Below are 72089 nucleotides of genomic sequence, written 5' to 3' on the forward strand. Positions count from 1 at the left end.
AAGTAGAGGTAAGTCACTAGAGGAGAGTGACTAAGAGAAGATGCATTCCCGTTCGAAGGAACAGTAGCTGTTGATTCAATTTAGGTCCATTTTGAAAACCTAAATTAAGACCCTGACTAGATCCTGGTCTCGGGAAGACTGGGTTTAATTACTACTTATTATTACTCTGCTAACATTGTCTTATAGGTTATTGGGCTAATACATTTTTGCAGGGAAAAATGAGTAAAAAAAAAACCTAGGGTAAACAGTGACAAAGGTGTCTTTAAGCATTGAAAGGTGCCTTCGTACTGTTCACGAAAGGTGCCTTCGGTGCTATGGAAGGTGCCTTCCGTAGAATAAAATTCAGATTTTGTCACATATAAGAAGCAACGAGTTTAGGATCAAACTCTACAGGTCAGAGGCACCTTCAAGACTCTGGAAGGCGCCTTCCACACCCTTTATAAGGGCATCTCAACCGTGCTTCAAGATCAATCACTTCTACGATCCTTTACGCATCCATTTAGGGTTTTAACTACTTCGGCTTCTTGCTGCTACTTCATAGAAGTCTGTCTGCCATCAAGCTACCTTTCTGAGTCATCCAATCATCTCCGGCAGACCAACAACAACACACGAATGCTCTTAAAATTGTTGGTAACATTTTATTAAGTGTTGCAATTTTTACTATTGCTCTAAAAGGAAAGTGTAGGTTGTTACACTATCTCTATCTCTTGTATTTGATCACCTCTTTCGGTGGTTCCGAAAAAGGCATTTAGTGGATTACCCATCGATAGGTCCGCGAGACTTGGGTCTTAGAGTAGGAGTTGCTGAAGGCTCTGAACCAAGTAAAATTGAACGTGTGTTGTTTCACTTGTTTTTCTTCTTCACTTTCTTACTTAGTTTTCCGCTGTGCACTTTGTATTCAAAACCAAAAATAACAAGTTTTTTAAAACCACGTGATTCAATCCACCCCTCCCCCCTCATGTGCGTCTTAATCCAATAAGTGGTAATAAAGCCAGTTTTTCTCTGAATTGGTGTAACCACCAATCAAGTTGGGGGAAACCATTTTTTTTAGATTTTTTTGATTTTTAGTATCAAATTGGTAGAGCTTACCCTTTCAAATAACTATTTCTCATTCGATTCTTACTCAAAATTGGTGCAACACCACTCGATTCATTGATATATTTCTTCTTCTCAAATATTACTAATCCAATATCAAGTTTTGGTACCTCCTTCTAGTTTTCTTTTTTAATAATCAAATGACCCAACTTGATGGATTCAACACCGCTTGTCCTCCTCTCTTCAATGAAAATGACTTTGCGTACTGAAAGAAGAGGATGGAAGTTTACTTGAAGATGGATATCGAGCAATGGTTCATCATTCGACATGGGTACCAGGCGCCTATAGATGAAGCAACAAAAGTATCACTCGATTCTGAAAGATGGAGTCCAAGAGATAAAAAGAAAGCCCAGATTGACTCCAAAGCTTTAAACATGATCCAGTGTGGACTCACAAAAGAAGAACTCAACTAAGTTAGCCCGCACGAGAACACAAAGGAGCTATGGGACAAGCTCATTAAGCTACACGAAGGTGTTGGAGGCAATCTTAAGGTCCGGTGTGACCATGTGTTTTGATATTTAGGCACGAGTTTAAGTTATGTTTACCCTTATATTTGATATGTATATTTGAGTTGTGCAGGTTTGCAGGATACACATATGACTTAGCTTGATGGCTTCGGGTCCGATGAAGGATGGAGCATCCGAGGGACCGTGGACAAGGCAGCGAGGACAAGAGTCGCGAGAAGCGTACTTTGAGGTATACGCGAAGGATAGCATTGGGACAAGCCGCATGCTTGAATGCATCCGAGGGATGAGAGCCAAAGGAAATGGGCTTGAAAGCAAGAGGTCAAGGCTGCAAAGAAGAGTCAAGTGAGTCTTAAAGGTCTGAGTGTTGAGAGATTGTACTCGAGGAGGGAACCCCTAGGTTTTAGGGTTTACCAATCGACTGGGCAGTCAACTGGGAGCAAATAGAATGCCTCTGTTCATTCGACCAGTGTGGAGAAATCGATTAGTACTTTTACTAGTCAACTGGTATCGAGTCGTTGGGATGTAACGGTCAAATTTCTACAGAGGGTAGTCAACTAGCATATTTACCAGTCGACTGGTAGGCGGGGTTTTCCAACCCGTGGCCTATATAACCAAGAATTAGAACCTTGGTTAAAGTTGATGAAATAGAGATGGTTAACCCCTATTAGAATCTTACCATTACCCTAGCATCTCAAGTGTTCTTTTGAGAGTTGTGGTGAGGTTTCTCCACCCACAAGGAGCTACGTGAGCTAGCTGGAGGTTTCCGAGGAGTCATCCATTGATGGATCGAGATCGTCTATCTTACGGACAGCTGTGAAGTAGGAGTTTTATCTCTGAACTACATAAATGAGTGTGTCATTATGGTTTGCTCTTCTTATCTTTAGATTAGCTTTCTATTTATTATTGTTTGTATTCCATTGTGCCAACATCGTAGAAAAGCAATTGGGGTCAACGTCTATTCAACTCCCCTTCTGTTGGTACAACGAGGCCAGTAAGAGGGGGTGAATTGCCTTCGTGAAAATCAAACAAGCCTATCTCAATCTTTTAACTCTAATTAGTAGTGCAATTATAATAAAAATAAATGAAGAAAAGAGGCAAAAGGGTTATTTAGTTATAACCTAGGTGGTTGTTATTCCAGGATAAAAGAAAACATTAAAAAAGTCTCATTCAGTGAAAGTGGAGAAACATCTTACACTCGTTGAACGCTCAGAAAGTTGCTATAAGAAATAAATACAAGAGTTGATTGTTATTTCTTAGGTCTAGGGGTCTTTTTATAGGCCTTGGAAAAAGTTATTCGTAGCTTGAAAGCACCTCCAAAGAGGTTCAAGGTGCCTTCCATCGAATAGAGTTTATCTGCCGAGGATAAAACTTTATCCTCAGCTAACAACAATCGAAGACACCTTCAAAGGCTAGAAGGTGTCTTCATAATATTCATCTAAGGCACCTTCGTACTGTTTATCGAAGGTTCCTTCAAAGGCTAAAAGGCGCCTTCATACTGTTCATCAAAGGCAGCTTCCATCCATGGAAGGTGCCTTCCATAGGGCAACTTAGCTCAAAACTGATCTCTTTGCATAGGTCTTCGTGTAGGTGATTCTCCAGCTAACCAGAGTTGAGCTCACCCGAATCCAGCTCCGATCTTCTCCTCGAGTAGGCTTCCTCCCTGGCTTCTCATCCCTCAAACGTTGCACACATTCTTCTCATCCATCGATGTACTCTTCCGTAGCATTTCGTCCATTGGATGCACCAAGCCCATTGGCTCCTTTTCCCATGCTATCCTTCTCGTTAGCTGCGTCTTCCACTCAACTTCTTATGTTCCTAAGCTCCTGCACAATTAGACACAAGGATCAAACACAACATGACCTAACTGAACATGGTTGACCATATCAAAACAATCATGGGGTACTAACACCTTCTAGCCAGCCACTGATCTCCAATAAGTGGTATCAGAGCAAGGGCGCTCTCCGTCGAACTAACCACCGAGGAAGCTAAGAATGACCGGCTTGATGGATCCGTCAAAGTATGAAGGAGGAAGCTTATGGGACATCACCTTTTAGATGGTGAAAATGAAGAACTTCTTCAAGACTGATTGGGATGCCAAGATGGTCATCAAGGAACCATTTGAAGTCCCAAGAGACAAGAAAGGGAAGAAACTATAACCACGTTATTAGATGGAAGAGCAAGCCTCATGATCAAAGGCAAATTCAAAGGTAATATCAATATTAAGTGATATTTTACCTAATAATATGATCAGTTGTGTGGGAGAATACGAGAACGCCCACAATTTGTGGAGCAAAGTGAAGAAAGTTCTAGGCGAAGAACTTAAGCCTACACAAGAAGAAGAAAAAATCCGAAGAAAGGGATGAAGTGGCCCAAGTGGAGGTGGAGGAACCGGAAGTTGACTCACGTTCAACATCCGAGGAGGAGAAGGATGAAGAAGTGTCATCCACAAGTGTGGATGAGAAAGCATCATCAAGGGTTGAAGAAGAATCCAAGACAAGTGAAGAAGAGGTCTTGGAAGTAGTTAACCTAGCTAGCACCTCCACCGAAGTGAAGTCAAAGGATCATATCATTTGCTTTGGGTGCAATGAGATGGGACACTATAAGAACAAGTGTCCTATGGGTAAGAAGAAGGTAACACCTAAATTCAATTCAATTCCTTTAGAATCTAATTTTAGTTGTAGGAAGAAGAAAGAAAAGAAGCATATTAGATGTTTCACGTGTGGTGAAATGTGTCATTACCACACCAAATGTCCAAGGAAAGGAGAGCTCAAGAAGTTGGAGTATTTGAAGAAATGGGAGAAGAAGAGGAGCTCAAATCAAGAGGGAGCTTCAAGGGTAAGGGAGTTATATCATAACTTGAAGATTATTTCAAATTTAAACTCCTCCATGCATGTTTGAAATAATTTTCATTATTTACCTTTGCAAAATTTTAGTTTAAAATATTATGATAGAAATAAGGTCAATGTAGATCATAATCCTAAGGTATCTATGCATGATAAACATAGACATGTTAGATTCTCATTACCTAAGAAGAAGAAGGTAATGGAGAGCCAATGCATTAATCCCAAGAAGGGGAGACACATGCCTAGGAAGGGTAGGTCTAGGAATATCCAAGGTGGATATATTGACTCTAGGTTTAGGAACCTAGAAGGGAAAATCAAGCTTTGAAGGCAAAGCTTGATCAATTAGAGAAACTCCTAGAGAGATTCATAGTTGATCAAGAGGGTTAGATATAGTGTTGGGTAGTCAAAGACCCAATAATGATAGATCGAGTTTGGGATACCGATCTACTGTCTCCAAAGCTAAGGAAAAGTCTTATGCTAGGGTTGCATATAACTATAGCAAGGAGAAGTCAAGAAATGATAAGAGAAAGTCATTTAAAGGTAATGTGAAACTAACCAAGGACAATGTGTCTAAGGTTAAAAATGTTAAGTTTATAGGCCAAGTGTCACCCGAGGTGCACTGATGTAGCCTGGTAATTGTGGATGAGTCACCTAGGGAGATGGCTAAAGCTAAAAGCTCTAGGGGGAGCTTAAAGAGTCTTTGGGACCTATAGTAAATGGATCTCAGGCGGACCATGTTTGGGACCCAAGATGGGTCATCAAATGTGGCAAAGGATTTTGGAGACGGATTTGAGTCTCAGTTCTAGGGAATTGTCATATATGAAATGTGTTGTCATGCAAGAAATATGACATTGGGGTCATATGATATGAAAATTAATTTTGGATGTACAGATGCCATATAAACCAATGTTAGGGATGCATTATGGTTTAGTATGGGAAAATACATCAAGAGCAAGCCAAAACTATGACTTTAGGTCAAGGTTCAATTGAACCATTTATCTAGTTTTGAGTTTTATATCAATCTTTGGATACAAGATATATACATTTTTAAATGTATTTTTTCCAAGTAGACACGGATAAAACAGACCTCTCCATAAAATTTGGAGATTTTTGGATGTTTGTGGAATTTTTAATGTATTTCTGAAGTTCGGTGAAAAATGTAGTTTAAGCTGAAAAAGGGGTGTCAGTCGACTGGTGACAATGTTTATCAAACACAAAATGTGTCTGTGAGTTGAATTCTATAAGGGCAGTCAACTGATACAAGTCTGAAACTATTTTTCAGCACTAATTTTGATTGAATCAACTCGCATGTGTATGAGATCCTTGGGGGATAGATACACGAGTTTAGGGTCAATTTTGGATGATAAGTTTCTACAATTGGGATATTGTTGGAAGCTTTTTGATATTAAGCAAAGGGAGGAAGTAAGGTTTAAGTGTGGAAAACCTTAAATACCTTTGTAGAGATAGATTCCTAGCTCAATGGGAAGCTTAGATATACGGGGAGCCTTGTGATAGATTCTAATGCATGTTGCATATTTTCTTGGCGGTGTAAGTCTAAGTTTGTAGCCTTGACAACGTAAGTCCAAATGTGTTATTAGCATGTGTTATTGCTATTTATTTTCTCTAACTTAATGTATTGTCAAACATCAAAAAGGGAAGATTGTTGGAGGTAATCTTGAGGTCCGGTGTGACCATGTATTTTGATGTTTGGGCAAAGAGTTTAACTTTGGTTTACCGTCGTATTTGATATGAGTATTTGAGTTGTTCCTGTTTGCAGGATACACATATGACTCAGCTTGATGGATTCAGGTCTGGTGAAGGATGGAGCATCCGAGGGACCATGAACGAGGCAACAAGGACAAGAGCCGAGGGAAACACACTTTGAGGCATATGCAAAGAATGACATTGGGACAAGTCGCGAGCTTGAATGCATCTGAGGGACGAGAGCCAAAGGAAGTAGGTTTGAAGGTAAGAGGTCAAGGCTGCAAAGAAGATTCAAGTGAGTCGTAAAGGTCCGAGTGTTGAGAGATTGTACTCGGGGAGGGAAACCCTAGGTTTTAGGGTTTACCAGCCGACTGGTGATATTACAAGTCGACTAGTGCAGTCGACTAGGCAGTCAACTGTGAGCGAATAGAATGCCTCTGTTCGTTCAGCCAGTGTGGAGCAGTCAACTGGTACTTTTACTAGTCGACTGGTATCGAGTTGCTAGGATGTAACTGTCAAATTTCCACAGAGGGTAGTCGACTGACACATTTACCAGTCGACTGGTAGGCGGGGGTTTTCCAACACATAGCATATATAACCAAGGCTTGGAAGCTTGGTTAAGGTTGACGAAATAGAGGTGGTTAACCCTTATTAGTAGTCTACCAGTTCCCTAGAGTCTCAAGTATTCTTGTGAGAGTTGTGGTGAAGTTTCTCCATCCACAAGGAGCTACATGAGCTAGCCGGAGATTTCCGGGGAGTCATCCATCGATGGATCGAGATCATCCACCTTACGAGCAGTCGTGGAGTAGGAGCTTTATCTCTAAACCATGTAAATGAGCGTGTCATTGTGGTTTGCTCGTCTTGTCTTTAGATTAACTTTCTATTTGTTATTATTTGTATTCCACTATGTTAACATCATAGGAAAGCAATTCGAGTCAACGTCTATTCAACCCCATTCTAGCTGGCCACCGATCTCCAATAGAAGGAACTCCCGATTCGAAGGCAATGAAATGCGACCTACATCTTAATTCATTATTTAACATTAAAATGCAGGAAGGTGAGACCATGAATCAGCTCTATGCTCAAATCAAGGACATCCTCAACGGCTTTCACCTAATCGGACACTAGCTTGAAAACTAGGATGTAATAAGGTACGCCCTTACTTCATTCCCTCAAAAATGCACTGTGGGCATCGATCATAGATGACTATATGGTTTTGAGGAACCTCTCTAAGTTAAAATTAGATGAACTATTTTGCAAACTTGAACTACACGAACAAACTGACAGCCCAAAGGTCAAAAAAGGAATTACTTTTCTTGCAGGTACTTCGAAGGGAACTAAACTCGAAGCTGAAATTGAATCTGAATCCGAGTCAGATAAAGAAGAGCAACTGGTGAACATGATAAGGAAGATATTCACCAGACGGAAGAAAAGCTTCGCCAAATGCGGCATGAAGAAGATGCCCACGTATGCGTCCAACAACTCAAAGGCAAATGTCACATGCTACAGTTGCAATAAAAAGGGGCACTTCAAACATGAATGCCCGAATGAAGATAAAATCAAGAAGAAGCAGAAGAAAGCACTAAAGGCAATTTGGGACGAGTCTTCCTCGGATGGATCGGGAGTAGACGAACTGAAGCAAGCAAGCTACATTGCACTGATGGCAACCGGAGGTGAAACGAATCAAGATGATGAGTCTGAAAATGAGTCGATCCATGAATCATCATCGGGGGCAGACGACTCGAGGTAAATTCCTTTATCAGTGTAAATTCTTTTAAAATAATTGCTTGCCTAAATAAAAGATTAATTAAAACTGAGGAACACGCTAAACAACTCCTAAAGGAAAATAACATCCTTAAGGAACAACTAAACATAAACTCGGTGACTAGCCAAGTTTAAGACAAAGATTCAACTCAAGTTGTGAGGAAGAAAACTTTGTCTTAAAAAATCAAGTCAACGAGCTCAAAGGGTAGTTGGAAAAGTTTGTCTCAGGATCCAAGTATCTAAATATGATACTTAAATCCCAAAGAGCTGTGTCTAATAAATCTGGACTCGGATATAAGTTTAACTCAACATTTAAATCATTTTTAATTTTAACACAAAATCAAAATTAACTAAAGCTTGGGTTCCGAAAGCGTGTCCAACAACGCAAGTAGGACTCAGTCAATACTATGTACCAAAAGATAAAATCTACTATATAAATCCAAATAAACCAAATAAATCACTCTCGACCTAAAAAATTAAACCTCCAAAAATAAATTCAAACCTAAAATCAAATAAATCCAAATTAAACAAATTTAGTGTAAACTCAAACTATAACCAAATCTATTATAACTATAAATCAAATCAACACAAACTTAAAACCTAAACCCAAAATCCAATAATTCAGGAGGAGGCTCCAAACTAGTCGGCACCTCCAAAATAATAACTTACCCGACTGGGTAATCAGGACTAAGATAAATAGGGATATAAGTTTAACTTGATAAATGATACTGGAGAAGTTTTGGATGATAGTAAATTAGGGAAGCTCTGTCTATGTATGTCTAGGAAGATATGGCTTCGGCCTGTGTATTTGGTTTAGTGGAACTAATTGAAGTTACCCGTTACTAATCCTAACTAGTTAGAACAAAGTTTTATATTAAGTTCAGTGGATATGACTATTTGAAAATTTTCAAAGGCGTGGTTACTTTAATGATGTCCAAGTGACACACCACTGCTTAGAAGTTTATCCAAAGAATACCTATTTGTTGAACTCAAAGCTAAACTTGAATCTAAAATAAATTAAACCAAACCCTGAAATTCAACCTAACTCATCTCATAAAATTATAGGATTCCTTGATTGAAAATATAGATCAGATGAGATGACTAAGGATTACAATTAAAATTAGATATTAATCAAATTAAAATCAATTTCAATTCAAATTAAAATCAAATTAAATTTAAATTTAAATTTAAAATTAAATTAAATTAAATTAAATTAAATTGAATTGAATTGAATTAAAATAAAATAAAATTCAAATTCAAATTTCAATTTAATTCAAACTAAGTTCACACTTAAACTAAATTCTTCTTCTTTTTTCCTACTTTTTTTTTTGTAGGAATCTAAATGGATATTGGATAGTGGTTGCTCCCGACACATGACCGGGGATCAAACAATGTTCACAAACCTGATATTCAAAAGAGTAGGAATAGTTACCTTTGGAAACAACAACAAACTTAAGGTAATTGGAATAGGTAACATTGAACTAGAATCTAACTTTATTATTCATAAAGTACTACTTATTGAAAACTTTAGATTCAATCTACTCAGTGTTAGTCAATTATGTGATTTAGAATATAAGGTTAGGTTTACATCCAATAAATGTGTAATTAAGTACATAAAAGACCCTACAATAAAATTGAAAGGACTTAAGAATAATAACATTTATACAATTAACCTAGCCAGCTTCTCACTTAAGTGTCACTTGACACAAAAAGATGAAACATGGTTGTGGCATAGGAAAATGTCCCACACTAACTTTGGAAACCTCACCAAACTAAATGACTTAGTTAGAGGACTACCAAAACTACCCAACTTAAACTCAACAATCTGCAATGCTTGTCAACAAGGAAAACATACTAAATTAACCCATAAACTAACTAATCTAACTCAAACTAAGTTAACCCTTGAATTACTATATTTAGATTTATTTGACTCATATGGGAGTATGCCCATTAAAGGAAATTTATACTGTCTAGTAATAATTGATGATTACTCAAGATTCATTTAAGTAAAATTCTTAAAAAATAAAGATGAAATATTTAGTAACTTTTGTAAATAAATTGAAAATGAAAAAGATATAAAAATCAAGAGAATTAAGAGTGATAATGGTGGTGAGTTTACAAATCATAGCTTCACTAAATTATACATAGAAAATGGGTACCACCAAGAATTCTCGTGCCCCAATACACCTCAATAAAATGGAATAGTGAAAAGGAAAAATACTCCAAGAAATTACTAGAAAAATGCTTAATGAATACTAGTTACCAAAATATTTCTGGGCAGAGGCTGTTAGTACAATCTGCTATGTACAAAATAGAATAAAAATAAAAAAGAAACATAATAAAACTCCATTTGAAATTTATTATAATAAATTATCAAATATTAAATACTTTAAGGTATTTGGATATCCTGTTTACATATTAAACACAAAAGAATACTTAGAAAAATTTACCTCAAAAGTATAATATGGAATCTTCGTAGGGTACTCCCTAACCAGTAGAGGATATAGAGTTTACAATAAAACTACACTAAGAATTTAGGAAACAACTAATGTAAAATTCGATGAAATTACAAACTCTAAAGAATCTAACTCAACTCATCCTCAATACCAACCAATTGATTTCATTAGAGCTAGCACTAACCTAGGGGGAGTAAGTGAAAACCCAATAGATGAATATGAAGATGAACAAAGTCAATCTCAAGAAAATGAACAAACACAAGCTAAGCCTAGAATAATAAAAGTCAACTCAGACCACCCAGTTGAACAAATTATAGGTGACCCAGACCTAAGAGTTCAGACTAGATCATCCTTCAGAAATCTAAGTCAAATATCCTTAATCTCTAAAATTAAACCCAAAATAATAGAAGAATCTCTACTTGGCCCGGACTAGATTATAGCCATGTAGGAAGAACTGGCCTAATTTGAAATAAATGAAGTATGAGATTTAGTACCACTACTTGATACTAAAAAGGTAATAGAAACAAAGTTGGTATTTAGAAATAAACTAAACAAAAATAGAAAATTTGTTAGAAATAAAGCCAGACTAGTTACCAAATGGTTTAGTCAAGTAAAGGAATTTGACTACGATGAAATATATGCTCCATTGGCCCAAGTTGATTCTATTAGAATACTACTGAGCTATGCAGCTCATAAGGATTTAAACCTTATCAATGGATGTTAAATCCACCTTCTTAAATGGACTAATTAAAGAAGAGGTGTATGTAAGTCAACCACCTGGGTTTGAGAGTCTAGATCATCTTGACCATGTGTTCAAATTAAAGAAAGCCTTGTATAGACTTAAACAAGCACCTAGGTCCTGGTATGAAAGATTAACCTCCTATCTAATTTCTAAAGGATTCAACCAAGATCAAATTGATCTAACTTTATTTATAAAATCACTCAAACAAGACATTTTCATAGCCCAAGTATATATAGATGACATAATTTTTTGTTTAACCAACTCAAAATTTTTACAAGAATTTATTGTCGGATCGAGTCACATGTGAGAGGGGGTGAAGCACGTGGTTTTGAAAATCTCATTCTTTTCAGTTTTCAAATCAAAGTATAAACGCAGCGGAATAAGAGAATAGACAAATAAAAAATAATACGAACACAAGTGGTTTACTTGGTTCGAAACCTTCGACAACTCCTACTCCAAGACCCAGGTCCCGTGGACCTATTGATGAGTAATCTACTAAAAATCCTCTTTTGGTACCTCCAAAAGAGGAGATCGAGTACAAAGAGATTGGAAATGTGTAACAGACTACACTTTCCATTTGTAGAAATTAAGTACAAAAAATGACTTTGTTACTGACACATAGGGATCGAAGTGAGAGCGCATGAGTGTCAATGTTGATTTGCCGACCGTGATCAAAAGTCCTCGAAGCAGTTGTCAGGCGCAGTAGCTTCACAGTAAAGTTGCAGCAAGAAGTCGGAGCAATCAGAACATCAAATAGAAGCGTAATAGCTCATATAGTAGTTGTTGCTTGATGCTTGGTCGAGACTGCCTTATAAAGGGTATGGAAGGCGCCTTCCATAGCCATTGAAGGCACCTTCAATGTGGTAAATTTGATCCTGACTTCGCTATGCCTTATCTGTGACGGGGCTTAAAATTTATCCCTTGGAAGGTGCCTTCCATGAACAGTGCGAAGGCACCTTCCAACGCTTGAAGGTGCCTTCGGGTACTGTTCATCCGAAGACTTTTTTCTCCTTTTGCCCTGTAAGTTATGTTAGCCCAAAACTAAAATATCTAACCTGCAAAACAAAGTTAGCACAATGAAAAATAAGAAGTAGTAATTAGCTCCTATCCTCACAGGACTAGGAACTAGTCAAGGTCTCAAATTAGGAATCCAAAATGGACCTAACCTGGACCGATGTCTACTGTCCTTCAACTGGGAGGTGTCCTCACTTAGTCACTCTCCTCCAGTGACTTACCTTTACTTACTAATTTACTGTTGGTTGACTAGCCTCTTGACCCACCAAGTCTTCATGCCAGTTGTCCGGTCCGCAGATCCAACTGAACTTCTGCCAGTTGTCCGATCCCACGGACCCAACAGGTCTTCGTTCTAGATATTCGATCGGCCCGTTGACCTATCTGGACTTCACACTAGTTATCCGGTCCCACAGACCTAGCTAAATTTTAGTCTGGTGTTCGGTCCTTCAGACTTATCAATTCTTGCACACTCGGTAAAACAATTAGATCATAAAATACCTAACTTAACTCTTTTGTCATTTATCAAAACCTTAGTTAGACAGTTAGTGCAATCTGCACCAACATTTATAACCTTAATGGAACTAGAATTTGACATGAGCTTAATAGGTAAACTAATATATTTCTTAGGATTACAAATTAAAGAAACTAATGAAGGAAATTATGTTTACCAACAAATATACATAAAAGAATTACTTTCAAAATTTGGAATGAAAAATACTAAAGAAATAAAAACATCAATGGCGGCAAACACAAACTTAGATAGTGATTCAAATGAAAAACCTATGGATCTAAAATATTATAGGAGTGTCATATACAGCCTTTTATATTTAACTATAAGTCAACCTGATATTTTATTCGTAGTTAATATGTATGCTAAATACCAAATCTATGCTAAAGAATCCCACTTAACTAATGTAAAAAGAATTTTTAGATACCTAAAAGGCACACCAAATGTAGAAATTTGGTACCCTAGAATGTATGATCAAGATGCGCTAGAGGGGGGGGGGTGAATAGTGCTCGTTTAGAAAAAAAATCGGAGATTGGTAGCAGAATAAAAATACAACAAAACAATCACAAACACGAAGAGTTACTTGGTTCGGAGCCTATGGCGACTCCTACTCCAATGCCCGCACATGAGAGTACTTTTAATGGGCAATCACTAATCAATTTTAGAAGTACAAGTACAATGATTACAAGTAATTATAAAACTTAAAGTATACCAACGACTCGGAAATAAAGATCTTTAGCACAGTGGTCATCGGCCAATTTTTGAGCATCAATAAATCCTTTTCACAGCAGTGTTAAGAAGCAAAAGTTGCTTAGAATGTTGTTCTTGTGCATCTGGTCGAGATAGCCTTATATAGATTGTTGAAGGCGCCTTCAATGTCCATGGAAGGCACCTCCAAGATGAACTTTTATCCTCAAATCTACGGTGTCGATAAGCTCCTCTTTTTGCGAACTTCATCCGTTCAAAGGCACCTTCAGGCTCATGGAAGGCGCCTTCCATCCAGCATCCAAGGTGCCTTCAAGCTCCTTGAAGGCGCCTTCGCACCTTGCTACGTGAGGCCTTCGACCAAGGCACCCAAGGCGCCTCCAACAACCCCGGAGGCGTCTCAGACATTGTTCATCCGAGCTTTTCCTTTTGAAACTCCCTTCCTGCAAGGCATATTAGTCTACAAATAAAGTATACATTGTGAAACAAAGTTAGCACAATAAAATATGAATAATAAATTATTTTGATAGTGTCTGGACTGTCCGATTCTGACTTTGAGTTTCACTGAAACTCTAGGTTGAACCGATGCCTACTGTTCCCTCTTCGGGGAACGCAACCTCACCTACTCCTCTCAGGAGAAATTACCTTTTTTCAGACTGGTCCTCTAGACCGACTGGAGTTTTGCTCAACGCCCGAGACTTTAGGACTTTCCTACTGGACGTCGATCTCTAACCCGTCTAGTCTTTCACCTGGTTCGCGACCACCATGATTTTCACTTAGAGTCCTCGACTCTAGGATTTCGTCCAAAGTGCTCGACCCGCCAAGACTTTCCCACCTAGGGTTACCACCCCTTAGAACGTAGGGTTACCTCCCCCTAGGGTTTTTCACGTACCTATAATCCACTAGGACTTTTGCCTAAGAACACTTAGGACTTTCCTGCAAGCTCATTCACACTTGTTAGATAACAAGACATCTTTGTTAGGACCTTCGGATGCGGCTAGAGAGGGGGGGTGTGAATAGCCGACCCCAAATTCTCGTTTCTTCCTACAATTTGAGTTAGCGCAGCGGAAATAAAGAGTAGAAACGAAAATGAAGAAGATCAAACCTCAAACACGACGATATAACGAGGTTCGGAGATGATACTCCTACTCCTCAGCGTATCCGTAAGGTGGACGAATCCTATCAATCCGTCGGTGGATGAGATCCCGGAAAACCGGCTAATAAAAACTCCTTCTGGGTGGAGAAACCTCGCCACAATCTCTCTTGCAACAGCAAGATCAGCGTACAAGAAATACAGCAAGAAGCCAAGAACAATATAAATGTAAAAACACTAGTTTGCTTGCCTTCTCGTCGACTGTTGATGAAGCAGCAACTTCACGGATGCCAACCACAGCAGCAACTGTTCAGTTGGAAACCCAGCCGAGGGAAGCTCACACGAAGCTTCAGCAGTGGAGAGCTCAGCAAAGCTCAGATCGCAAGGAGGAAGAAGAATCATCCCCAGCACTGTTGATGTAGAGGCCTTTATATCCTGAACCTGCGAAGAAGACAAAGAAGAAGCAGAAATCTAGCCGTTGTGACTCAACGGCTAGACCTGGACCAATCAGGCTCCACCCTGATCGGTCCAGGGCATATCTGATCGGTCCCCAGATCGATCCCAACTCTCACAGAGAGTTGGTTGCGATCCCTGATCGGTCTGTGGATCGATCAGGCCATAGGTGGATCGGTCCACAGACCGATCCTCCCTATTATTCTCTGAATCCCATCGCTTCCTGATCGGTCTACCGACCGATCAGATAACTTACAGAAAGCTACTGTTTGGTTACTGATCAGTCACCAGACCGATCAGATGACCCATAGTGAGAATCAGTGTATCACTGGATCGGTCAGCAGACCGATCCAGATACCCATAGTATCACTGGATCGGTCAACAGACTGATCCAATTTCCCAGCCTTAAACCTAAAGCCTTCTTGATCTAGAGAACGAGCTACCGAGCCCTCTCTGACCTAGTCTGGAGAATGAGCTACCGAGCCCTCTCCGACTTCGTCCGGTCCAGAGAACGAGCTACCGAGCCCTCTCTGACCTAGTCCGGAGAACGAGCTACCGAGCCCTCTCCGACTCTATCCAGTCCAGAGAACGAGCTACCGAGCTCTCTCTGACCTAGTCCGGAGAACGAGCTACCGAGCCCTCTCCGACTCTATCCAGTCCAGAGAATGAGCTACCGAGCCCTCTCTGACCTAGTCCGGAGAACGAGCTACCGAGCCCTCTCCGACCTCCCATGCCAAGCTTCCATACTTGGACTTTTCCACGTGCCAAGCTCCCTGCTTGGACTTTTCCCGTGCCAAGCTCCCTGCTTGGACTTTTCCGTGCCAAGTCTCCATACTTGGACTTTTCCCGTGCCAAGCTCCCTGCTTGGACTTTTCCGTGCCAAGTCTCCATACTTGGACTTTTCCCGAATCAGGTCAACTCAAGTCGGGTCAACCAGGTCAACCTTGACCAAAGGTTGCACCCACAATCCCCCAAGTTCCTATTCTTGTCAAACATCAAAATACAACTTCTCTATTCTTGTCAAACATCAAAATATACCTCGAGTTAGGTCAACTCGAGTCGGGTTACCCAGGTCAACCTTGACCTAGGGTTGCACCAACAATCTCCCCCTTTTTGATGTTTGACAAAAATCATAATCAAGTTAGGTTAACCCGATAACCTAACTTAGGTTTTCCAATAGTTCTCCAATGTTCTTCCTCTAACATTCTCTGAACATTCTCCCCAAACTCCAATGTTCTTCCTTGAACATTCTCTGGACATTCTCCCCAAACTCCAATGTTCTTCCTTGAACATTCTCTGGACATTCTCCCCCTTTTTGACACTCATCAAAAAGAGTAAATCAAGGTCAAGAGTTTCTTCCTAATGAAAGTCTCATACCTTTCATTGAAACCCTTAATTTCCCCCTTGATACTAAAATCAACAATCAACTTAGTGATAATCTCATATCACTCATCCTCAGAAATCTTGACGAGTAAAAACTCCCCCTAAAAGTCAACTCCTCCTTGACCATTAGGTAAAACTCCCCCTAAAGGTCAACTCCTCCTTGACCATTGCACCAATAATGTCTTGGAGAGTTTCAACCCTTTAGAAATCTAAAGCACCAACTTCCATAGCTGAAATTTCAGACAACAGTAAAAAATCAGCATTTTGGCACGCTCTGATCGGTCACCAGACCGATCAGGACTCCACTGGATCGGTCACCAGACCGATCCACACTTCCCTGGATCGGTCCAGTGACCGATCCACACTTCCCTGGACCGATCAGAATCTTCTCTGATCAGTCCACAATTCTCTGATAAGAATTTCTGATTTTTCTCCCGAAATTCAGAAACCCCTAAAAAATTACAGAAAATTCCAAAAATTGTAAAATTTTGAGGATACATTCCTCATAACATATATTATCATGGAAAAATAGTTTTCTATGAAAATAACTCCCATTTTTAAATCTTGATACAAAGTTCGAAAGACTTTGAAATAGCTCAAGGTTAATCCATCTTTGTATCAACTTGCTCAATGATGAATGCTATCACTAGAAAAGCTTCATCAAGGTTTTTCAAATCAATTTTGAAATGATTTTAAACCATTCAATTTAGGACCACAATCTTAGGGCTAAATGTACATGACTTGTACACAAGTTTTCCCTATGATCCTCAAATTCGAATTAGGCTCATCTAGGTACAAGAACTATGCAAATTGATCCTAACTCATAATCCTAATATCTCACACACATCTAATGTGTATCAAACACATCCAAGTCAATTTTGATGTGAGATATGTGTTTAGGTCATCTTAAGCTAAGTTCTCATGCATTTTCTAAACAACAATTAGATCTCCATATCAAATTGTGTTTTTATCCTTAAATCAATTTAATTGATCATAAATGCAAGAGATGATGACATGACATAAAATAATATCATAAGTGGAAACATTTGCCAATGTCATGATGTCATGGCATAAAGTATGAAACTTAAATAAGGCATGACATATAACTAACCTAAGTATTATCATGACATTTCAAATGATAATAAGTTAAATATGATGTCATAACATGGCATATGACAAACAATGTATGGAAAATAACATATAAAGGTATAGAAAATACCTAATTCTAGCCTTAGTTGCCATTTTTGATAATTTTGATCATTTTACCATAAATTCTATATTCCTAAGTGTGATAGACCTAAAATCATATACTAAAGATTTTTAGATCACTATGTGCCAATTAGATTGACCCTAGAAAACTCCTCAAATGTGGTTGGCACATCCTAATCACCTTAGGAATAAATTTTAATTCCATTTTCAAGGCTTGATTACACCTTGAAAATTCCTAAAATGCCACCTTTTGCCATGAGTAGGTTAACTACCTATCCAATTAAGGTTGGCACACCCTAAACCATCTAGCGTGAAGGAATCATGCTCCTAGGAACCCAATACCTATTTGAGCTCATTGGGTTCACTAAATATTCACTAGGGATGACTTCCCTAGCAACCCTCCTAATGACCCTCCTAGGCTTTAAAGCCTTGGTCATTTGGGATTCATCAAGATCAACTCTAGGGGTGACTCCCCTTGTGACCTTGGTGATGGTCTTCTTAGCCCTAGGTCTTGTTCCATAATCGAATGGAACATTATGATAAGCGGGCTTGACCACTTGAGACTTAGGTTTGTGACCCAAACCTCTCATGTCCTTGGGCTTTGATTTTTGACCCTTAGACCCTAGAGTTGACTTCTCCAAATTCTTAAGAGCCTTTTCTAAAGTGTCAAGTCTTGACCTCAAGACTTGATTTTCCTTCTTTAATACCTCAAGCTTTAATTTTCCATTTTTCTTTGAGGTATTCCTAGGCATATGTCTAGTTGTTTTGGGATTCCTATCTAGGTTTTCCTTAACCTTAGATGAGTTAACTCTAGGGTTGGCATTTCTAGCATTGTCCTTATCTAGGCTAACATGTTTGGCACCTAAGCACATGTATCGATTTCTATGGTTATCATGCTTATCATTATTGACAATTGCAATAAAACTACTAGCATGTGTCTTATTAGAATTGCAAGAATGTGCCTTAAAGGATACCTTAGGGTTTGCCTTAGCTCCCCCCATAGATGTGCTTGGTCTCTTGTCCTTGTGAGGTTGCCTCCCCCTTGGACATTAATGTCCCCTTTGCTTGCATTGGAAACACACCACGTGCTCCTTGCCCTTGCGTATCGGGACTCCGGCTTCCTTGACTTTTGGTGTCGGTGGAGTCTTCCTAATCCTCTTTGGACATTTACTTTTGTAATGCTCATATTCCCTACACTCAAAACACATTATATGTAATTTACTTGAAATTAAGTTGCTTGAGTTACCTAGGGTTGAGGATGGATATAAGCTCTCTCCTTCATCCCTTCCGGAGGTAGAGGCTTCTTCTTCTTGCTCCATTCTTGAAGAAGAACTCTCCTCCTCTTCTTCCTTAGATGTTGAGTAGTCTTCAACTTCTAATTCCATACCTCCATGATGTGAGCTACTTGGCTCACTTGACTCCTCTTCATGACTTGAATTGGAGCTCTCCTCATGGAACTTAGCCAAGTTATTCCACAACTCCTTGGCATTGTTGTATCTACCTATCTTACACAAGATATCATTAGGTAATGAAAATTCAAAGATTTTCGTTACCTCGTCGTTGATTATGGATTGGTGAATTTGTTCCTTCGTCCACTTCTTCTTCTCGAGAGGTTCTCCTTTTTTATCCACCGGAGGAATAAAACCTACTTGTACACAATTTCAATTTACTAGGTTAGTCATAAGAAAATACTTCATTCTAACCTTCCAAAACGCAAAGTCGTCACGATCGTAGAAGGGTGGAATCATGACGTCTTCTCCAAGTTGATCCATTCTATAGCTCGTGCTCCCCTGGGTGTTAATCCGACGAAGAGCGACCTCGCTCTGATACCACTTGTTAGGACCTTCGGATGCGGCTAGAGAGGGGGGGTGTGAATAGCCGACCCCAAATTCTCGTTTCTTCCTATAATTTGAGTTAGCGCAGCGGAAATAAAGAGTAGAAACGAAAATGAAGAAGATCAAACCTCAAACACGACGATATAACGAGGTTCGGAGATGATACTCCTCAGCGTGTCCGTAAGGTGGACGAATCCTATCAATCCGTCGGTGGATGAGACTCCGGAAAACCGGCTAATAAAAACTCCTTCTGGGTGGAGAAACCTCGCCACAATCTCTCTTACAACAGCAAGATCAGCGTACAAGAAATACAGCAAGAAGCCAAGAACAATATGAATGTAAAAACACTAGTTTGCTTGCCTTCTCGTCGACTATTGATGAAGCAGCAACTTCACGGATGCCAACCACAGCAGCAACTGTTCAGTTAGAAACCCAGCCGAGGGAAGCTCACACGAAGCTTCAGCAGTGGAGAGCTCAACAAAGCTCAGATCGCAAGGAGGAAGAAGAATCGTCCCCAGCACTGTTGATGTAGAGGCCTTTATATCCTGAACCTGCGAAGAAGACAAAGAAGAAGCAGAAATCTAGCCGTTGTGACTCAACGGCTAGACCTGGACCGATCAGGCTCCACCCTGATCGGTCCCCAGACCGATCCCAACTCTCACAGAGAGTTGGTTGTGATCCCTGATCGGTCTGTGGACCGATCAGGCCATAGGTGGATCGGTCCACAGACCGATCCTCCCTATTATTCTCTGAATCCCATCGCTTCCTGATCGGTCTACCGACCGATCAAATAACTTACAGAAAGCTACTGTTTGGTTACTGATCGGTCACCAGACCGATCAGATGACCCACAGTGAGAATCAGTGTATCACTGGATCGGTCAGCAGACCGATCCAGATACCCATAGTATCACTGGATCGGTCAGCAGACCGATCCAATTTCCCAGCCTTAAACCTAAAGCCTTCCTGATCTAGAGAACGAGCTACCGAGCCCTCTCTGACCTAGTCTAGAGAACGAGCTACCGAGCCCTCTCCGACTTCCACGTCCGGTCCAGAGAACGAGCTACCGAGCCCTCTCTGACCTAGTCCGGAGAACGAGCTACCGAGCCCTCTCCGACTTCGTCCAGTCCAGAGAACGAGCTACCGAGCCCTCTCTGACCTAGTCCGGAGAACGAGCTACCGAGCCCTCTCCGACTTCGTCCGGTCCAGAGAACGAGCTACCGAGCCCTCTCTGACCTAGTCCGGAGAACGAGCTACCGAGCCCTCTCTGACCTAGTCCGGAGAACGAGCTACGGAGCCCTCTCCGACTCTATCCAGTCCAGAGAAAGAGCTACCGAGCCCTCTCTGACCTAGTCCGGAGAACGAGCTACCGAGCCCTCTCCGACTCCATCCAGTCCAGAGAACGAGCTACCGAGCCCTCTCTGACCTAGTCCGGAGAACGAGCTACCGAGCCCTCTCTGACCTAGTCCGGAGAACGAGCTACCGAGCCCTCTCCGACCTCCCATGCCAAGCTTCCATACTTGGACTTTTCCCCGTGCCAAGCTCCCTGCTTGGACTTTTCCGTGCCAAGTCTCCATACTTGGACTTTTCTCGTGCCAAGCTCCCTGCTTGGACTTTTCCGTGCCAAGTCTCCATACTTGGACTTTTCCCGAATCAGGTCAACTCAAGTCGGGTCAACTAGGTCAACCTTGACCAAAGGTTGCACCCACAATCCCCCAAGTTCCTATTCTTGGCAAACATCAAAATACAACTTCTCTATTCTTGTCAAACATCAAAATATACCTCGAGTCAGGTCAACTCGAGTCGGGTTACCCAGGTCAACCTTGACCTAAGGTTGCACCAACAATCTTAACTTTAGACCATTTTTCCATAATCAAAACTTAGGTTCTATCATCTGGTGCTCCCTGCATCAACATAAAACACCTAATTTTGAACTAATAGGTTACTCTGACTCAGATTATGCCGACTGTAAACTAGATTATAAAAGTACAAGTGGTGGATGCTAATTACTTGGAGTATCACTTGTCAGCTGGTTTAGTAGAAAAAAATACTGTATTGCTTTATTTACTACTAAAGCAGAGTACATAGGAATGGGTGAGTGTGTAGAACAATTGTTATGGATGATGCACACATTAAATGATTTTAACTTAGAATATAAAAATATAAAAATTCATATTGATAATATTAGTTCAATCAACTTAACCAAAAATCCAGTACGTCATTCAAGAACTAAACATATTGATATCAAATATCACTTTATTAGAGATTACATCGCCAAAGGAGACATTGAACTCAACTATGTTGAGTCCAATTCAAATTTGGCTAACATTTTCACTAAAGTACTATCAGAATCCAAATTCTGTAATCTACGAAGATGACTAGGAATGTGCACAAAAGACTAGGATAGCTATTTTCAAAATAATTTTTCAAATGGTTTGCTAATTCTAGGAAAAATTCTTTACTTATATTTTCTAAAAAAATTTCATTTCCTTCATATTTCAAAATTGATTTTTAGCCTTAGTCTAGATCAAATCCATAAAAAGCATGTTCCTATAGATCTAGAAATCAAGCATCTCACGAATACACTAGGTCTACCTTGATTGTGTATGCACGAATTTAGAACGACATGAGATGCATAGACATATTGCATGGACTTTAGATGTTTATATCAGTGCATCAACACAAGTCTGGATGAGAAATATCAAAATGATAGTGATTAGGTTAAGTAATCAATTTTAGTCAAACACAAACTAGATACATTTACTTAACTTGACTAACCAAGTGAACATTGATATGTTCTGATAGTCAGTTAGTAATTAATGATTAGACATTTATGGATAATTACTAAATAAATATTTTTCTTAAATAATATCATATTCATATGAGGATATTTGAAGAATAATTGTTAAAATATATTTTGAAACTTTCTAAAATTCTATTTTTGACTTTGAAATTTGTGTTTGAAAATTATTTGCAACCCACTCTTCAAATATATCTTGGAAGCTACTTTAAAACTTTAAACTTTAAAATTATTTTGTAAAAGTTAGCTTTGAAAACATGTTTTGAAAACCTTGTCAAAATTAAGTGAAAAATTTTTAACACTAAACTCCTCCCTACAATAAACTTGTAGGTTTTTACACTTATTTTTGAAAAGTTTATACTCACTTGTGTGTTTTAATACTTTGGTATACTTATTTGTATATTTTTTTGATGAATGTCAAAGGGGAATAGTAAGGGTTAAGTAAGAAAAACTAAAAATTTAAAAGCCTTAACCCTAAAATGTTCAAGATAATAGAACAGAACTTTCTTAATTTTTATTGTTATTCCTTCTACATTATTTTTCTAACTTTAACCAGATTATCATAATATAAAAAGGGGAAGATTGTTGGTTTAATTTGCGCCAATGGTCAAACCTGAGTTTTGATGAATAATAAATAGGTGCAAGTTAGTACCGAGTGTGCAGGGTTGACTAACCCTAGTCAAGATATTAGATTCTTGATTGGTTGAAGACCGGATGTGTGATTCCAGCAAGTCGGGATGTTCACTTCCCGACGAGTTGAAGTCAGGATGTGGGATTCTAGAAAGGATCGAGATGTGAGATTCCCGATTGGAGAAGACCGGATGTACGATTTTGGTAGGTCGGGATGTGCGATTTCCGATTGGAGAAGACCGGATGTACGATTCCGATAAGTCGGGATGTGCGATTCCTGATTGAAGAAAACTGGATATGCGATTTCGGTAAGTCGGGATGTTTGATTCCAGAAGTCTGGATGTGTACTTCCAGAGGTAACTCTACACCTGATAAGTAGAGGTAAGTCACTGGAGGAGAGTGACTAAGAAAGGACGCATCCCCATTCGAAGGGACAGTAAGCGTCGGTCCAATTTAGGTCCATTTCAAAAATCTAAATTGAGACTCTGACTAGATCTTAGATTAGGAGAGATAGTATCTAATTACTATTTCTTATTATTATTGTGCTAATACTATCTTACAGGTTATTGGATTAACACTTTTTACAAGGTAAATGGAGCAAAAAGGCCTAAGGTGAACAGTACCCGAAGCGTCTTTAAGCATTGGAAGGCCCCTTTGTACTGTTCATGGAAGGCACCTTCGGTGCTATAGAAGGCGTCTTCCACAGGATAAAATTTAGACCTCATCGCAAATATGGAGCAACAAGTTCGGGATCAAAATTTACAGGTCGGAGGCACCTTCAAGGCTATGGAAGACGCCTTCCACACCCTTTATAAGGGAATCTCGACCAAGCTTCAAGATCAATCACTTCTACGATCCTTTATGCATCCGTTTGAAGTTTTGACTACTCCGGCTTCTTGCTGCTACTTCATAGAAGTCTGTCTGCCATCAAACTACCTTTCTAAGTCATCCGATCATCTCCGGCAGACCAACAACAACACACGAGTGCTCTCAAAATTGTTGGTAACATTTTATTAAGTGTTGCAATTTTTTGCAATTTTTACTACTACTCTAAAAGGGAAGTTTAGGTTGTTACACTATCCCTATCTCTTGTATTCGATCACCTCTTTTTGGTGGTTCCAGAAAAGGTATTTAGTGGATCACCCATCAATAGGTCTACGGGACCTAGGTCTTGGAGTAGGAGTCGCTGAACGCTCCGAACCAAGTAAAACTGGACATGTGTTCTTTTGCATATTTTTCTACTTTGCTTTCTTACTTAGTTGTTCGCTGCACACTTTGTTTTCAAAACCAAAAAGAATAAGTTTTTCAAAACTGTGTGATTCACTCTCCTCTCACGTGAATCTTAATCTAATAGGTCCACAAGGTAACAAATTTGTGTGTGTGTATATATATATATATATAATTTTTTTTTAGCATCACTGTTAAGTCAATTATATTTTACCTTTAGAGTTCAATGGTTGAATTCTAGTGTTCAAGCTAAAAAAAAATTTAAGTACTAATGGAGTATAATATATGTATTTAAGATGTTTTCAATTTAAGATTTAAAGATTTTTTATTTAAATCATCTAAATTTAAATTAAAAATTACTAAGAGTGATTTTAATTAATATTGGAATATTTTTAGCTAGAAATATTATAATATTATTTGATGTCTAATAAAAAAAGAAACTTTTTGACTTTTTAAAAATGAGATATAATGATAATAAAAATGAGAGACATTATTTTAATATTTGCCAATTATATTTGTGAAAATTGATATATACCCTGATTTTATAGATGGACATGTCAAGCAATATTTTTTTTTAAGGATGATTAGGTACTTTTTAAAAAAAAAAAAATCAATGAATTTTAAAATACTGTAACAAAATATGGCCATTATTCGACCACATAATGACACTGAGAAGAGGTAATTGATCGAGTGATTCTGGTGAGGTTAAAACAAGATTGCAGGTAAAACTTATTTTTAATTTGATTAAATTTTAATAAAGCAATAAAATTATTTGATGTATCAAAATATTTTAAAATTAATATGATAACTTTTAAAAGAGGAATATTTTTTTATTATATTAATGATTATCGGCGCTTAATTTTTTAAATTTTTGTATTTAACAAAGTTAAAAGTAAAGAAACATAACAACTCGTGTGGATGATGAGGATAATGGAAGAGTGGACTAATAGGAGGCAAAAAAATATGGATAATTATTTAATTTATTAATTTTTTATATACCATATGTCTTATAAATCCTCTCTTCCATAAAAAATGAAAGTTATTATTCTTTATTCATGATGTCTTCTAAACTACTGTCTCTATAACAAAAAATTCCTAAACGTCCATATTTTTGTTTTCCTGACTAATGATATAGAAGACGAATAGAAAGAGAAAAAAAACAAAGGCAGCGATCGACGTGGCTCCAACGTGTAAATTTCCAACTCAGCCTAGCAAAAGAACCTTCTCTCTCTCATTTTTTATTTCATTAGCGTTTTTCCTTTCTTTCTTTCCTCATCAAACATCCAACTCTAAAACAAAGCCCATTTTACTAAAAAAATTCTCCTTTGCCTTCCTCCCAGCGTGCTAGCGAAGAGAAGAGAATCATCGGACCCAAATTACTCAATGAAGGAACTCAACTATTGGAGCGAAATTGCACGATCTGTCTCCCTTGCTCCCAGTGAAAAAACACAACGAAGGAGGCTTCAAACTCAGCAAAGGATTCAACCCATCTGCCTTCAGGTTACTCTTACTCGTTCACTCCAGCCCCTTCTTCCCGTCCCTTCATCCGTGACCCCTAAATGAGTACTCTCCCTTCAAGCCGTTCGAAAAATTCCGGGTAATGACAAGCTCCCTTCAAAATTCAGGGCTACAAGATCTAGGTATGTATTAAATTGTTCAATCTCTTAATTATTGGGTTGGGAAATGATTGAGAATTAGGTTTCTTTTGGTTTAATAGTATTATAACATTGGAGTGGTTGCTGCGTACATGAAAGTGTCTACACTGATTGAACATTTTTTTGAGGGTTTCTATACATTTTGTCTCTCTATTTCTTAGCAACCAATAAAAAGTTATGTTTACTCTATTTTTTTTAAGCTGAATATTATGGGAAATCAATCAACTGAAATTCTAAATTACAAATTCAAATTATTGCATTATTTCATTATTGCAATATTTCTAGGCTGCATTATTTTTCATTATTTTTTCAAATTATTTCTTAGCTGCATTATTTTTCATTATTTTTTTTTTTTGGCTTAGTCTACTTATTGCATTATTTCTAGGCTGTGTTCAACTAACAGATGTATTTCATCAATTTGGGATTGAATACTATGGTTTCTTTTTTTTCTTTTTTCTTTTCCTTAACTAATGAAATTTTGAATATTAGATTGCTATTTCATATCATTAATTATTAAGGAACAACAACATCAGTAATATCAAATTTAAAAATATAATAGGTAGGGAATGCGGACTAAGAGCATTAGTGTTAGTAGCTAGATCGACCAAGAATCTGAGAATACTCTATTATGGATGTAAGTATCATGGCTAATTAAAGTGGATGATGACTGATACTATATTTGATGAAGACAACAACCATATATATTTTAGGAGGTTGATAAGAGTATACTCAATACAGTCAAGGTTAGAGAGTGAATACACTTCTTATTATGGATATAATCTGAGAAATTGGAATGTACCGAGATTGATCTTGGTATTAGTGATTGTGAACTTAATGCTTTTGGCTGTATATCTGATTTGTTTGTTAGTTCATCTGGTTAAGTAGTGATAGTTGTTTGTTAGTTCATCTGGTTAAGTAGTGATTAATTAGTGTTGGTATTGTAATGTGAAAAAGAAATGTAATTTTGGAAGTACCATCTACTTAATGGTTGTAATATGTGTGCCAAATATGACTCTTATGCTTGCCAGATATGACTTGTCAACACTTTTTTGTATTGCAAAAAATTTTTGCTTGCAAAGTTTAATTGTACTATTATGCTTGCCAGATATGGTTGTTATGCCTTTGAAATTTCTCTTTTGCCAAAAAAAAAATAAGACTTGTAAATAATTATTTTTTCAAACAAAAGTACTACTATTTCCTATGTTTTTTGGAAAAAAAACATAACCACAAGGTGAAATATGGTAGTTGAAAACATGGCTTGGAAGTACTTTTTTTCTAAATGACAATGTTATTGTTTCCTATGGTTTTTTAAAGAAAAAACCACAACCAATCACTACAACATATGTTCTATTACACAGAAAAATGTGATTGTTTTGCCAAAAAAATTATGATTGTTCAAAAATAACATTTTTTCTATGAACCTTAACAATTATATTTCTCACTGATAGAGTACGACCTTGAGAAAGCAACCAAAAGAAAGACTTATAAATCCATAAGTGAACACAAAATGTAAAAAATATAACTGAATCATAAAGATACTTGGGTCAGATCAAAGCACAAAAAGTGCACTTAAAGAATGACCAATTCTCTCACTAACAAAATACATTAAAAGTCCAAGTATCAAATTAGCATTTTCCAAGAATACATTTCATACACCCCATTCAGAACTCTAATGCAAGACGGATTTCAACAAGAGAATTAAAAATTTAGGCCACAACCACTACCTCCACACTATTGAATCAACTAAACCTACAATATAGAAACTACATTAGTGGATACACTATAGACACTCATATTACTGCAAGTACAAAAAAAATCCAAAATAACTAATGTTGTCTTACATATAATAAAAGACAAATATTATTTGAAAGTTGATCACATACCTATGCACAACAAAGTAGTTGCAATGCAAAGATCTTTAGCTATAAATCACTTTTACATACCTGTAACAAAGAAACCTATAAATAGTAAACAAAGAACTTTAACTAAAAATGTAGTATATAAAATAGAAGTTATATCATGGGTATCGGAGAATAATTATCTATTGTCAAATCATAATAAATCAAATTTTCTTTCGGACCTTTGCAACTAATTTCTTTATAATTTATTCGGTTTCCTCTTTGTAGGTGGGCAACCTCAAGATTGAATTTTTAATGAAGAGTGTATCACTTTTGTACTAAATCTAGATACTTTATTCAGTTTTTCACCATATTGAGTTAATGACGACTAACTGCAATCTTTTTCATCCCTTGAATGATCAATATCAATAGCAATTAGTTTTTCACGTGTGTCTTCCAAGATTTTCACCAAAAGAAAACAACTATCTTCATTTCTTGCTCCAAGTTTCTATCAATGGAGTGAGAAGCTTATTTCGATATCTTTCTCCATCACAAACATATTCATTCTAAATGCTGATGATACTTTGATACTCGTGCTTAATATCTTTGCTCCATCGATCCATAATATAATTTATAGGAACCTTAATCATCTTATTTTTTTCATCAACACAGATATCACATGCCTTTATAGAATTCCTTAAAACTTAAATAGATTATATAGACAATTCACTTGGCAATCTAACCCAGCGTAATGTACACTAAAGAAAGCTTCTCATAGGGGTTCTCTATTTTTTCTCAACATAGTTTCTACAACTTCTAATATCAAGGTTGTCCCTTCTTGCTTCACCAATGATTGCAAAATATCAACCCTCTTCCTTCATGTTGGAACAACTTAAATAAGTTGCTAGTGTAGACACTTTTAAATCATCTTCAATAGGATAATCAATTATTACTAGTATGATAAAATTAAAAGAACTAAAATCTAAACTTTTTTCCTTCTCAATATTCTTTTTCAAAGCATTATCATACTGCTTAACAAATTACTTCAAGGATATTTTAGAATGGAGGTAGTCATAAAAAAAAACATTCATACTTTCACTTCTTTGAGATGTGGGCATACCTGCACAAAAGTTATCTTTGATGTATATAAGTATCCATTTATTCGATTCTTCATGCAAAGATTTTAACCAATCATCATTCTCTAAATTAAACTCATCAATCATTTTTATTCAATTCTCTTCACATTTATCAACTGAAAGCAAGTTATAAACAAAGTTCTTCAATTGCTTCTTTATCATTTTATATTGAGCATGACCACCTAATTTTGTTGGAAGTTTTTTCATAATGTGCCACAGATATAAACGATGATGAGAATTCAAAAATACCTCTGCAATTTCAATTACCATGGCGCGACATTGGTCTGTGATTATAACCTTTATAGCACGTCTGAGCATACTTGTCAACCACAATTTGAACAATCATATGAATATTTTTAAATCTTCGCTTGATAATAATCCACAACCAAGTAAAATAGATTGACCATGATGATTCACTCTAATAAATGAAGCAAATTTCATGTTATAACTATTAGTCAAATAGGTTATATCAAAGTCACGACATCATAAAGTAATTATATGCAACCCTACATCTTGCATCTGCCAAAAAAATATTTCTTATTCGAGATTCTCCATCTAAATCATGCACATAAAAAAGTTTAAGTTTTGACTTTGCATGCAGTAAAAATAAGTACTCAAGTCAGTAGGATCGAGAAAACAGTGCTAGAGAGGGGGGGGGGGGGGGGGGGGGGGAAAATTTGTGACTTTTTTACATTTTTCATAAGACTCGAGAGATACGCAATGAAATTAAAATAAAGAAGAAGAAAAACATGACTAATACTTTTCTTATACTTGGTTCAAAGCCTATGATGACACCTACTCCAAGGCCGACGATCGAGTATCTCTTTCGTTAGAAAATCCACTAGAAATTTAATAAGTACAAAGAAAGTACAAAGCAATGATTACAATTTTGCATAAAATAAATTATACTGACAATATGAAAATCCGGTGTAGAGCACAGTTGTGGAGTAGAGTCACAACATAGTAGCATTGGAAATTAAAGTAGTGTGGCAAGCTTTTGAGCATCAGTTGCTTGTAGAAGTTGTGTTGTGTGCTTTGTTCGAACCCTCCTTATAAAGGAGTATCCAGGCGCCTGTATTCTCGTTGAGGTGCCTCTATTCGGAGCGATATGATCCTGATCCATTCTCATCATAGCTTATCCTGATCAAGGAACCTCAATCTCAAGCACCTCTATTCTTCCAGGTCCTCAATAGCTGCCATGGCATTGATCGAATGAGACTTTGTTCCTCAAAGCATTATCCTATCCCAAATGCCTAGATCCTTTCTAGGCACCTCAGTTCTAGGCTCTTGGATCCCTTCTGTTAGAGTGTATACTAAAAGCCTAGCTTTTGTATAAACATTTATTTAGAAAAAAAAAAAGAATCACAATGGTCAAATATCTACATTTATTTGTTAAATATAATTTATTCAATTAATTTATATAGTAGACAACATGGTGTGTGGTGTCACACACAGAAGATCATGTTGTCGGTTCTTTATAAATTATAAACAGTTGCTCGCGACTAAAATGGAAAGGAACAAACCATTGAAGTGTCGTAGTGTAATTAAGTATTAGTTTATCTTAACTAATAAATTACACTGATACACTCCAAGTGTATTGAGTATGACCATTTTAGGTAAGTTCTTTTTGTACTGACTTTATAAAAGAACTAGATTTTAGTTATTATGGAAGTGTGTGCTCTTAATCCTAATATAATAACAAACACATATATTTAGTATTTATTTCTTTGACTTATCAATGGGTGAGATTTAGCTCGATAAATCAATAAGCCCGATAAGTTGGGAAATGATATTACTTATAGTGTGTGTTGTTGATTATAGAAGGAAACTATGTCCTAGTAATCTAGGTTGAAAATGACCCAAGAGGAGCTCATAAGGATTATCATGTTAAACCCTGCAGGTGGACTTAGTCTGACATGATGATGAGGTTAAGTGGTACTACTCTTGGACTAAAATATTAATTAAGTGAGTTGTCAGTAACTCATTTAATTAGTGGACATTCAACATCTTAAACACAGGGAGACTAACACACTCATAATAAGAAGGAGCTCAAAATGTAATTTGGGATTGGTGCGATAGTTCAATAATAATTCTTTAGTGGTATGAATTATTATTGATGAATTAAGTTGTGTGTTCAGGGCGAACACGAGAAGCTTAATTTCATCGGGAGACCAAAACCAATTTCTCCTCTCGGCCCCTATCGTAGCCTCTTGTATATAGAGATTTATACCCACCACATACCCACTTCTTACCTACCTTTATACCCATCCTATTGGGGTCGGCCAAGCAAGCTTGGGCCGACCAAATAAATAGGATGAGTTGAGTTGGTGTGGCCGGCCCTAGCTTGAATCCAAGCTTGGTGTGGCCGGCCACATCATATTAAAAAGAGGTTTTTATTAAAATTATTTCTTATGTGGATATCATGGTTTTAAAAGAGAGTTTGAAATTTAAATAATTCCTTTTATAGCTTTCTAACAAAAGATTAAGAAAAGATTTGAAATCTTTCCTTATTTGTATATTGAAAGGTAAATTTTAATTTTGAGAAAACTTTCCTTTTTTAACCATGTTCATGATTTAAAAGAAAGTTTAAAAATTAAATATTTCTTTTATAAAGCTTCTACAAAAGATTAAGAAAAGATTTGATATCTTTCCTTATTTGTAGATTGAAAGAGATTTTAATTTTTAGAGATAACTTTCTTTTTATCCACATGTTTAAAAGAAAGATTTAATTTATAATTTTTTTTTATAAAACACCATGAAGGGAAAAATTATTGGAGAAATTTTTTATAAATTTCCGGAAGCAAATTAGGAAGTTTTAATACTTATGTGAATTAAAATTTCCTTGATTGGGAGAAAAGGTGGCCGACCATTATTATTGAGAAAAGAAAATTATTTTTAATTAAAATAATTTTTCTTTTTCATGGCAAAGGAATTAAGGAAGTTTCCTTATTTGCTAAGACCAAGGATTATAAAAGAAAGGGTAGAGGTTCCTTCATGGCTAACGACTCTATTCTTTTTCTCTCCCTCTCTTCCTTGGTGTGGCAGGCCATAGAAGTTTTCTCTTCTTCCTTTTCTTTCTTCTTCATTGGCCGAACCTCATCATCTCATGGAGCTTGAAGGTGACCGGATTCTAGCTTGGAGAAGAAGGAGAGAAAGGAAACATCCCTTGGAGCTTTGTGGTGGCCGAACCTCATCCTTTCATGGAGCTATTGTGGTGGCCGAATATTGCTTGGAGAAGAAGGTGGTTTAGATGGATTCTCATCTCGGTAGATCGTTGCCCACACAACGTCCGGGATAAGAAGAGGAATACGGTAGAAGATCAAGAGGTTATTTGCTTACAAAGAAAGGTATAACTAGTAATTATTTTCCGCATCATACTAGTTTTCTTTGTATAAGTTATTTTTGGAAATACCAAACACAAGATGCATATGATTTTAGAGTTTTCGGATTTGTTTCGAATTTGTGTTTTCTTTGTTTTCAAATTTGTGATTCGATTGTTCTTTTTGGTTAACCTAGAGTTATTTAAGGAAATTAAATATTAGCTTTCCTTAAAAGGCTTTGTTTAGGCGGTGGTGGTTGCTCCCATATCCAAGAAGGTCATGTGTCTCGCCATGTAGTCCTGGAAGTTAATTTTGAAAATTAATATTTAATGGAATTAATAACATAGGTGGATTTGAATCAATAGTGTTAAGTTCCGCTTGCGATTCAAATCTAAACCATTAAGAACAGATAAGTTAAATTTGGAATCAATGATGTTAAGTTCCATCTGCGATTCCTAATTTAACTTCTAAAGAACACAATAGGTTATTTAAGGAAAGGTTCGACACTTGTACAAAATTTTTATACAATGGAGCCGGTACGGTTTTTCTAGGACTAACCAACACCTTCTAGGTACCTAGACCACCTTGGTCTAGAAATCTAATACATGCATAATAAAATTAGCACAATAAATATATGGAATGCAATAAGGTCAGTCCAGTTTAGACTATGTAGTCCTGACTTTTAGGTTTCCCTGGAACCTTAGGATCGATGCCTACTATTTTCTCAACTGGGAACACATCCTCATCTACTCCTCTTAGGAGAATTTAGCTTTGCCAAACACCTATTTAGACTTTTGCTCAGCCTCTGATCTTGACCTTCCAGACTTTCGCTAGACGTCTAATCCTTGATCTGCCTAGACTTCCGTCTAATGTTCATGACCCCTAGGACTTATGCTCAATGTCCTCAATCTGCCAAGTCTTGTGCCTAGTCCACTCGACTAGGACTTCATGCCCAATTCTCTCGACCAGGACTTCATGCCTAATCCTCTCAACTAGAACTATGTGTCCAATCCTCTCAACCAAGACTTTTTGCCCAATCCTCTCGACCAGGACTGCATGCCCAATCCTCTCGACCAGGACTTTTTTTTCCCAATCCTCTCAATTAGGACTTCTTTCCTAGCCTCAACTAGAAGTTTCCTACACACTTAGTTAACCTTGTTAGATCACAACACAGCTTAACTTTGAACCCTCTGTCATTATCAAAATTATGTTCAATTAGCTGGTAGTTCCAGTACTAACAAAGGTTTCAATATCTTCATTCCCTAACCTCAACCTTCTAGCTTTTAAAATATAATTTTTACATTTTCTCTCATTCAATGCTAAATTCTTATAGCCTCTAGACTCAACTACAAATGAATGAAAATTTTTACTCAAAATTATTCCAGCTTGATTATTTAATTCTAGTTTCCTCTTTGTAAAAGGATCCAATACTTTATTACATCTAAAATGTCATGACTTTCTCGGGCTTAAGATATGATTATGTTCAAGGTAGACACTAGTTATCACCAAGCTTTCATCATTTTGAATAACAATATTAATCTTAGCTTTACAATCCATCTTAGTAGAAGGTTGAGGGTATAAAATATTTTTTTGCTTGAGATACTGTCTTGCCACATTTGGCACATCCAATAACGAAATATTTTTGCTTTCCATCATCTCCATTTTTTCCACCTAATTTGGAAATACCGAAACCAACATTTTGAGCATAGGATTATAAAAATTACAGACCTCCTCTTCAGATGAAAAAGTTAATCAAATCTCAGGAATCTTAACTTTATTTAAACTAGATGGATCTTTATGCACATGTTCGTTGTTATTTGTTGCCTCATTTGAATCATTTTTGCTTTGTTCCATGACACTTTCTTCACCTGCATTTATATAAAAATTCAAGGCGGGTAAGTATTTTAAATGTAACTTGTTTACTAGTTGCTAAGAAACAAAGAGATGGAATATATAAAAGTCCTAAACAAATGTTCAATCTGTGTAGACACTTTTATGTATACAACAGTCACTCTAGATGTTATAACACTCTTAAACCAAAAGAAACCTAATTTCCAACCATTTCCCAGCCCAATAATTAAGAGATTGAACAATCTAATACATACCCAAATGTTGTATCCATGAATTTTGAGGGGAGCTTGTCGCTACTTGGAGTTTTTTGATCGACTTGAAGGGAGGGTACTCGTTTAGGGGTCACAATTGAAGGGACGAGAAGAAAGGGTTGGAGTGTACAAGTTAGAGAAACCTAAAGGGAGACGTGCTGAATCCTTCATTGGGTTTGAAGTCTCCTTCATAGTATTTTTTTTCATTAGGAGCAAGGGAGACAGGCTGCACAATTTCACTCCAATAGCTAAGTTCCTTCGTTGAGCAATTTGGGTCTAATGATTCCCTTCTCTTTGTCTGCTCGCTGGGATGAAGATAAAGGAGAATTTTTGGGCTCCATTTAAGGGTTGGATGTTTGAAGGGGAAAGGAAGAACGCGAATGAAGCAAAACATGGGAAGGTTCGTTCACTAGGTTGAACTAGTAATTTACACATCGGCACCATGCCATTTGTTGCCTTTTTTATGCTCTTTTCATTCGTGTTCTACATCATTACTCTTTTTTTTTTCTAGTTCAGTTGCTTTATCAATTCATGATTCCTTCTACTGTACCAAAACACAAACCTTTGCCCTCAGGCATGGTGCAGCAACAACACATTCAACAAATTACCTAAGCATCCACAGTTTGAATCCCTACTACGCACGATGCACTATAGAGCATTTTCCTTTGGCGGAATGAAAATTTTGGGGCATTAGCTACCAGGCAAGAGTCGCTCGCACTTCCAAATTTATTCGATGGGTGAACTTGGGGAAGGTCGCTTACCTCAAGGATTAGTTGAGTCCAAGATTGAGACAGCAAGATTATAAAATACACAGATTTTATGTACAATTGAATAGGTGAAGGAATAGATGAATAGATAAATATTTTTTCTCAATTATCTATCTAAGAAAAATAAGAATATTAGAGAAAAAAATTTAGAATTTTATCTATTGAGAAAAAACTTATGGTATGAAAACACTTAGGCCATTATAAATGTCCCAATTAAATAATATACAATTATAATAAATACTAAAGGAATATCAAAACAATTTAATTGATAATGATAATATAAAATAAAATTATTTAAATATAGATAAAGATATGATAGGAACACTACAAGAAAAAAGTCTAACAAGTTTTTCACCGTTGTTATAGCCCCTTTAGAACTGTTGTTAAATGCCGTGTTGTTAAAGGGGGTGCCCAAAGACAACAGGCTTTAACCGTTGTCTTTGAAGGCAAAGACAACAGTTTTACAACGGTAAAAAACTGTTATCTTTTCCTTCAAAGATAACAGTTTTTCACCGTTGTCTTTTAGTGTGTGTATTTAATAACATGGCCTTCAACAACAGTTTTAAACTACCTACGACAACAATGAAAAACCGTTGTCTTTTTTCAAATAAAAAATAAAAAAAATTAATACACAATTTTCCAATATTATAAATCATTCAAAATACTAAATTTTAAAATAAAATTTAATATACAATTTTCTAACATTTGAAAATAATATCGACAGCATTCTAAAGAAATTTCATAAGCAACCAACAAAATGATAACTAACAACACTATTAAAACAAAGGTAGAGCAATATAACATGAAATTTTCTGCTTAGATGTCGATGAAGAGGAGGCACTGCAGCTCCTAGTGCTCCTCAATTTATTAAAGTCTCTTCATTTTTTTAGTTTTTCGGCGCTCTTCCTAGTACTTTTGAGGGCACCTACTCAAACAAAGACATATATTACAAATTAAAAACCAAATTGTACACCAGATTCTAATTGCACTACTTAAATGTTACATAACCATAAAAACCTTTTAATCTAGTCATCTAACAGAAGTGCAAAAAGCGTTATCTATGGAACCTAAATAGTAACCTCTTGAAACAATATGGTGGCTCTTAAATTTCTTATGAAGCAAAATTTTCATTCTATGTCACTGCATACAAAGCTTCTATTATAAACCATGCAAACGTTATTTTTCAGTGATCAAGAAGCGTTAAATTCTAAAAGGGGCAATCTAATGCAAAGGTTCCCACACACTCCATGTGATGCTGAGGAATAAGTCATACATTAAATTCTAAAAGGGACCATTAAAAGAAAGAATGTCTTAAATAAAAATGAATCCAGAAAGTTACCATATGCTCTGGATTAATCCTTTCAGTTTACATTGATCATGAGCTAAATTACAAGAAGAGAAGTGGAGTGGCATGTTACATTAGTTGACTTTCTAATCTTTAGTTTAAGTTTCATCATTTAGAGAAACAAGTCAAATGTAGAAGACAAGCAAGAACTACTACACAATGAACGCAAATAATAGAATCATGCACTAAGGTCAAAGAAACTAAAGAAAACAAGCAGAAATTACCCACCTCAAATGTAGAAAATGTAGAGTGTCCAAACCGTCTAGTCAAAGGGTTTGCTTCGAACTCAAATCCTACAAACATAGGATACAGAACAAAGCTAAGTATTAACATAATTCTAATAATCATAGACAACCTAGGTAGGTTAATCATCTGTTCTCCTTGTCTAGTGATTATTTAATCTTCTTACATGTGTTGTAACGAATTCTAAATGGATTGAATAAGGACTTATGATTCATCTAATCAATCTCAGCAAAATTTGTAATGCTGAATTCAGAGCACGGAATGTTACATCAATGGCATTACGTTTTCAGGAATTAATATGACAAAACTAAATTTACATTAGATCCAATCCAAGGAAAGGAATGCAAAGGGCTATGATATCTGGATCTCAAATTTTACCTAATTGATATTTCTTGTTATCAAATCAATTGATTGTTTGCTTAAAATTTAAGAGTTCTATAAAATTTCTAACATAATTACGAAACTGTCCAAATTCCATGCATAAGCACTTATATTATTTTTCCTATACACCTGATGCATGGAAAGAAAGAATACCTTAACTAGAGCTGTAAATGAACCAAGCGTTCGTGAACAAGCTTGGTGTTCGGCTTGATAAGAGCTTGTTTATGTTCGTTCAATATACATTAGATTAATTAAACAAACAAGCTTGAACAGCTCGTTAAGCTAAACAAACAAGCTTGAACACATATGTGTTCAGCTCGTTAACGTTCGTGAACAACGTTCGTGAACAATGTTCGTGAACAACGTTCGTGAACAATGTTCACGAACAATATTTATTAATAAAATTCTTTTCAATATGATAAATAAATAATAAAATAAAATAAATAAATTTAAATTATCAATCTTAATAACCAATCAAACAATTAAAAGTTTCAAACAATCAAACAAGCTTGAATTGAGAGCTTGATAACATCTAAACGAACCAAGCTCAAACCAAGCTCAAGCCAAGCTCGAACCAAGCTCAAGCCAAGCTTGAATTGAGAGCTTGATAACATCTAAACGAACCAAGCTCAAACCAAGCTCAAGCCAAGCTCGAACCAAGCTCAAGCCAAGCTTGAATTGAGAGCTTGATAACATATAAACGAACCAAGCTCAAGCCAAGCTTCAAACAAGCTCAAGCTCATAAAAAATAAACCAAGCCAAGCTTGAACACTCATTTCAAAAGCTTGGTTCATTTTAAGCTCGGCTCGGCTCGGTTATCTTATCAAACAAGCTTGAACACCCCAAAGCTCGGCTCGGCTCGGCTTGTTTACAGCCCTAACCTTAACCAACTCTCGTAGAGGAATCGAAGGGACCAGGAAGATCCAATCCGTTATTAATAAGTGAGCTTTTCATCAAAAGAGAAGAACAACACCATTAGACAACGAAAGGATAAATCTTAACTATCATTTGGATTGATTAATCGATCCCCATTTAGTTATTTGATTAAATTTTACTGTTAGCATGCATGCATCTATGAACTTTAATTCAATTAACTTATTAACCTAACATCCGATTAATCAATCATAATTAACAAAATCAGAACTTTAATTAACATTGTTAATGAAACTGATTACCCAATTCGGCTACGTTGAGGGCAGGGCGTGCGGACATTGACTGCCTTGAGGGCAAGGGTCGGGTCTCTGTCAGAAGACTGCCAAGGATCTCAAGTCCTTGGCGGCGGTCGGGGCAGTGCCCTGCTTAGGTCACCAAGACGACGACGAATAGAGAAGGGGTTGGGCGAAGACCCCATGTCGGCCGAGGGAGGTGGCAGAGGGCTCATGCGGTCGGTGACGATGGGAATGTGGTCGGCGTCTTCTGCGTCGGTACACGGTGGGGAGGGGAAGACGGAAGAGTCCAAAGTAGGGCCGGCGGCTTCGAAGTCGCGTGAGGGCGGTTTCGAAATCGCGAAAGAGGAGAGGAAACGGCGGAGGTTAAGGGCAAAAAGCAAAAAACAAATTTTGTAAATCAACATTTCCTTTAAATAGATTACACAAGAGACTTTTTCCCATACCACGTTAGTTATCTGAATTATTTATAAATTCATTAAAAAAAACCCCAAATAAATCTAGAAATTTTTTCTAAAATTTAATAAGTGGTTAAATAAATTCATTTTCCAAATATTTATAGATTTATTATTTTATTTTATTTTTCCCTAAATTCATTGAATTGCTATAGATATAACATCTTAAGAGAGAAAATATCTAGTTATATAAATTTCATTTATCCATAAAAATGAGATTCTATAAAGAAATTATTATCCATGAAAATGGACAAATAACTATGTTGGACAATAATTTAATAAAACATGCACATAGACAACACAATAATTTTAAACTCCAAAACACGCACAAAGACAACAATTTAATAAAATTGTTGTTTATTAACATGTAATCAATGCTAATAGATAACGGTTGATTAAAACTATTGTCGTATGCTAAAAAAAAATCTCATAGACAACAGTTTTCAAAAATTGTTATCTTTGACATACAAAAGACAATGATTTTTTAAAAATCGTTGTCTATTTTCAGAAAAACATGACCAACAATAACAGTTTTCAATAAAATTATTGTTAAATGAAAAAATAACAACAGTTTTTTGAAAAATCGTTGTCTATTAGGTGTGGTTGAATATCAAATTTCTTGTAGTGGAAAATAGATATGGCTGAGTCTGATAAAGACTTAATTATTCCTATTATATCCATCTAAAAGAATAAATTAATTTCATCTGCTTAATATTTATTTATCTATTCATTCTTGTTCATCCTTACAAATACTAAATAAAATTACACAGCACTAATGCATAAAACTTTCCTTGGAGATAGGTAAGTACAACTTTCTTCTTTCTAAGCTCTAAAATATATATATATAAAATTGTCCTTTGATGCTTCATTTAAGCCACGTTAGTCTTGTTATTTCACCCATATCCATCTTTGTTAACATTTTTTATTACATAATTAGGACATCATATCTCATATTTTATAGATAAGCACAAAGCTTTGTTTGATGAAGATAAAAAATTAATAACAATAAAAAAGAGAAGACAAGGAGACAGTTTTTTTTTAAAAAAAAAAAATATTTCTTAAGTGAAACACACAAGATCAGATGGTAAATCTTCACTAAATTACAATAAGTTTTAGTATGTTGTTTGTGAAATCTTCACCAAATTTCATTAATTTTAAGTATATTGTTAGTGGTGATCTAAGCTACCGTTATACTAATTGGGATCATTAAATCTTCTCTTTTATTGTTAGTATTTTGTTAATATCTAAACTTTTAGATTGATGATTTATTTTGGACGAGTAATTAATGATTATTATCTTCAAGAATTAAATTGATAAGAACATATACTATATTTGTTCTTAGCTAAAAGGTTAATAAAGGTATAGAAAAGATTTGATGTACCTACTAATTTTAATAGTGAAAGTTCTTTAGTAGTCAAAACCTATAATTTTTTTTATACCATGGATGATTTTTCACACAACAATTTGGTGTCTTATTATTCATTCTTGTTATTTCTCTTGTCAACTCTACTCACTTAGAAGATGATGATAATGATAACCAAGTCAGATACTTATTACTGAAATACGAGGAAGCAGAATAGTAGAAATCTAAAAACTATGATGGTAATGATAAGTAACAAGGATGATCCAAATAAAAAATAGAGATTAAGTGTCACCATTGTGCTAGGTGAAAATGAGTTTCAATGCAAAGTAGGGAGCAAAATAAAGAAAAAGATTAAGACAATATAGGTAATATTATCAACTGATGATCATTATATAGGTAATATTATTCATGACATTGAAATTGTAACTTTTACAGTCAGAATTTAGATTGGGTTGCAGACTGTAGTGGTTCATAACACTTCCAATTGTGTTGTCTATTCAAGAAATATGAGTTATGTTCTTGGTGTTCCCCTTAATTTGATTTCGACCAGTATGCTTGATGATGAGGGTTGACACAATTACCTTGATGTAGAGAATAGAACATACAAATGGTCTTTGACGATAACTAGAGGTAAGAAATGTAATTCTCTATATGCGACAGAAATTCAATATATGTTGATGCAGGGGTAATTTCTAGGTGTCACATGGTTAAGAAGATCAATAATCAAATCAGAATGGTACGCAAGATCAATAAGAGCTGACTCCCGACTACTCTTGGTGGCTGACTCCCAGCTACTCTCGACTCCCGGCTACACTCAATACCTGACTCTTGACTCTCAACTACTCCCGACTCCAAACTCCTAGCTACACTCGATGCCCAACTCCCGACTCCTGGCCACACTTGAAATTCGACTTCTAGCTACACTCAATGGCCGACTCTTGACTACACTTGGCTCGTTCAAACTAAATTGAAATTGTCTCAGTTATCAAAAGTTAGATTAATGAAGTATTATGCTATTTTTGGGAGAATAATGAATAATGCAGTCATCATCATGAGAAAGATAGAAAATGCAGCTATAAATTCCAACATAAATGGGTCGTAATAGGTATTCATGGCAGGAAACCTGACCACGATAGTGAGAAAGGAGGGCGAATAGGGAGAACATGATGGAAAGGTACGATCCTATAAAAGATAATCGATTCTTATGAGCAAAGGTACATGCACACATACTTTCAAAACCCTAATTTCCAGCAACTATTTTCTTTTTCACTAAAAATCTGACTTGAGTGTTAGAGTGGTTTCGCCGGGACTCCCCTAACCATTATTCTAACTCATTTTCTATGAGTTTTTTTCTTCGTAGAATAGAAATCACATAACCTTTTTGATCAGCAATAATAACAATCCATACCCGGTGAGAAACATTTCCGTTCTCAAGTATGATCAAATTAACATTGTCTGTGGAAAATCTGAGTTAAAGACTAGATTGAGACATAAGATGGATGACACTAGACAATCCTATGCGAAAGCTCATGAAAGGTCAAATGTTATTACCATGACAATAAAAGAATTCATTAAACTTGTGGTGGCCACTATACAAGTAGTGCTAAGGGGCAACTGATAGTTAACATTTGGATATGTTATTCTATTGCTATTTTTCATAGCTTTTATCCTTGGGAGTTTCCATTTCTATTTTTTTGTAAATTTGATAGGGATTGTGACTATTAATTGATCATGTTAATTTGTCTTACAGGAATTGAGGGAGACCAACGAATCAGCTCGATCCAAATGGTTCAATAAAAGCTATCGAGAGTTAAGTTCGATTTCTAGATTAAGAAAGGAGAAAAGCCCAATTTCACAAGCCCAGGAAGAAATTGCAAATCCGATTCAATTTGGATTCAGTGGTTTAAGCTTCAATTCTAGTTCGGTTCAGGGCCGGTTCAGTGGAAGCTTTAAAGGGTGATTTTCTGCTCAAAGCATTCTCGGCTCGGGTTTTCTCTTTGCACTGTGCGCGACTCTGCTCGCGTTTTCTCCCCCCAACACCCCCGAGTATCCTTTCTTCTCCGATCTGCTTCAAGCGGCGACGGCACAACGTTCCTTCCAGCGACTGCGAGTGATGGCGATGCCACGCTGACCGTGCTCAACTCACCAGAGGCGTTCTTTGGTGAGTCTCCTTCTTCCATTTCTTCGTTAATTCCCTGCTTGAGCAATTCCGGAAGTAGGGTTCAAGGCAGTGGTGGTAGCAGCGAGCTCTGGTCATCTCCAGCTCATCGGAGGGGTTCTATGATGTTTCTTCACATTTCGGCACCTTTTCTGAGGATCTTTGCCTCCAGCGGGTTGCAATGGCAGAGGATTCCAAAGAGGGCGACGGCTGTGCAACTTCTTCTCTAGCGAGTTTCTTATTCCATCACTGAGCTCTGTGGAGGGTTTCTTCTATAGACGGCGTTGCGAAAGCAGGAGTGTATCCAGAGATTTCAGTGTGTTTAGTCCTTTTCTGGCAGAAGCTTCACCAGTCGTTCCTTCTTCACAATTCCGGCAGAAATCACACAAGAAAATCCAGCACTGTGTGCTGTGGAGCCCTTCTTCTGTGGATTGTGTTGCAGAAGAACAAGACTTCTCCATTTCAGTGAACAATTCCATTCCAATCAATTCTAGTCGGATACGTCATTGTTCGTGATCAGCAGTTGGTCGTTTATGATGTTATCCACCGGCTTTGGCATTCCAGATTTAGGTCCTTCGTATGATGGCGAAGGGTAGTCGACTCAGAGTGGATCGTGAAAGAGGAAGTTTGGTTAACTTAGTTTAAATCATGTCGATGTTTATTAATCATGGTTGAATGCTTGTATTGAACTTGATTTCTCATGTTTGAATTGTACGTATCATGCTTAAATACTTTCATGCACACAACTTGTTTGGTGAATTATTTCAACCAGTAGTTAAGTTTAATTTGATGCATTTTACTTTCCTTCATTCTTTCTTGTCTTGTTCTTCCAATTTCTTCAAGTTCTAGTTCTTCATTTGGATGTCATTAGTTCTTCATTTGACATAATTTGATGCATTTTACTTTCCTTCATTCTTTCTTATCTTGTTCTTCCATTTTCTTCAAGTTCTAGTTCTTCATTTGGATGTCATTAGTTCTTCATTTGACATAATTTGATGCATTTTACTTTCCTTCATTCTTTCTTGTCTTGTTCTTCCAATTTCTTCAAGTTCTAGTTCTTCATTTGGATGTCATTAGTTCTTCATTTGGATGTCATTAGATTAGATTAGATTAGCTTTCTTTAATGTTGTAGGTTTCATTCAATGCTTAGTTTTGTTGATGTTTTATTTAATGTTGTCTTTCATTTTCTACAATTGCAGTTAAGTTAGACTTAGCTCTCATTACTTGCATTATCTTAATTTACTATATTAGGGTTCATTTAATACTTTGCTATTTTATTTCTTAATTTAATTGCATTGATGGTGAAACTCATAGCGTAGAGTGATAATGCGTTGTGGATTAATTATTGACACTTAGTTAAATTTCATTCCAGCATTAGATTAGTTCCCTACTTACTTTGCTTTCATTTGTTAGATTTATAATCAAAAATTCAAAACCCCTTTTTTCATATTAAAACCTCAAAAATATGAATAACAGACAATCCTACATTATCATCCTATCATTGTATTCATTGGGAGATGACCTGAGTCATTTCTATACTACATTAGTGTAATTAGAGGGATTTAGTACTTAAATTCTTTAGATATCATATCACAACAAAAACGACCTTTTCAAAATTTGGCACCGCTATCGGGGAATGTTAGCGGTGTTCGGTGATCTTAGGATTATTTTTTCTATTTTCTCTCTTGTTTCTGAAAAAAATTTAAAAATATTATTTAGGTTTAATTATTTCTTCTTTTTTATGCACGCATTCTATCTTATATATTTTCCTGTATCTTTTGATGGTATTTACATGAATGTTTCAGGTAAGACTAGGAAATTTTTTATGTGAAATTAGCAGTTTCAGAGTTTTAGTGTAATCAGGACCTCAGATTTGTTAAGTAACATGGAGAACAACACTGAATAGACTCTTAGAGAGCTTTAGGTAACAGATTTGTTAGATGATTCATTCTGCATTCAATATTCTAATTTAGAGGTAGACTTCGAGTTATGAAAAATTACTCATCTAATATCGAAGTTTCATGGACTATCTGGTGAAGATCCCAATAGGCATTACAAGAATTGGATATGATTTGATCTACATGGAACCCACATGTTATATCAGGAGATGATGTTAGACTTAGAGCATTTCCATTTTCACTAGCAGATTTAGCAAAAGATTAGTTGTATTGTCTCCCACCCAACTCTATCACCAACTGAATCGAGATGAAGAAATTATTTCTGGCGAGGTTTTTTCCTACTACTAGGATCGCAGCTATTTGGAGGAGTATTTGTGGAGTCCTGCAATTCATAGGAGAACCATTTCAATACTATTGGGAGCCATTTAAATGACTTATTGCTAGTTGCCCTCAACACCATATCAGCGTTCATCTACGGATTATATACTTCTATGAGGAATTGCTTCCCATGGACAGGAGTATGGTTGATGCAGCTAGTGGAGGGGCTCTAGTTAACAAAACATCTACTCAGGTCAGAGAACTTATTGAGATTATGACTGCAAATTATTAGTAGTATGAGACTAGATCGGTGATTGCCAAAGATGTTTATCCCTTTGCTAGTGTATTCCCAATCAGGATCCAATATTACCAGCCTAATCCTCAATATTATTAGACTCATCAGCAGGACAGGTATAATTCAATTGCAGGATTCAGGTATGGGAATGCACAACAAGGGACTTTTGAGTGGCCCCAATATTATTATCGTTACTTTCAATACTAGCAGCCTGAGCAGGATTTTAGGGAGCAGTTACAACAATTTTGGTAACATCAAGAAACTCAATTCCAGGAAAGAACACATTCATTAACACAGTTACAGTTGCTATTAGATCAACCTACTGCATCAATTTCTAAGGAGATTAATTGTAGAGTTTGTAATATTTCTGACCTTAATTCTGCTACTTTACATGACTCTTCTAGTTTTTTGTATCGTGATGTTGTAGTTGATCCTGATAATATTTTTGTTGATAATATTGATATTCTAGATATTCTTGAGGTTGTATGTGTTGTTGATGGAGGTGTAGGAGAGACCCAAGAATCGCTTCCTTTGACTACTCTACCACCACTCGAGCCACTTGAGTCTATAGTTGTACTTATTGATAATGGAAGTGTAGGAAAGACCCAAGAATCACTTCTGTTGATTGTACTTCATCTAGAGCCAAAACATTTATAGGTCTAAGAGAATGCCACATTTAATGTTCTAAAGCTTCCAGGAACCTTTCAGAATGGTAAAGTTAATCTTTCTTTAGAATCTTTAGAAAATTCTATGGAGGTAACTCATTTTGATTGTATTAGATGCGACACTTCTTTTGATTCAGACTATGTTAATATCGATATTATTTCTAGTCTATCTCACACAGCATGCGTGCAGGATTTGCATCCTTATTTTATTGCACAAGATTTCTATAGATATTTCATTTGTAGTCAATCAGGTAAGGATGCATTTGTAACGATCCAAATTTCCTCATTTGGAGTTCTAATAGTGGTTAAAAATATTTAGAAATACTTTAGGAATATTCTAGAGATTTTTAGGAATTTTTAGAGTATTTTTATGTAATTTTTGGAATTCGTTTGGTATTTTTACCAAACGAAACAAATGAAAAAAAAAATAAAAAAATTAAGTCGAGGTTCGAACCGGAGACCTCCGGCTAAGCAAGACTTTACGTTGTCTCGGCTGACCAGAAGCCCAAGCAGGCATTGCTGATTAAAAGAAGAGAGAAATGTATTTAAGTAGTAGAAGTTAATAAGGGGAAATAATAGGAAGAAAATGGTTGCAGCCGAGATTCGAACCCACGAGCCAAGTCCTAAGCAACGCGCGGCCGACCAAGTGTTCACGCGGGCGGATCTGTTTAGAAAAGGTAGCAAATTTATTTAAAGAAGTTAATCAAATATTGAGTTATAAGAAGAGAACTTAGGGCTTGATTAATTTTCCCGTGACCTAGTTTTTCCTCTCTTCTCCTCTCACGCGTGCGCGGCGTCGGCGACTTCTCTCGGGTGGAAAGCGAAGCTGAGTTAGGGCTTCTCTCCGACGGCCAGCGAGGGTCCAATCCGAGAGCTTTTCGCCTCTTCACGATCCTCTCGGCGAGGTGGACGCATAGGCACAAGAAGAGGTCAGGAACTCAAGCATCTCAGAAACCCTAGAAGTTCTTCTCCTTCGGTTTGAATTCAGGAATCGTGATAAGTTGCTACTCTCCTACGGTAAGAGTAGTTTCGAGTTGATTTAGTGTTTTCTTTGAGTTTTCGGAATGAATTGTACAGAATTGTGATATGCAAAGGATTTGGTTTTCTTTTCCCTCTGCCGTGAGTTTTTAAAGAAGATGGAAGGGGCTTTTGATTGGATTAGGTTTTAGACCTTGCTTCTTCTTGTTTTCAAATTATACTGTGAACGTTATTGTGATGAGTTTGCTGCCGTGAGTTCCAAAGAAGGATCATGAATGATAAAGTTCAAGTATGTGGGTAGTTACCTCAAGCTTTGTAGCTGGATTTCGGTCATTTGTTGTTCTAGGCAGTAAGCACGAAGAATAGATTCGAATTTAGGTTTTCAGTGACAATTTCTCCTTATTAGCAGCACTTTGGTATCTCTTGGTTTCTTGTCGTGCCACTGAACAGGAAGAGTTAGTTTTTCTTATAAAACATGTAGATTTGTTTTTGTAGCTTACTGTAGAATGGTATGCTTGTTACAGAACATGAAGAACGACTATGTTTGGTTAGGTTTTCAGTAGTAAATCCTTGACTAGTTGCAAGGTGTGTACAATGCCACAATTTTGGTGAATATGCTGTGGTACTGAGCTTGAGGAATGATTATGTTTAAAGATTTTAATTACTATGTTAAGTTCTGTTCTTACCTCCCAACATGCTAGGTTGTAGCCCTATAGTGAAAATGTGTTTTGTTTATTATGATGAGGTTCTGCTTGTGAATTCCTTCATGATAAATCATGTACGAGGAGGTGAAGTTTTTATATCACATGACCGCATGTAATGCTACATACTCTTAACATTACTTAGACTTGCCCTAGTGAGCATTGAGGTTAAGTAGAAGCAGCTCCTTTTTGAAGTTCAGTGGATTTGAGGTTTAGATATGCTACTTTCATTCAAGTATACAGATTTGAGGTTTAGATATGCTACTTTCATTCAAGTAAACAGATATGAGGTTTAGATATGCTACTTTCATTCAAGTATACAGATTTGAGGTTCTTTATTCTAGCATGAGGTTTAGATATGTTTTCTTGTCACACTCATTCTAGAATACAAATTTGAGTTCTAACGTGAGGTTTAGATATGTTTCCTTGCTACCGTTTATTCCAGTAAGCTTCACATATGTTTAGAGTCAGCTAGTTGAGTTCTTTTAATTCAAAGCATGCAGTATAGGTTTTAAATCCAACAAGTTTTAGATTTAGTTTAAGCTTGTATGATATGCAAACTTTCATAAGTATTGCTTGCAGATGTTGATAAGTGGTGCATGCAGAACTCCAATCTTAGAACAGATTTTTGTTAAGCTTAATATGCAGAATTTTATTAGCATAGTAGGTAGATTTTTTGTTTAAGCATTTCAAAGTTAGAATTTGCTTAAACATTTCAGTTTCTTTTTAAAGAAGCATTCTTTTAGAAGTATTAACAAGTATAAGAAAGATAAAGAAAAGAAAGAAAAAGGTCAAGGCCTTAAGTAGATCCCAAAGTCAAGACTTTAGGGATTTTTGACACACAAGGTGCTTATTAAAATGTCAAGACATTTAAAGAAGAAGTAATTAAGATATTTTACTTTGAAGAGGCTAGTACCCGACTTCCGAGGTTGTCGTTAAACAAATCCAGGTGTCCAATTCCGATGTCTTGACCCTGGTAGACCGAGGTCTGCTCTTTTAGGATTGGTGGCTCGCTACCCCAACTTATTAGGGAACGCGCATAAGATGGTACTACGCCTGGGCCCAAGAAGAGAAGTTGATTATTATTTTAAAGTATTATAAGTATAAGCTTTTGAACAAGTAAAATAAGTTTCACATAAGTATAAAAGTATTTAAGTATAAGTTTTAAACAAGTGGAATAAAAGAATAAGTTTAGAACAAATGAAATAAGTTTCATTTTGTTTTAAATCAGCAAGTTTAGTTTTCTTTATGCTAGCATGATTATTTAGATTAGCTTACTGTTCTTTGCTATTAGAAGAGCATGAGTAGCTTTACATGTTTAGCATTTCAGCCTGTTTGATTCCTTTACTATTGGATGAACATGAGCAGTCTTCAGTAAGCATTCAGTTAGTTCATGTTATAGATATATGTACATGCATATCAAGATTTTTGTGAGTTAGATAGCGCTTACTAAGCATTTTGCTTATAGATTGCATTTCCTCTTACTGCAGATAAAAGAAGGCGACAAGGAGGTGCGGATGGTGTGTGATGCCAGGACTATGGGAGATGCTTGGGCATTTTTAAGTTTCCGCATTTTAGTGATTAATAAATATTTGAGATTATATCTTACATTTCTTGTCATTGGAGATTATTTTGTTTTAGATTGTATGCTGAGATGAGTTTGACACTTATTTAACTGTGTGGTTGTTTGATATATGTCCCAGCCGCCTGTGGCTGACGTATACTATGTATGTATCTCAGTTTATGGTCACCGGTACAGGGGAGATGTTGCCAAAATTTTTCGGTAGAGACTCCTCGTGGTTTCGATCATACCGGTTAAGTAGAGTTAGTAGTTAAGTAACGCTCACCCTTAGAGAGTAGTATAGTAAGAAGGGTGGTCGTTACAGCATTCTACCAATTGAAGAAGACCCTAACACTTTATGTAATAATGAAACTTTTGGAGTGGACACTCCAACTGAACCATCTTCAACCATCGGAGAAAATTTTTGAAGAGTCAATGGTGGAGGGAGTGGTCCTCACTTCACCTATAATCATTCCACTTCCATGTTAGTTTATGAAACTAAATCAACTTTGACCGTCAAAAATTCAGGGGAGTTTATTCTATCTCACCTTCTCTTTTTCTTTCTGCTTGTATATATTTCTTTACTTTGTTTGTTTCCGCTTGATAGTTCATTTTTAATTTATCTTGTCGATTTGTTGGTTTTCATAATAAATTCCCTATGTATTTTTTTTATCATCTTAAAAATTGCGAAAGCTAGTTAAATTTGATTGTCAAGTTTGATGATTTATTGTCATTATTGGAATCTTAGATTGCATGTGATTACAACTTGATGATGGATTCTATGTTGGTAGATTGAGATAATAATTTTGATATATCTAGTGAGGATATTTTTTAGCCTATTATTTCCATTTATGTGTGATGCACTTATGGTTAATGTTGCTCTAGAACTTGCTTAATTCTTTCAAGACCACATTATTATAGCTTTAAATGATTTTTATGAATGCTATCTCACTTGCTTTTATTCATTCCTTTTGTTATCTCATGTTGCTTGAATAATTCCCTTATCCTTGGATATTTTATTCTTTTTTCTCTTCCATTTATTTTCCTTTATTCGTCTTATGGATGTAGATATTTTTGGATATTGCATGATGAGTGTTTTACCTGGGATGGACACAATTTTAAGTGTGGGGAGAGGAATAGCTTAATAGAATTTAGGAGAGACATAGGTGAATCATGCTTGATCACTATAGGTAAACCATGATATTTATTTTTGTATTTAAGCTATTAATGATGATGTATAGGGAAGATGCACATGTTGAAAGAATTAAAAAAATGGAAAAAATAAAATTAGAAAAAAAAAGATAAATGAAAAAAAAAAGAAGCAAAACATAGAAACGAACAAAAAGTTAACAGAGGGGGAAAAAGAAAAAAAAAATACTTTTGATATATTATGTCATTTTATATTCATTTGTAGTATAATTTTTCATGAGTGACAATCTTTATTGTATCAAAATTTAGATTTTATTGTATATCATGAGTGGATATTTATTGAAAAGATATAGTAGAGGTTGTTTACATATTTACTGGATTTGTAAAAAATTAGCTTGGAAGTTTGGATGGAATATCTTTTTGGGCATTGTTTACTTGTACTCATCAATGTAGCATTCCATTATGTCTATGTCTTCCACCATTATCTAGCTTTATCTTCCATATTTTTTTTCTTACACTATCATTTGCTTTGATTCATGTTTCCCTTACATTTCAAATAATGTCTTCATTATTTTATTGTGCACTCTTATGTTTATGATAGTGGTGGAGATTAGAAGCAAAGTAAGCATATGGTAGTAGTGCATAAATCATAAGTAACTTGAGTGAATTCTACTATTGCATAATTATGAGAGGAGAGTCACTATCACTTATCTTATGAGATTTATTTTAAATCATTCTTAGTATGTCTATTATGGATTGAAATTATCATGTTTGTTAATCAATGTATGAATTGAATCCATGAATACTTGGGTCATTAGAATTTGACAATCATGGGTAACTTTTTTTCCTAATTTTCTAAGCATGATTGAGAAATGTAAGGGAATGCATTTTAATTATTTTCTTCTTTTATTTACTTGTCCGAGATGAGTAAGAATAAATGTAGGGATTTAATAGTTAACATTTGGATATGCTATTCTATTACTATTTTTCATGACTTTTATCCTTTCTTTTGTCCAAACCATGTTTCTTTAGTACTTTTTGTGAGTTTAATACTTGGGAGTCTCCATTTCTATTTTATGTAAATTTGATAAGTATTGTGACTATTAATTGATCATGTTAATTTGTCTTACAGATCTCGAGGGAGACCCAAAAAATTGTCTCCATCCAAATGATTCAATAAGAAGCTATCGTGAGTTAAGTTAAATTTCTAGATTAAGAAAGGAGAAAAGTCCAATTTCACAAGCTTAGGAAGAAATTGCAAATCCAGTTCAATATGGATTCAGCGGTTAAGCTTCAATTTCGATTCGGTTCACGGCCGGTTTAGTGGAAGCTTTAAAAGGTAATTTTCTGCTCAAAACATTCTCAGCTCGGGTTTTCTTCTTAGCACTGCGTGCAACTCTGATCGCGTTTTCTCCCCCGACGCCCCCAAATATCCTTTCTTCTCCGATGTACTTCAAGCAACGATGGCGCAACGTTCCTTCCGACGACTGCGAGCGATGGCAATGCCATTCAGACCATACTCAACTCACTAGAGGTGTTTGATCCCATCCAGAAGCTGAGTCAGACAGACCGCCGGACGAGGTGGATGGAATGTTGACGGAGTCGCGACGTCCTGGAGGGGGGTGTGCTGAGATGACTTCTATGTTGACCAAGTCTTCAAAAGTCCTCTGGTCAACGCTACCTACAGCCAGTGACCGAGTCCCCCCGGTCCCTGGTACCCCGAGGCTCGAGGCGGATCCAACGGACATATAAGTAACATGCTAATAATATAATAAGGAAATAACTGAGAGGCGAATACGAAGACGTACCTTGGCCCAGGGGGCACCCTCGGATGGGGCGCTGCTCGAGTGGTCGCGACCGGGAAGACTAGATGATGCCCGATCAGGATAAGGGGCTGGATCTGACAAAGCGGAGCCAAATGCGTCATGGAACTAGAAGTCAAGCTGCAGGTCGGGATAAAACACCGGCACGCAAGCCGGGAGGTACTAGCGGCACGCAGGCCAGGACATAAGATTGGCACACAGGCCAGAACCTGAAACCGGCACACAGACCGGAACATAAGATCGGCACACAGGCCGGGATAAGATATCGGTACGCAGGCCGAGATATAAAACATCACTCAAGTCTGGGCAACACATAATGACAACGAGGGCTCGAGGGCCCGATCGACATCGGAGACATACGACACTACGGATCGGACATCGGACCGACACTGGCAGTGTACAATAGGGTGTATCGGATGTCCGATCGACTTTAGATGTGTACGACGCTGCAGATCGAGAGCCGGAGGCCGAATCACCGGCTTTGAGATGCCAGTAGCAACGCCGACAGCAGGGGACTGCTCGCTGATCGGTGATGATAGTCGTGGCTACGGAGAAGAGATGGAGGAAGCGTGCGAAGAAGAGGAAGTGCGGCTATGGCAGTGGGCTAGAACGCCGAAACAAGGGCGGAGTCGACGCATGGTGGCTGTCGCCAAAGTGTGGCGACGAAGAAGGGAGCTGTGGCCGGCGTCGCAAGGAAGAAGAAGAAGAGGAGCCGTGGCCGGTCCGGCGGCGGCGTCGCGAAGAGGAGAAAGCTCTCCCCTCCCCTTGCTCCTGGTGGCTACGGCGAGAGGAGGAGTGGGAGAGGAGAAGAGGTGGCGGCCGACGGCCGGTGCCGGCGCCGGTGAGAAGCGTGGGAAGGAGGAAGAAAAGCCTCCTCCTCCCTCCTGTTGGCGGTCGAAGCAGGGAGAAAAACATCGCCGCCCCCCTTTTGCATGCTACAGTGCATCCTCATTTCATCTCAAGCCCTAACCAACCAAAAGACTCAAATGCGTTCCTCCTTCCACTTAATTACCCCCTGCCATATATCTATATCACAAGCCTCCCCTCAAGTCTAGTCGAAGGAGGCGCAAGTCCGACTGACTAGACCCATCCAAATGAAACACAGAATCACTACTGAATGCAGAGTCATATCGCGGGTCTGCTACATAACATCGAACAAGTAGTTGTGGACGACAGGTACCTGGTAGAGCGACGAAAAGAATAAGCATCGACCGAGTGACAAAAGACATATCGAGCGAGTGTCGAAAGAGTGATCTGGCGAATGTCGAGCGATATCAAGCAGACGGTCGAGAGATTCTAAGTAAAACGATTGAGCGACAATAAATCAATACCGAGCGACCGAAAAAGTGTCAACCGAGTGATAATAAATCACGAGCGGGCAATAGAGAAAATGATGGACGAGTAGAGCCGTGAGCGTGACCAAGAAAAATATTGACCGAGCAACAATAAATCGCGACCAGGACGAGTAAATTCATAAGCGAGACCGGGAGAGCGCTAACAGAGCGACAGTAAATCATGACCGACCAACAGAGAGAAGGATGGACGAGCGAAGCTATGAGTGTAACGCCCGGAAATTCTCAAATCAATTTTAGAAATATTTTATGATTTTTCTGGAATTTTAGGATATTTTTATGGAATTTTTAGAGTAGCGGAAGTAGCAAAAACAAATAGAAACGTAAAATAGCCTAAGCGGGAATCGAACCCGAGACCTATAGGACTCTAAGTCTTATAGATAATTCTAGTAACCAAGTGAACCTAGCAGGGCCGTGCTGAAAGGAAAGGGAACAATTATATTTATATTTGAGTTGGGACGAATTACCCACTTAATATAAATAGAGAATTTAAGTGAGGAATTGTTATTTTCTTAAACGAGAAAACTTTTCCCTCAAACCTCATCCGCCGACCCTCTCTCTTTCTCCCTCATCTCTCAGCGCCAACCTCAAGAAGACCTAGGGTTCCATCTTGAGTAGCGTAGGAGTACCTCCCAGCGACATCAAGGACACGAGAACGTTCTTCTCCGCGAGAGGAACACGTAGACGCGAGGAGATCAACGAAGGGATCTTCTCCACCGGAAACCTAGCATTTAGATTTGTAAGAAATTCTGAGCAGGAGGTAAGAAACCCCTCACTTGCAGTATAAGTAGCTCTTTCAAGGTTTTACGCATTAGTTTAGTCGTATGCAGAATTTTAGTATGTAGGGTATGAACTAGTGCACACCATATGTTTGATAAAATGTGTAACTCAGTTAAATGCCACTATAGGCATTATAATTGTTCAGTAAATGCAATAGAAGCATTTTTACAGCATGTTCAGTTTTATTATAGCTTATATGGGACTACGGTCCAATGGGTGGGCTCCCACAGTCGCCTCTAGGTTCAGACAACCTAGCTCTGGGTTCAGATAACCTAGAAATAACAAGATAAGAAAATTCAGCTATAATCAGTATTTTATTTTCAGCAGTGGCACTGTACTGGACTAGATGTCCAATGGGTTGGGCTCCCACAGTCGTCCCTAGGTTTAGATAACCTAGTAAACCCTACTAGATTCGGAATTTGCAACCCCGGGTTTAGTTAGGGATGCGCGCACAGCAAGTACAGTTTCCGGGCCCATCAGCAGCATGATTATGTATTTTTATCTATTTATGATAAATAGTTTTCAAACTTCACGAATTAGTTATGTGAATGCAGTGCAGCTTTAGCATTAGTTTGACATTAGATCAGCTCAGCTTTCATTTTAGTTTAGTTTTCGTATGGATTCACATGATAGTTCTATGCTTAGTTTTGAATGTCATGTATTGTATGTGATTATGCCATGTTTTAGAATCCATGTTTAGCAATGTCAGCATATATTTCAAATAGCATGTTTTAAAAGCATAAATTGCATCGTATGCATGTTTTGTGAGGTAGATGGTTTCTTACTAAGCTCTTGAGCTTACAGATACTTCTTTTCCTTATACTGTAGATAAAGGTAAAGGAAGGATGAATTAGCGGAGGCTGGAGTTCAATGCTACAAAGATGTGTGTGGGCAGGAACTTGGAATGAAGACCCTTGGGAACTAGCAAATTTAAAGAATTAGAACCTTTTGTTCTTTTAATGTTTATGCACTTTTAGTATGTTTAAGAATGTTGAATTGTGAATCCATGCTTATGCCATGCCTAGGACACTAGCTAGCTTATTGATGAGTAGTAAATCATGCATAATGTTAGTGAAGACTAATTACAATGTTCTCTAGGCATTTTAGGTTTATTATATTGAGTTGTGTATGATCGGGCTCTGAAATCAGAGTTCTGCAGCGAAATCAGAAACTCCAATCGATCGATCGATCGATTGGAGGGACCTCAATCGATCGGTTGATCGATTGAGAGCTGATTTCCGTGAACAGTAAGCTCTGGAATCGATCACTGGATCGACCGGGGAATTAGCCTCGCGAATAGAGAGCTTCTGAATCGATCACTGGATCGATTAGTCATAGCTGGATCTATCAGCCGATCGATCCATAACTTCTTCTGTGCACAGTAACACACTGAATCGATCACTGGATCGATTAGTCATAGCTGGATCGATCAGCCGATCGATCCATAAATTCTTCCGTGCACAGTAGCACGCTGAATCGATCCAGGGATCGATCAGGCCACTCCAATCGATCCATCGATCGATTGGAAGGCCTGATAATAGCTGGAAACCCCTCATCTCAACCCTTGACCACATGGGAAGCCTAGACTACCTCCCTTAGCATAGGAACAGTATTCAAGAGGTAGTTTAAACATGGATTTCAGATCTAATAGTAATTAGCAGAAGAAATTGTATTAGTTAGCAAAATTTTAAATCAGATCAGTATTCTGCACCTTATAGTTTAGCACAGCATAATGTGACGATCCGGCCTTACAGATTAGCCAGTAGAAGGTGGGTCGTTACAGAGTGGTATCAGAGCAAAGTTCCATACTTCCTCATACACACATCATCATTGAACCTGCAGCTTCCAAGTAAGAACATCTCTTACTTCATTTATGTTTTGTTTGTTTTCATGTTCCTAGATAACTAAAGCATGCTTATATATGTATGATAGTACCTAACATGATAACAATAGTTATGCAATATGATTCTGTTAGTTATGTATGTCCTCTGTGTCTTTAGAAAATGGTACGAGGACGTCCAGCTAGAAAGACACCAGCTACGGAGCCCCAGCATGAGGCAGGCAGCTCAGTGCCTCCTCTAGACCTTGTAGAGGTAGTGGCTCAGTTACAGAAGCAACTAGCTGAACAGCAGCAGGAGATAGCCACTTTAAGGGTTAATCAGCAGAACACTCCCACTGTCACTCCAGAACCTAATTTAGCAACCCCAGTAGTGATAGAGGTTCTACCAGTCCAACCTATAGCACCAGTAGCCCTAGCAGCAGGGGCAATGAGGGAAGCCTATCTGATCCAGTGGCAGAAGATCAAGCCAGAGAATTTCTCAGGCACCAGTGAACCATGAGATGCTCAAGCCTGGTTCAAAACACTGGAGAGTACGATGGAGCTTCTGGACTGGCCAGAATATGAGAAGGTGAAATGCGCCTCTTTCTGTCTAACAGGAGACGCACATATGTGGTGGGAGAAAATTAAAGCGAAGTGCCCAGTGAATCAGATGACATGGGCTGACTTCGAGAGGGAATTCTTCGAGGAGTTTTTCCACATGTGGGTCACAAACCGCCACTACGACGAGTTCACTGAATTTCGTCAGGGCAACCTTTCAGTTGAGGAGGCCGTGAGGAAATTCAATAGACTGGCTCGTCTATGCCCTGAACTAGTCAGCACTGAAAGAGAACGAGTCCGGCTGATGCTCAAGATGTTAAGGCCGGAAATAGCAATGAATGTGGCCAGCGGTGTCCGTAGGCCGCAAACTACAGAAGAACTAGTGAGCAGTGCTCTGACCACCGAGCATTATCAGAACAGCATCAAGCAGCAGAAGCAAGTCCTCTCCGAGTCCAAAGAGGCTCAGGTACTTAGAAACACCAGGGCCACAGCTCCCACGGCTCTAATTGGAAAGGGAACTCCAGCAACAAACGCAAACCAGGGAGTTACCCAAAAGGAGGACCAGCCAACAAACAGCCTAGTTATCCCAAGTGTTCTATTTGTGGGAGATTCCACCCAGGAGTTTGTCGTAAGGGCACTCGAGGATGTTTCGAATGTGGCCAGGAGGGACATATGGCTAAACAATGCCCAAACAAGACCAGCTTGCCTCCACCATAGCCGATTCAGTACGAGGTCAAGCCAGCACAGTTGCACCAGATGCAGGCTGCTTTAGACGGCCCATCCATCAGCCAGGGCAGACTAGAAGCCCCCTCAGCCACGACGAACGCAAGGATCTATTCACTCACCAGAGAGGATGTAGCGAATGCCTTGACAGTTGTTACAGGTCAGATTAGTATTTTACAGCAAAGTGCAACTGTCTTATTCGATACTGGGGCAACCCATTCTTATATATCCAGGGCATTCGCCGAAAAGTTAATAGTACCCCCAGAGGTATTCAATGGTCAGTTTCTGACAACACTACCTTCGGGAGAAATTATGGCATCTACGCACTGGCTTAGAGCGGTGCCAGTCATTATAGCAGACAGAGAGCTGTTTGGCGATCTGATAGTGCTAGATATGGCTGACTACGATGCCATCATGGGAATGGACTTCCTGATCAAGTACGGTGCTTCCATAGAGTGCCGTAAACAGAAGGTTATATTCCAACCCGAAGCAAGAGTGCAGTTTGAGTACAGCGGAGAGCCAAAGAGAAAGGCCAAGAAGTTTCTCTCAGCTCTGAAGACACAGAAACTACTAAATTCAGGATGTAAGGGATTCTTAGCACATGTAGTCAGTAGAAGCCAGGACAAGGACCGAAAGCTAGAGGAGGTCTGAGTCGTGTGTGACTACCCAGCAGTCTTTCCTGAGGAGTTACCAGGCCTAGCACCAGACAGGGAAATAGAATTTGAGATAGAACTTATTTCTGGTACAAATCCCATCTCCAAGGCACCCTACCGCATGGCTCCAGCAGAACTGAAGGAACTTTAGGAGCAACTACAGGAGCTGCTTGACAAGGGCTTCATACATCCTAGTCACTCACCATGGGGAGCGCCTGTATTGTTCGTGAAGAAGAAGGACGGGAGCATGCGCCTGTGTATAGATTACAGAGCACTGAACCAAGTCACAATCAAGAACAGGTATCCTCTTCCCAGAATAGATGACCTGTTTGATCAGCTAAAGGGAGCAGCAGTGTTCTCTAAGATAGATCTCAGATCGGGATATCACCAAGTGAAGGTTAAAGAAGGCGATATACCCAAGATGACTTTCAGGACCAGATACGGACATTATGAGTTCGTAGTCATGCCATTTGGCGTGACAAATGCTCCAGCTACCTTCATGGATCTCATGAACAGGGTGTTCAGAGAATACTTAGATAAGTTCGTTATCGTATTCATCGATGACATCCTTATCTATTCCAGAACTCAGGAAGAACACGCAGAGCACCTGAAGATAGTATTGCAGACCCTTCAGCAGAACCAGCTGTACGCCAAGTTCACGAAACATGAATTCTGGCTCGATCAGGTAGCCTTCCTGGGTCACATTATCTCCAAGGATGATATTATGGTAGACCCCAGTAAAATAGAAGCGGTGAGTAACTGGAAAAGACCCAAGAACGCCAGTGAGATCAGAAGCTTTTTGGGACTAGCAGGATATTACAGAAAGTTTGTAGAGGACTTCTCCAGGATAGCCTCCCCACTGACAGCTCTTACCAGAAAGAACAGAAAATTTCAGTGGACAGAGGACTGTGAGAACAACTTCAGCGAGTTAAAAAGGAGATTGACCAATGCACCTATTCTGACTCTACCAGAAAACACAGATAGCTTTGATATTTACAGTGCCGCCTCTAAATTGGGACTAGGAGCAGTACTGATGTAAGAAGGTAAGGTGATCGCCTATGCCTCTAGACAACTCAAGGATTATGAGAGGAACTACCCTACTCATGACCTCGAGCTTGCAGCATTCGTGTTCGCTCTCAAAATTTGGAGACATTACCTGTATGGAGCTCAGTGTAGAGTGTATACAGATCATCAGAGCCTGAAGTACTTCTTTACTCAGAAGGATCTGAATATGCGACAGCGTAGATGGCTCGAACTGGTCAAAGATTATGATGTAGACATCCTCTACCATCCAGGAAAAGCCAATAAGGTGGCAGATGCACTTAGCAGGAAGTCCAGCGCCACCTTACTATCACTAGCAGCCATGTCACCGCCCCTATAGAAGGAGATCATAGATTTCAGCCTCGAACTTATAGTGGGACAGCTCTCTACTATGACATTAGAATCCACCTTGCTTGGTGACATCCAGACAGCTCAGGGACAGGATCCTGAAATTCAGAAAATCAAGCAAGGGTTAGAAGAATCAGAAAGTGGAGAGTTCAGAGTATCAAATAGTGGGGCATTATATTTTGGTGATAGACTTTGTGTTCCAGATCAGGAGGAACTACGGAGAAAGATCTTAGACGAGGCTCACGGAACTCCCTATGCGATGCATCCGGGTTCCACCAAGATGTATCAAGATGTAAAGAAATATTTTTGGTGGTCTGGGATGAAAAGAGACATCGCTAGATATGTTAGCACCTGTCTGACTTGCCAGAGAGTCAAGGCAGAACGCCAGAGACCAGGAGGAGTTCTATAGCCTATCCAGATCCCAGAATGGAAGTGGGAAGACATTTCTATGGACTTCATAGTGGGACTACCCAGAACCACGAATGGTTTTGATACCATCTGGGTAATAGTTGACAGGTTAACTAAATCAGCCCACTTCTTAGCTATCAGGATATTCTACTCCATGGAACATCTAGCTCAGTTGTATCTCAAGGAGATCGTTAGACTGCATGGAGTCCCACGAACCATAATTTCAGACAGAGACAGTAGATTCACATCACACTTTTGGGAGTGTGTACAGTCAGCATTGGGCACCAAGTTAAAATTTAGCACAGCTTTCCATCCTCAGACAGATGGACAGATAGAGCGAGTAAATCAGGTACTCGAAGATATGCTCCGAGCATGTGCCCTAGACTTCAAGGGAAGTTGGTGTAAATATCTGAGTTTAGCAGAATTTGCATACAACAACAGCTATCAGGCCACTATCGGTATGGCACCCTACGAGGCTCTCTATGGACGGAGGTGTAGATCTCCAATCTGCTGGTATGAGAGTGGTGAACAGAAGGAACTAGAACTTCAGACAGATCTAGTAGCAGACACCACGGCAGCTATACAGCAGATCCGCCAGAGGATAGAGACAGCTCAGAGCCGCCAGAAAAGCTATGCTGATACACGGCGCAGACCCTTAAAATTTTCAGTTGGGGATACAGTATTCCTCAGAGTAGCTCCCATGAAGGGAGTAATGCGTTTTGGGAAGAAGGGCAAACTAAGTCCCAGATATGTGGGACCATACCTTATCACTAGAAGAGTGGGCAAGGTAGCATATGAGCTAGAGCTACCCCAGGAGATGTCAGCTATCCACAATGTATTTCATGTCTCTATGTTGAAGAAGCATATCCCAGATGCCACCCAGGTGATTGAGCCCCAGTCGATACAAGTCCGCGAAGACCTCAGCTATGATAGTCGGTCTATTCAGATAATAGACCGAGCAGTTAAGAAATTACGGAATAAAGAGGTACCATTAGTAAAAGTTATTTAGCAAAGTCACACAGCAGAAGAGGCAACTTGGGAGACAGAAGTCAGTATGAGACAGAAGTACCCAGAGTTATTCTAAGTTCGAGGATGAACTTTTTATAAGGTATGGGGGATTGTAACGCCCGAAAATTCTCAAATCAATTTTAGAAATATTCTATGATTTTTCTGGAATTTTAGGATATTTTTATGAAATTTTTAGAGTAGCGGAAGTAGCAAAAACAAATAGAAACGTAAAATAGCCTAAGCGGGAATCGAACCCGAGACCTATAGGACTCTAAGTCTTATAGATAATTCTAGTAACCAAGTGAACCCAGCAGGGTCATGCTGAAAGAAAAGGAGAACAATTATATTTATATTTGAGTTGGGCCGAATTACCCACTTAATATAAATAGGGAATTTAAGTGAGGAATTGTTATTTTCTTAAACGAGAAAACTTTTCCCTCAAACCTCATCCACCGACCCTCTCTCTTTCTCCCTCATCTCTCGGCGCCAACCTTAAGAAGATCTAGGGTTCCATCTTGAGGAGCGTAGGAGTACCTCCCGGCGACATCAAGGACACGAGAACGTTCTTCTCCGCGAGAGGAACACGTAGACGCGAGGAGATCAACGAAGGGATCTTCTCCAACGGAAACCTAGCGTTTAGATTTGTAAGAAACTCCGAGCAGGAGGTAAGAAACCCCTCACCTGTAGTATAAGTAGCTCTTTCAAAGTTTTACACATTAGTTTAGTCGTATGCAGAATTTTAGTATGTAGGGTGTGAACTAGTGCACACCATATGTTTGATAAAATGTGTAGCTCAGTTAAATGCCACTATAGGCATTATAATTGCTCAGTAAATGTAATAGAAGCATTTTTACAGCATGTTCAGTTTTATTATAGCTTATATGGGACTACGGTCCAATGGGTAGGCTCCCACAGTCGCCTCTAGGTTCAGACAACCTAGCTCTGGGTTCAGATAACCTAGAAATAACAAGATAAGAAAATTCAGCTATAATCAGTATTTTATTTTCAGCAGTGGCATTGTACTGGACTAGATGTCCAATGGGTTGGGCTCCCACAGTCGTCCCTAGGTTTAGATAACCTAGTAAACCCTACTAGATTCAGAATTTGTAACCCCGGGTTTAGTTAGGGATGCGCGCACAGTAAGTACAGTTGCCGGGCCCATCAGCAGCATGATTATGTATTTTTATCTATTTATGATAAATAGTTTTCAAACTTCACGAATTAGTTATGTGAATGCAGTGCAGCTTTAGCATTAGTTTGACATTAGATCAGCTCAGCTTTCATTTCAGTTTAGTTTTCGTATGGATTCACATGATAGTTCTATGCTTAGTTTTGAATGTCATGTATTGTATGTGATTATGCCATGTTTTAGAATTCATGTTTAGCAATGTCAGCATATATTTCAAATAGCATGTTTTAAAAGCATAAATTGCATCGTATGCATGTTTTATGAGGTAGATGGTTTCTTACTAAGCTCTTGAGTTTACAGATACTTCTTTTCCTTATACTACAGATAAAGGTAAAGGAAGGATGAATTAGCGGAGGCTGGAGTTCAATGCTACAAAGATGTGTGTGGGCAGGAACTTGGAATGAAGACCCTTGGGAACTAGCAAATTTAAAGAATTAGAACCTTTTGTTCTTTTAATGTTTATGCACTTTTAGTATGTTTAAGAATGTTGAATTGTGAAACCATGCTTATGCCATGCCTAGGACACTAGCTAGCTTATTGATGAGTAGTAAATCATGTATAATGTTAGTGAAGACTAATTACAATGTTCTCTAGGCATTTTAGGTTTATTATATTGAGTTGTGTATGATCGGGCTCTGAAATCAGAGTTCTGCAGCGAAATCAGAAACTCCAATCGATTGATCGATCGATTGGAGGGACCTCAATCGATCGGTTGATCGATTGAGAACTGATTTCCACGAACAGTAAGCTCTGGAATCGATCACTGGATCGACCGGAGAATTAGCCTCGCGAACAGAGAGCTTCTGAATCGATCACTAGATCGATTAGTCATAGCTGGATCGATCAGCCGATCGATCCATAACTTCTTCCGTGCACAGTAGCACACTGAATCGATCACTGGATCAATTAGTCATAGCTGGATCGATCAGCCGATCGATCCATAAATTCTTCCGTGCACAGTAGCACGCTGAATCGATCCAGGGATCGATCAGGCCACTCCAATCGATCCATCGATCGATTGGAATGCCTGATAATAGCTGGAAACCCCTCATCTCAGCCCTTGACCACATGGGAAGCCTAGACTACCTCCCTTAGCATAGGAACAATATTCAAGAGGTAGTTTAAACATGGATTTCAGATCTAATAGTAATTAGCAGAAGAAATTGTATTAGTTAGCAAAATTTTAAATCAGATCAGTATTCCGCACCTTATAGTTTAGCACAGCATAATGTGACGATCCGGCCTTACAGCTTAGCCAGTAGAAGGCGGGTCGTTACAATGAGCGCGACTGATAATAATGTCAACACAACGACAGTAAAATCACAACCGGGCAATAGAGAAAATGATGGACGAGCAGAGCCGTGAGCGTGACCAAGAAAAATACTGACCAAGCGACAATAAATCACGACCAGGACAAGTAAATTCGTAAGCGCGACCAGGAGAGCGCCGACCGAGCGACAGTAAATCGTGACTGGCCAATAGAGAGAAGGATGGACGAGTGAAGCTGTGAGCGTGACTGAGAAAAATGTCGACCCAGCGACAGTAAAATCACGATCGGGCAATAGAGAGAGTGCTGGGCGAGCAGAGCCGTGAGCGCAACCGAGGAAATATCGACCTAGCGACAGTAAAATCACGACCAGGCAATTGAACAATGTCGATCAGGCAATCGAAAAATGCTGAGCTGGTCGAAAGACGATGGGCGAGCGGTATCAAACGAGTGATCGATAAGATGTCGACCAAGCGACAATAAATCGTGACCTGACAATAAAACAATGTCGGACGGTGCAAAGCGAACGCCCGAGCAAATGGCCAAGCGATACTGGTCAGTCGACTAAGAGAAGGTCGGTTGTGTGATCGGCAGAATGTCAAGTGGGTGCGAGGCCTGTGTGCTGGGTAGACACGGAGCCTGAGACCAAATGAGAATGGGAGAAGAGCCCGTGTATCGAGCGCGAATGGAAGCGAAGGCTTTGTGAGCCAAGTCGGGTACGGATCCCGCGAGACTGAAAGCGACCGAGAGCAAAGCATGCGGATCAGGCGCAAGCGCTAGTAGAGCCTGTGGATGGAGCGTGAACGAGAGTAGTGCAATCAAGCGGTTATGCGAATGCCAAGCAAGGAGGAGAGTGGGTATCGACCGAGCAGCAACGAGCAACAATAGTGTGCGAAATGTGAATGAGACTGCCGAGCAGAGCGACAAGTGAAGCGAGTATGATGAGTGCCGGGCAGAGCAGCGAGTGAGGAGTGAGTGCCGACCGAGAGGTCATTGGGTGTGAGAGCATACTCACTTATAACTCGCGCTGGGGCGAGAGTCTGGGACTCGACCTGCCGGTCATTAGGCGTGAGAGCATGCTCACTTATAACTCGCATTGGGGCGAGAGTCTGGGACCCAACCCGCCGGTCGTTGGGCGTGAGAGCATGCTCACTTATAACTCGCACTGAGGCGAGAGTCTAGAGGCATTAGAGCATGCTCACTTATAACTCGCACTGGGGCGAAGTCTAGGACACCGACCTGAACAGTCGTTGGGCATGAGAGCATGGTTACTTATAACTCGCACTGGGGCGAGAGTCTGGGACCCGACCTACCGGTCCTTGGGCGTGAGAGCATGCTCACTTATAACTCGCACTGAGGCGAGAGTATGGAGGCGTGAGAGCATGCTCACTTATAACTCGCACTAAGGCGAGAGTCTGGAGGTGTGAGAGCATGCTTACTTATAACTCGCACTGGGGCGAGAGTCTGGGACCCGACCTGCCGGTTGTTGGGCGTGAGAGCATGCTCACTTATAACTTGCACTGAGGCGAGAGTCTGGAAGCGTGAAAGCATGCTCACTTATAACTCGCACTGGGGCGAGAGTCTGGGACCCGACCTGCCGGTCGTTGGGCGTGAGAGCATGCTCACTTATAACTCGCGCTGGGACGAGAGTTTTGAATCCCGACCGGGAGGTGTTCTGGAGGCCTGACCAAGAAATATTTTGTAGGCCTGACCAGGAAATGTTCTGGAGGCCTGACCAGGAAATGTTCTGGAGGCCTGACTAGGAATTAGTCTGGAAGCTTGACCGAGAGTTGGTCTGGAAGCTCGACTGAGAGATCGTTAGCGATACTCCGATCCGAGATCGGTGGTGATACTCTGGTCTGAGACCAATGACGATAACTCGACCCTGACCGGGGGAGGATAAGTCTTGAAGCCCATAGCAATATGAGAGGATAGAGCCTTTATCATACCTGATGGCGAAGTGATGTCAACTGGCTGGCTCGAATCCCAAATGTCCATACAATTAGTAAGAGAAATAGTGTCAATCCCTTGACTCCCAAATGTCCGCGGAGTCAGGGGGAAGAATAATTTGAGCCCCGACCATCAAAGGGAGTGAATCCTATAGTCATATAAGGGAGCAGAGTCTGTAGCAGTAGAAGGAAGCAGAGCACCGCGAGTGAAGAGAGCAGAGCCTGTAGACGTAAAAAAGCACGCAAAATAGGTGGAGCATACAGAGCATATAGTAATAATAGAGTGAAATGTCTATAACAGTAAAAGAATACAGAACCCTATGGTGAAGGGTGCAGAGCCTGTAGCAATAAGAGGATGCAGAGCCTCCTGGTGAAGGATGCAGAGCCTGTAGCACATTTGATCGAGGAGCTGGGCCCTTGGTCCCTGATTGGAGAGTAAGGCCCCAAGCCTGTAATCAAAGAGCGAGGCCCCTAGATCCTGATCGGGGAGCTGTGTCCCTAGTGTAAGAGCGGGGAGCTGTGTCCCTAGTGTTGGTGCGGTTAGCACTAACGATCTAACTCAGGTTTTGATGAATGGAAAATCAGGTTAAGTTAGGTTTGTCGTTATCTAACACTCTGATCGAGTGTACAGGCTAAGTCCAGACAGGTCGACCGGCTGACCGGATGTCTGGCACGAAGTCCAAGCGGGTCGACGGGCTGACCGGACGCTTGGCACGAAGTCCAAGCGGATCGACGGGCTGACCGGACGCTTGGCACGAAGTCCAGCTAGGTCGACGGGCTGACCGGATAGTTGGCGAGAAGTCCAGACGGGTCGAAGGGCTGACCGGACGTCTGGCAGGTGAGTAAAGGTAAGTCACTGGAAGGGAGTGACTGTGAGGACGCTCTCCCGAGAAGGGAACATTAGGCGTCGATCCGGCTTATATCCATTTCGGATATCTAAGTCGAGATCGCGACTAGATTCCGGTCTCAGAAAGACGGAATCTAAATTATACTCTTGATATTGAATTTATAAACTGTGCTAACACTTTGTTTTGCAGGAAAGATATTATATATTTGCCTCGGACTAACCTTGTCTTGCAGGAGAAGGAATCTCTTGAGAAAGGTGGTCCGGGCACTCGGAGGTCCGGGCTCCCGGAGGTCCGAGCGCCCAGAATAGGTCCGGGCGCCCGGGAGGCAATTTCTATCCTGATCGCGTTGTCACCACGTGGAGCTCGCTGGTTGGACCTGCCACGTCTCACCAGGACATCCGGAAGGGATCCGGGGCGCCTCGAGCCTCATATAAAAGGAGAGTTAGGGGTGGAGCTTGAACAACAACTCTGAATTGAAGAACTCGCTCTCCTATGCTCCTGTGACGCTGCAAAGCTCCGACAAACGCGCTGCTTCCTTTTTCTAAGTCTCTTATTTTGTCGGTATTGTTTTACTTTTTCATTAGCACTTTCTGTACTTAGTTTGTAATAACTTTCGAACTGCTAGTGAATTGTCCATCGAAAGCACCCTTGTGTGCGAGTCTTGGAGTAGGAGTCGCCAAAGGCTCCGAACCAAGTAAATCCTTGCGTTCTCTTTGGCTTGTTCTTTTCTTTTCCGCTGCGCTTACTCTTATCGACGAATTTTTTATATTCGATATTCACACCCCCTCTATCGAACGTCCACGATCCAACACCTAGTGTATGAGTGGGGAGCTGGGCCCCTAGTGTCCGATCAAAAATCGAAAGCCCTAGTCTTTGACCTGTTGGTTGCTACTCGGAAAACCTAGAGGTTCCACTGTACAAAAATTTTGTACAAAGGTCTGAACCTTTTCCTAGTTACCATGTGTTCTTTTAAATTAAATTTTGGATCGCCTGCGGAACTTAACACGTTTGATCCAAAACTTAATCTATTTGTTCTTTAAGGTTTAGACTTGGATCTCCTGCGGAACTTAACACGTTTGATCCAAATCACCTAAGTTATTAATTCCATTAAATATTAATTTCCATAATTGGTTCCCAGTACTGACGTGGCGAGGCACATGACCTTCTTGGATATGGGAACAACCACCACCGACTAGACAAAACCTTTTATGGAAAGCTAATATTTAATTTCCTAAAATAACTTTAGGTCAACCAAAAAGAACAATCAAATCACAAGGAAAAGAAAAATAAAAGAACACAACTTCGAAAACGATATTCGAAATACTAGAATCGTAAGCCTCTTGTATTTGGTATTTTTTCCAGAAATAACTAGCAGGAGGCGGAAGGGATATTTTACTAGTTATACCTTCTAAAAAGACCTCTTGATCTTCTACCGTATTCCTCTTCTAACCTCGGACGTTGTGTGGGCAATGATCTTCCGAGATGAGAACCACCAAGCACCTTCTTCTTCCTTGCAAGTTTCGGCCACCACAATTCTCCAAGAGAAGTAGAGGTCCGGCCACCACCACCAAGCTCCAAGGGATGCAAGAAACAAAACCACCTTTCTCTCCTTCTTCTCCTAGCTAGAACCGGCCACCATCAAGAGCTCCAAGAGAGGTTGCCGCCGGCCATAAGAAGAAGAGAAGAGGAAGAAGCTAGGGCCGGCCACCAAGGAGGAAAAGAGAGGAGAAGAATAATAGAGTTGATCACCCATGAAGGCACCTCTACCCCCTCTTTTATAATCCTTGGTCTTGACAAATAAGGAAATTTTAATAAAAATTTCCTTAATTCTTTTGTCATAAAAAAGAAAAATTATTTTAATTAAAAAACAATTTTCTTCTTTTAATAATAATGGCCGGCCACTTCTAATTCCCCAAAACAAGGAAAATTTAATTCACACAAGAATTAAAACTTCCTAATTTGTTTCTAGAAATTTATAAAATTTCTCCAATAATTTTATCCCTTCATGATTGGTTAATAAAAGGAAATTTTATAAATTAAAATTCTTCTTCTAAACATGTGGATAATTTCCAAAAGGAAAGTTATCTCTAAAAATTAAAATCTCTTTTCAATCTACAAATAAGGAAAGATATCAAACTTTTCTTAATCTTTTGTAGAAACTAATAAAAGAGAATATTTAATTTTTAAACTTCTCTATTAAATTATTATCATGGTCAAAAAGGAAAGTTTTTCTTAAAAATAAAATCTCCTTTCAATCTACAAATAAGGAAAGATTTCAAATCTTTTCTTAATCTTTTTGGAGAAAGCTTTAAAAGGAAAGATTTAATTTTTAAACTCTCTTTTAAAACTATGATATCCACATAAGAAATAATTTTAATAAAAAATCCTTTTTAATATGATGTGGCCGGCCACCTAAACTTGGGCTCCAAGCTATTGGCCGGCCACCTTAAGGCCAACCTTTAGGCTTGGCCGGCCCTAAGCTTGAGCTTCAAGCTTAGCTTGGCCGGCCCCTATTGGTTGGGTAAGAAGGTGAGTATCTGGTGGGTATAAATCTCTATATACAAGAGGCTACGATTAGGGCTGTAAATGAACCAAGCGTTCGTGAACAAGCTTGGTGTTCGGCTTGGTAAGAGCTTGTTTATGTTCGTTCAATATACATAAAATTAATTAAACAAACAAGCTTGAACAGCTCGTTAAGCTAAACAAACAAGCTTGAACACATATGTGTTCAGCTCGTTAACGTTCGTGAACAATGTTCGTGAACAACGTTCGTGAACAACGCTCGTGAACAATGTTCACGAACCATATTTATTAATAAAACTCTTTCAATATGCTAAATAAATAATAAAATAAAATAAATAAATTTAAATTATCAATCTTAATAACTAATCAAACAATTAAAAGTTTCAAACAATCAAACAAGCTTGAATTGAGAGCTTGATAATATCTAAATGAACCAAGCTCAAACCAAGCTCAAGCCAAGCTCGAACCAAGCCCAAGCCAAGCTCAAGCCAAGCTTGAATTGAGAGCTTGATAACATCTAAACGAACCAAGCTCAAACCAAGCCCAAGCCAAGCTCGAACCAAGCCTAAGCCAAGCTCAAGCCAAGCTTGAATTGAGAGCTTGATAACATCTAAACGAACCAAGCTCAAGCCAAGCTTCAAACAAGCTCAAACTCATAAAAAATAAACCAAGCCAAGCTTGAACACTCATTTCAAAAGTTTGGTTCATTTTAAGCTCGGCTCGGCTCGGCTCGGTTATCTTATCAAACAAGCTTGAACACCCCAAAGCTCGGCTTGGCTCGGCTCGTTTACAGCCCTAGCTACGATAGGGACCGAGAGGAGGAATTGGTTTTGGTCTCCCGATGAAATTAAGCTTCCCGTGTTCGCCCCGAACACACAACTTAATTCCATCAATAATAATTCATTCCACTAAAGAACTATTATTGAACTACCGCACCAATCCCAAATTACATTTTGGGCTCCTTCTTATTATGAGTGTGTTAGTCTCCCTGTGTTTAAGATGTCAAATGTCCACTAATTAAGCGAGTTACTGACAACTCATTTAATTAATATCTTAGTCCAAGAGTAGTACCACTCAACCTTATCGTCATGTCGGACTAAGTCCACCTACAGGGTTTAACATGACAATCCTTATGAGCTCCTCTTGAGGACATTCTCAACCTAGATGACTAGGACACAGTTTCCTTCTATAATCAACAATACATACTATAAGTGATATCATTTCCCAACTTATCGGGCTTATTGATTCATCGAACTAAATCTCACCCATTGATAAATTAAAAAAATAAATATCAAATATATGTGCTTGTTATTATATTAGGATTAAGAGCACACACTTCCATAATAACTGAGGTCTTTGTTTCTTTATAAAGTCAGTATAAAAGAAACGACATCTAATGGTCCTACTCAATACACTCTAAGTGTACTAGTGTAATTATATAGTTAAGATAAACTAATACCTAATTACACTACGACCTTCCAATGGTTTGTTCCTTTCCATCTTGGTCGTGAGCTACTGTTTATAATTTATAAGGTACTGATAACATGATCCTCTGTGTGTGACACCACACACCATGTTATCTACAATATAAATTAATTGAACAACTACATTTATCATAAATGTAGACATTTGACCAATGTGATTCTTATTTCTAGATAAATGTTTATACCAAAAGCTAGGCTTTTAGTATACACTCTAACAATCTCCCACTTATACTAAAAGACTAAGCTGCCATATCTGCTGCCATACATCTAATGTCCATCAAAAGCTCTCGCCTTAAGGACCTTAGTGAAAAGATCTATAGGTCATCATCTGATGCATTCTAGGCGGCAACAACTTCTCCTCGTTTATACGATTTCTCGTATTGGGTAGTACTTGCGCTCTATTGTGTTTACTTGCCTTATAGACTCATGGTTTCTTCGAGTTTGTTACTACACCATTATTATTACAATAAATTGTAATAATCTTTGGACAAACTAGAAATCATATCTAAGTCTATCTTGAGGTAATTAAGTCATTCAGCTTTTATGGTTTCCTCATAGGCTTGCCATATACTAAGATTCTATGGTGGAGTCCAGAAAAACACCTATGCTTATCACTCTTCCATAGTTATGACTTTACCTCCTAAAGTAAACACAAAACCCCGAGGTTGACTTACTATTGTCCCTTTCCGATTGGATGTTAAAATCCATGCAACCCACAGGGAACAAATTATCTGCATTATAAGCTAGCATATAATCTCTAGTACCTCTAAGGTACTTCAATATATGCTTTACCACAGATCAATGTCCTTGTCCAGAGTTGCTTTGATATCTACTAACTATGCCCACGGCAAAATAGACATCCAGTCTCGTACACAGCATTGCATACATTAGGCTTCCCACAGCCGAAGCATAAGGAACTGCCTTCATGTTTTTTTATCTCCTTTGATGTCTACAGAGACATTTCTTTAGATAAAGTTACTCCATGCTAAAAAAGTAAGAAACCTTTCTTGGAGTTTTGCACGCTTAAAACGAGCAAGGATTTTTTCGATATATGAAGCTTGGGATAAGTAAAATATTCTTTTCTTGCGATCCCTTATTACTTTGATCTCAAGAATATACATTCTCCCAAGTCCTTCATATCGAATTGCTTTGGACAACCATACCCTTACTTCTGACAACATTTTAATATTGTTTCCAACTACCAAAAACGTTTTCTACGTATAGTACAAGAAATACCACCACGCTTCCATCACACCTTTTGTATACACAAGACTTATCCAGTTACTAAATAAATCCAAAGGTCTGGATTACTTTGATAAACCGGATGTTCCAAGACCTTAAAGCTTTGCCTCAGTCCATAGACTGATTGAGCTTGCACACAAGATGCTCTTTGCCCTTTGTAATGAACCCTTCTGGTTGCTTTATATGGATGCTTTCTTCAAGACTTCCATTAAGGAAGGCTGTCTTGACATCCACTTGCTAAAAAGAAACTGGATAGACTTTAGCATGACTACCGATAAAAGGTTTCCCTTTTTTCAACAAGCTTGCTTTGAAAGTATACACTTTCCCGTCTGTCCTTCCTTTTTTATTGTAGACCTATTTAACACCCAATGACTTTTACACCATCTGGTGGTTCTACAAGCTTCCAGATTTTATTAGAATACATATATTCTAATTCTGTTATTCATTACTCTTTGCCAAGATGCTACATCTTTATCTTGGAGTGCTTCATCATATGTCCGGGATCAGGCTCATGTTCATTTGGGATCAAGTCCAAAGACTCTCCCAAAACATGAATCTCTTAGGTTGCTTGACAACCCTCCCACTACGATGAAATACTATCTGTAATTGTGTATCATTTATGATACGTGTTGTAGTTTCTTGTGATATTTCATCTTGTACAGTTGGTACTAGATTAAACATGTCCTTTTATTATTTCCTTAAGAACAAATTTACTTATGGGCACGTGATTTATTACATAGTCCTATTCTAAAAATCGGTCATTGATAATGACCTTCTGATTTTTAAGACTATAAACCTACTTTTGTTCCTCTAGGATAACTCACAAACAAGTGTACTCCTGCCTAACTTATCAGTGTCTCTCATGTGCTAGACCACCCAAATCCGAATATACTTCAGACTAGGCTTATGCCCATTCTGCAATTCTATGGGAGTAGAGAGTTCTGACTTTAGAAGGTATTATGTTCACTTCTGTTTCTAGTGTATATCCTTAAAACAAATTTGGTAATAACTCATCATCGATCTAATTATTCCATAAGAGCCTTATACCTTCTTTCTACTACATCATTCTGTTGGGGTGTACCAGGTGCAGTTAGTTAGGATTGAGTCCCGACTTCTGATAAGTGACTCCCAAATTATCCCAAGAGGTACTTGCCACTACGATCTTACCATAGTGACTTAATACTTTTACTTTAACATTTCTCCACATCAGCCTTGTACTCTTTGAACTAATCAAAGTACTTAGTCTTGCGGCACATTAAGTAAATGTATTTGTATCTTGAATAGCTATCTATAAAATAGATGAAATATTCGATACTACCTCTTGATAGTCATAGGATCACATAAATCAGAATGAACCAATTCCAACATATTTTTGGCTCCATCCCCTTAGACTTAAAAGCTTCTTGGTTATTTTTCCTTCCAAGTAAGACTCGCAGGTTGGAAAGATTTCCACTACTAATGAACCCAAAAGTTCATCAGCTACCAATGAATCCTACTCAAGTTAATATAACCTAGCCTTAGATGCCAAAGATATATTGGTTCATTTCCGAAGGTTGCTTCCTCTTAAATTAGAAGATGTGTTATTAATTTCTATTTGTTGCATCGTGGGAGTTATTGGATTATAAATTGTCAACCAACATACCAGAATAGATA

The 72089-nt window shown here is 38.4% G+C and overlaps 2 long non-coding RNA genes across 3 annotated transcripts; one reads left to right on the forward strand and one right to left on the reverse strand.

The window, feature by feature from the left end:
* The first annotated feature begins 25203 nt into the window (after positions 1-25203).
* LOC121984475 lies at positions 25204-42665 on the forward strand. Its single transcript, XR_006112914.1, has 2 exons — positions 25204-25567; positions 41449-42665. It is a non-coding gene; the product is annotated as an uncharacterized LOC121984475 (long non-coding RNA).
* LOC121984474 lies at positions 27132-38248 on the reverse strand. Of its 2 annotated transcripts, XR_006112913.1 has the most exons (4): positions 37890-38248; positions 36319-36383; positions 27466-27525; positions 27132-27331 (listed from the first exon to the last, which is right to left on the reverse strand). It is a non-coding gene; the product is annotated as an uncharacterized LOC121984474 (long non-coding RNA). The 2 variants fall into 2 exon arrangements; XR_006112912.1 differs by lacking the exons at positions 27132-27331; positions 27466-27525 and adding an exon at positions 35472-35670.
* Positions 42666-72089: the final 29424 nt, after the last annotated feature.

This window comes from Zingiber officinale, chromosome 5B (genome assembly GCF_018446385.1).
Source record: "Zingiber officinale cultivar Zhangliang chromosome 5B, Zo_v1.1, whole genome shotgun sequence".
Classification (NCBI taxonomy): Eukaryota; Viridiplantae; Streptophyta; class Magnoliopsida; order Zingiberales; family Zingiberaceae; genus Zingiber; species Zingiber officinale.